Source organism: Daucus carota, chromosome 5 (genome assembly GCF_001625215.2).
Source record: "Daucus carota subsp. sativus chromosome 5, DH1 v3.0, whole genome shotgun sequence".
Lineage (NCBI taxonomy): Eukaryota > Viridiplantae > Streptophyta > Magnoliopsida > Apiales > Apiaceae > Daucus > Daucus carota.
Genome location: NC_030385.2, coordinates 24,385,706 through 24,454,779, shown reverse-complemented (window position 1 = coordinate 24,454,779; position 69,074 = coordinate 24,385,706). Strand labels below are relative to the sequence as shown.

The 69,074-nt window shown below is 34.1% G+C and overlaps 5 protein-coding genes, 1 long non-coding RNA gene and 1 pseudogene across 8 annotated transcripts; 3 read left to right on the top strand and 4 right to left on the bottom strand.

The window, feature by feature from the left end:
• Positions 1-10,831: 10,831 nt before the first annotated feature.
• LOC108223790 (protein BASIC PENTACYSTEINE6) lies at positions 10,832-15,257 on the bottom strand. Its single transcript, XM_017398211.2, has 3 exons — positions 15,095-15,257; positions 12,247-12,388; positions 10,832-12,070 (listed from the first exon to the last, which is right to left on the bottom strand). The coding sequence occupies exons 2-3, from the start codon at positions 12,298-12,300 to the stop codon at positions 11,150-11,152; spliced, it is 975 nt and encodes a 324-aa protein (XP_017253700.1). The 5' UTR covers positions 12,301-12,388; positions 15,095-15,257; the 3' UTR covers positions 10,832-11,149.
• A 557-nt stretch (positions 15,258-15,814) lies between these two features.
• LOC108219947 (uncharacterized) lies at positions 15,815-20,426 on the bottom strand. The gene is made up of 3 exons (XM_017393549.2): positions 20,214-20,426; positions 17,144-17,314; positions 15,815-16,256 (listed from the first exon to the last, which is right to left on the bottom strand). Exons 1-3 carry the CDS (start codon positions 20,325-20,327, stop codon positions 16,173-16,175), a joined length of 369 nt encoding a protein of 122 aa, XP_017249038.1. The 5' UTR covers positions 20,328-20,426; the 3' UTR covers positions 15,815-16,172.
• Positions 20,427-23,292: 2,866 nt separating this feature from the next.
• Positions 23,293-39,980, bottom strand: LOC108220239 (protein DECREASED SIZE EXCLUSION LIMIT 1). 2 transcript variants are annotated; one of them, XM_017393948.2, is made up of 14 exons: positions 39,914-39,980; positions 39,594-39,711; positions 39,422-39,484; positions 39,232-39,306; positions 38,525-38,581; positions 38,146-38,330; positions 37,949-38,007; positions 37,767-37,854; positions 36,596-36,662; positions 27,525-27,607; positions 27,337-27,428; positions 26,434-26,540; positions 24,727-24,790; positions 23,293-23,609 (listed from the first exon to the last, which is right to left on the bottom strand). In XM_017393948.2, exons 2-14 carry the CDS (start codon positions 39,695-39,697, stop codon positions 23,505-23,507), a joined length of 1,149 nt encoding a protein of 382 aa, XP_017249437.1. In that variant the 5' UTR covers positions 39,698-39,711; positions 39,914-39,980; the 3' UTR covers positions 23,293-23,504. The 2 variants fall into 2 exon arrangements, with proteins under 2 accessions (XP_017249437.1, XP_017249435.1); XM_017393946.2 differs by having other exon boundaries at positions 39,791-39,954.
• A 980-nt stretch (positions 39,981-40,960) lies between these two features.
• On the top strand, positions 40,961-48,780 carry LOC135152616 (mitochondrial metalloendopeptidase OMA1-like). 2 transcript variants are annotated; one of them, XM_064093062.1, is made up of 5 exons: positions 40,961-41,038; positions 41,448-41,759; positions 47,187-47,201; positions 47,301-47,410; positions 48,344-48,780. In XM_064093062.1, exons 2-5 carry the CDS (start codon positions 41,520-41,522, stop codon positions 48,555-48,557), a joined length of 579 nt encoding a protein of 192 aa, XP_063949132.1. In that variant the 5' UTR covers positions 40,961-41,038; positions 41,448-41,519; the 3' UTR covers positions 48,558-48,780. The 2 variants fall into 2 exon arrangements, with proteins under 2 accessions (XP_063949132.1, XP_063949131.1); XM_064093061.1 differs by lacking the exon at positions 40,961-41,038 and having other exon boundaries at positions 41,045-41,759.
• A 4,320-nt stretch (positions 48,781-53,100) lies between these two features.
• Positions 53,101-56,332, top strand: LOC108222488 (uncharacterized). The gene is made up of 3 exons (XR_001806977.2): positions 53,101-53,897; positions 53,997-54,107; positions 55,902-56,332. It is a non-coding gene; the product is annotated as an uncharacterized LOC108222488 (long non-coding RNA).
• A 1,511-nt stretch (positions 56,333-57,843) lies between these two features.
• LOC135152564 (BTB/POZ domain-containing protein At2g46260-like) lies at positions 57,844-62,232 on the bottom strand (annotated as a pseudogene).
• Positions 62,233-63,235: 1,003 nt separating this feature from the next.
• LOC108222019 (putative F-box protein At1g32420) lies at positions 63,236-64,585 on the top strand. The gene has a single exon (XM_017395898.2). The coding sequence runs from the start codon at positions 63,354-63,356 to the stop codon at positions 64,491-64,493; it is 1,140 nt and encodes a 379-aa protein (XP_017251387.1). The 5' UTR covers positions 63,236-63,353; the 3' UTR covers positions 64,494-64,585.
• The last annotated feature ends 4,489 nt before the right edge of the window (positions 64,586-69,074 follow it).

Here is a 69,074-nt window from a genome sequence, read left to right as displayed (position 1 = left end):
TAGGGTTATTAATAATTGATATGTTTTTATATATAGGCCTCTAAGTATCCTATAACTAATATAACTCTAATTATTAATATTAATCTATTTCTAATCTAATTACTAATTCTATTTCTAATATAATATAACTCTAATTATTAATATTAATCTATTTCTAATCTAATTACTAATTCTATTTCTAATCATATTATTAAACTAATATTATTAATAAAATACGGATATTACATATATACCCCCTTAAAAAGGATTCCGTCCCCGGAATCTAACGAAACTAAAACTCGTACCTGAATCAAATAAGTGCGGATATCTCTCACGAATAAATTCCTCCAGTTCCCAAGTAGCCTCTCGCTCCGAATGATTTTTCCACAAAACTTTGACAAACAAAATATTTTTCTTCCTCATCACTCGCTCCTCTCGATCTAGAATAGCTTCCGCTTCCTCCTCACAAGAAAGATCCTCCCTAATCTTATGTAACGGATACTGAACCACATGAAACAGATGATACTTGTAGCCCTTCGGAACAGACACGTGAAACACATTATGCACATGAGATAACTATGGTGGCAAAGCAACTCTATATGCCACCTCACCCACTCTCTCTATAACATCAAAAGGACCCACATATCTCGGACTAAGCTTCCCCTTCATACCAAAATGCTTAACACCCTTACAAGGAGACACCTTCAAGAACACATGATCACCGGGTTCAAATCCACCAAACTTTCTCTTCTGATCTGCATAAACCTTTTGACGTGATTGAGCCTTCTGTAAATTTTCTCTAGCCTGCGCCACCTTCTCATTAGTCACTCTAACCAACTCTGGCCCTTCAATATCTCTCTCTCCAACCTCATCCCAACAAGTTGGTGCCCTACACTTCCTACCATACAAAGCCTCAAATGGTGGCATGCCAATACTTGCGTGCCAGCTGTTATTATATGCAAACTCAACAAGATACAAATACTTATCCCAATCGCCTGTCCACTCTAAGGCACAAGCTCTCAACATATCCTCCAACGTCTGAATCGTCCTCTCTGACTGTCCATCTGTCTGTGGATGAAAGGCAGTACTAAAGTTAAGCTTTGTTCCCCAAGCTCGCTGAAATCCCTTCCAAAAGTGTGATGTGAACCTCGTATCTCTGTCAGAAACTATAGACACAGGCATACCATGAAGTCTAACAATATCCCTCTGAAAAATCTCCGCTAACTCATGAACAGAAGTAGTCTCTCGAATAGGCAAAAAATGAGTAGATTTAGTAAGTCTATCAACTACCACCCATATGACATCATTCTTCCTAAAAGTCCTTGGTAAACCGGTCACAAAATCCATGGTTATGTTTTCCCACTTCCAAATCGGAATATCTAACTGTTGTAACAATCCACTAGGCCTCTGATGTTCTATCTTCACCTGCTGACATGTAAGACACTTACCCACAAACTCCGTTATATCTCGCTTCATTCCATTCCACCAAAAATGTGTCTTCAAATCCCTATACATCTTAGTAGAACCCGGATGAATAGAAAATGAAGAACTATGAGCCTCGGTCAAAATCGCCTCACGAATTGTCGAATCTGAAGGAACACAAAGTTTACTACCCAACCATATCACACCCTCATCATCAACACGAAAATCGGTTTGCTTCCCATTCGCCAGCTCCAATTTAATAGCATCCAACTCCGAATCATTCTTTTGAGCATCCTTAATCTTCGAAATAAGATTAGGTTCCACCTTTAAGCTTGCTACACTGCCATCTGACCCTCTAACATACAACTCCACATCTAAGCGCTCTAAATCTGAAATAAGGTGCGGCTGAGTAACAAGAGATGCCACACTCCCGAAGTTCTTCCTACTAAGAGCATACGCCACCACATTAGCTTTCCCCGGATGGTACTGAATCTTAGCATCATAATCCTTAAGAAGTTCAAGCCACCTCCTCTGCCTCATGTTCAACTCCTTCTGCGTAAAAATGTACTTAAGACTTTTGTGATCAGTGAAGATATCACAAGTCTCTCCATATAGATAATGTCTCCAAATCTTCAATGCAAATACCACTGCTGCTAACTCCAAGTCATGGGTCGGATAATTCACCTCATAGGGCTTAAGCTGTCTAGAGGCGTAAGAAATCACCTTCTCATGCTGCATAAGAACACACCCCAAACCTCTCTTAGAAGCATCACTGTAAACCTGATATCCCCCACTGCCTGATGGTAAAACAAGTATAGGAGCTGACACCAACCTCTTCTTTATCTCTTGGAAACTCTGCTCACGATCATCATTCCACTCGAACTTAGCACCCTTCCTCATTAGTTGAGTCATTGGCAAGGCTATGGACGAAAACCCCTAAACAAACCGCCTGTAGTAGCCTGCCAAACCCAAGAAACTCCTCACCTCTGTAACGTTGCTAGGTCTCGGCCAATTAGTGATAGCCTCGACTTTCGCAGGATCCAACTCAATTCCCTTACCAGACACAATATGCCCCAAAAATGCAACCTGCTCCAACCAAAACTCACACTTTGAAAATTTTGCGAACAATTTCTTCTCTCGCAAAATTCCCAACACAATGCGCAAATGCTCCTCATGCTCCTCCTTACTCCTAGAGTATATCAAAATATCATCAATGAAGACCACAACAAACTTATCAAGGTAATCATGAAAGATCCGGTTCATCAAGTCCATGAACACGGCTGGTGCATTCGTCAACCCAAAAGACATTACAAGAAACTCATAGTGACCATATCGAGTGCGAAAAGCCGTCTTAGGAATATCTTCATCTCTCACCCGCAACTGGTGGTAACCCGATCTCAAATCAATCTTTGAAAAATACTTCGCCCCTTGCAACTGATCGAACAAATCATCAATACGTGGTAACAGATACCTGTTCCTGATAGTCACCTTATTCAACTCCCTGGAGTCGATACATAATCTCATAGACCCATCCTTCTTCTTAACAAACAACACTGAAGCACCCCACGGAGACACACTAGGCCTGATAAATCCCCTATCCAACAACTCTTGCAACTGCTCTTTCAACTCGTGCAACTCTAGTGGTGCCATCCTGTACGGCGTCTTAGAAATAGGCTCTGCACCTGGAACAAGTTCAATACTAAACTCCACTTCTCGATGCGGTGGCAAACCTGGTAACTCATCGGGAAACACATCTGCATATTCACTCACAACTGCATAATCCTCTATACGAGACTCAACCTTGGATGTATCCTTCACAAAAGCAAGATAACCATCACAACCCTTAGACAATAGCTTCTTCGCCTTTAGAGCTGAAATCAACTTAACCTCCCCTTTTGGTTGAGACCCCTGGTATACATACTCTGGTTTATTCACATCCCCAAAGATAACTCGTTTCTCCTCACAATTAATCATCGCCCTATACTCACTCAACCAATCCATACCCAAAATAATGTCAAAGTCATGCATCATCATCGGAAGCAAGTTGACCTTATAATTTCTATCCCCCACAACTATCAAACACTCTCGGTACACATCAGAAATACTAACAGAAGTCCCCATAGGGGTAGCAATAGACATATGCGGAGATAATAATGAAGGTAAGACACCAAGATAACGAACATATGATAGCGATACCACAGAATGAGTCGAACCAGTATCAAATAACACATAAGCATCACGTGTACCCACAAAAACCGTTTCGGAAACAGTACCTGGATTAGTTGCCGCTTGAGAAGAAGTCAATGCGAAGACTCTGCCTGTAGGATTCTGCTGATTCTGCTGATTCGGCTGACCTCCACTGCCACTACCTCCATCACCATTATTACGTGGACAATCCTTTAACCTATGATCCATCGAACCACACGAGAAACATGCCCCAGTCTGTTTATAACAAGCTCTACCCGGATGGTGTCTACCACATGTAGCACAAGGAGCCACCAGAATCATATTGGGGTTACCCCCATACGCTGGATAACGTCCCTGTCCTTGTCCCCTTTGACGATTCTGCCACTGTCTAGGCTGCTGCTGAAACTGCTGAGTCTGCCCCTGCTGAGCCTGCCTCTGACCACTATACTGATTCTGTCTCTGACCATGAGCTGTATGACCTCCCATATTCTGGTTCTGTCCACGCCACTGTCCATACCGACTGTTCCGACCACCATACCCCTGTCTGCCCTGTGCTGTGACTAGCTGATCATCTCTACCCCTCTTACGACCACTATCAGATCTGTTAGTCCGGAACTGCTACATTCTGAAATCTGGAAGAAATGATAGACATCCTAAGAGACGACTTCAGCCCCCATTTAAATTTTTCAGCCTGCTGTGCTGCAGTCCCTGCAGAAGTCCCAGCAAATCCCGCCAACCTGATAAATCTCGCAAGATACTCAGTGATACTCTCATCATGCTTCTGCTCAATAGAATTAAACTCTCTCATATAACCATCCTTCTCTGCCTTTGAGAAGTACTGCTCATAAAACAAATTTGTGAACCCCTGCCAAGTCAATGCCTCAACAAATGCATCACCCCTGATAGTCTTCACTCCTCTCCACCACCTCTGAGCATCCCCCTCTAACTTATAAACAACCAACCTCACCTTTGTAGCGTCATCACATCCCAATGCATCAAAAATCTTCTCAAGATGAACAATCCAATTTTCAGCATCAATAGGCTGTGGTGCTGAATGAAAAGAATCCGGTTTCTGCTTAACAAACCTATCGAACCAAGCTAGTGCATCCGGCTGATTTTGTTGCTCCTCATTATTTCCTGGGTTTCCCTGATTTTGCGCAGCTTGTTGCAAAGCCTGAGTCACTACTTGAGCTATCAACTGAGCTAACTCAGCTGCACCAATGTTAACGTTATCGCGCCTAGTATTCTCACGTCTAGGAGGCATCTACAATATAAGAAACGAAGCGAATAAGAAAACGAGATTGGATAATAAAATAGTACAAGCAGATATCAAATGAATTGCGCAGATGAAGTGAGCAGTTGAAATGAATTTAAACAGAATACCCATCCTAACGTCTACCCACTCTCACAAGTCAACCTAAATAGGTTTTCAACAGGAAAGAACCTGAGCTCTGATGCCAACTTTGTAACACCCCCATCTTAAATTAAGACGAGAGGTTACCTACAAATCCAAAACCTGCAAACAGAGCACTAAATATATTCCAAAATGATAATAAGCAAGTCTGATAATTCCTAAAATGATTTTAATCCTCCAAAATAATTAAATCCGAATAATGCGAAGAAATAGAATCTCTAAGCAATAAAACTGAATAAATGCTAGAAGTCCATAAATCCTAATCAATGAAAAAGAATGGGCTGCTCTCCATCACACAGTCCCGAATCCCCCTAAGTACCTGCCAGAAGAAGAATACGGCATGAGCCAAATGCCCAGTACGGATTGGAAGCATTTACAAAACAAGAAACATTTAAAATATTTTGACAGTAATATAAATCAGTTATTTTAAAATAACAGGCTGAAGCAACAAGGGGTTAGGATATTTCATACCGAGATCGTATCAGAACATATACAGATACACACATCATAGGGTACCTAATGTGTGCAACAAACCGGATAACGTGTACGGCATATACAACGTCACCATCAAATCACAAATCATATCAAAACTGAACTGGGTGCACCCACGTATCCTGAACAAATAATCAAAATGGCCAAAGCTCCTCCCAAGAGCTAACAGAAGGATACGCCGTGACCAATCACACTGTCACGGAAGTGTCATGTCAATGGTGCCGCAAAGACATGGCTGTAGTACCCCTACAGCTGGGTAACTCGGTATACCCTATATCTCTCTAAGGGTTCAAACAAAACAATTTTCACAACTTTAAAATCACATGGCACATATATTTCAAATAAACTGAACCGCATAACAAATATTTCAATCTTTCAAAACAGATTTTTAAAATATTTTTCAAAATATAAAACAGTCAATGAATAGCACAAAAAAAAAACTTAGCGAATCGGACGGATTAAAATAGGACAGATCAAATTTATTTAATACCAAAAGGAGTAGCGCTGAATAAAAGTAATAGAATCCGTACCTCGAAACTAGCACACCAAACACTCACGAGAAGCCGTAAATAATCCGCTAAACTCCCTACTCCGCACCTAAATATAAAATTATAATTTTATTATTAATCCAGATTATACATTAACTCTTACTCAAACATAACCTATCTTATATTAATATTTTAATAATCCTGTTGTACCTAAATAGGCCAGAGTCTTAACGCAGGTAAACCTATGGAGTAAACTCACCGTGAGACTGTGAAGGAATGCATGTGAATTAATGCATATACACCAGGCAATAACACGTTACGAAAATATTAAATAAACTAATGGTCGTATACAATCAAGGTACACTGCCAGGATAATCGATTAGAAGACATAGGAATCAAAAGTGATGAATGAATAATTAAATAATCATGTAGCAGTAATGATACCTTGGTTCAAGTTAACGCACCAAATCTCTGTCCACTGTACTCTCTTCTCCGTTTTCTCCCCTTTTCTTTTCACCCTTTTTTCTTTACTGCGGCTGCTTCTCTTAATTAGGGTTATTAATAATTGATATGTTTTTATATATAGGCCTCTAAGTATCCTATAACTAATATAACTCTAATTATTAATATTAATCTATTTCTAATCTAATTACTAATTCTATTTCTAATATAATAGAACTCTAATTATTAATATTAATCTATTTCTAATCTAATTACTAATTCTATTTCTAATATAATATAACTCTAATTATTAATATTAATCTATTTCTAATCTAATTATTAATTCTATTTCTAATCATATTATTAAACTAATATTATTAATAAAATACGGATATTACAATACGCCTCATAGGCGACGACATATTAGAATAATTTAGTCGAGTACGACATATTACGACATAATAGAGTAGTTTAGTATATATGGAGCTAGCTAGGAAGAGCTATAATGAGATAAACGCAGAATATATAGCGTTTAATAATAATCTCAAGGCATGCAGGATGATATGGACACTAAAATAAAAATATCGTGGATTCATTCAAACCTGATGATGAACAAAGAGTTGGCGAAAGAAGAGTAGAGTTGTTCAAGTACTTGTTGATGAGCAAACACAACTAGCAATGAATCCAACACCCGAGCATGCCAGCATTTATACACAAAGTTGCTTACACGTACCAAAGCGAAACTAGCTAGCTAGTGTGAATCAATTATGCATCAAGCTGTCCAAAAAAACTGTGATTAAAACATGTTTCCGTATACGTTATACCACTTCATTTTAGAGTGGAGGTCTAGGGCTTTCTGTTTCAGCCAAACATGGCAACATAATTTAATATCCAGGAGATCGAGCTAGCTAGTAATTGAAAGAAATGACGCGAGATGTGGACTTGTGTGTTTTCTTTTGAAAAAAGAAAGTTAATTCATGTAACCGAACACCACACCCCAATCAAAAAATATATTCTTCGTGATATATGGTTGTGCACGCTTATATCACGTATATCAACATCTATGGTTCTCCCCGAACTAGACTAGTATCTTCGTAGAAACCACCTCTTTGCTCTCTTAGTAAGGATATGGTAGCCTCTTTGCTCACTTAGCAGGGATATAATAGCGTACATCTTACCCAGGTATCTTCATAGAAACCACCTCTTTGCTCTCTTAGTAAGGATATGATACCCTCTTTGCTCACTTAGCAGGGATATAATTAGTGTACTATCTTACCCTCCCACACCATGTATCCTTCCCAGTAGGGCTGAGTATTCGGTAATAACCGAACCGAATTACCGAATATCGAAATAACTGAAATACCAAATAAGCTCAAAAATCATAACCGAATAGTGAACCGAATTTAATTCGGTTATTTTACCGAACCGAATTTTTTATTTCGGTTAAAACCGAATACCGAAATAAAAAACCAAAATTTTATAATAACGAAAAAAATCACAAAAATGATGGATGGGATCTCAATTACCCGTCGTTCTCTCTATATGTGCTAGACGGTTACCTGATTCAGGCTGTATTCACCAGGACAGTTACTAATGTAGGGGCACCGAACTCAACCTACTTCTCTGCCGTCATTCCACCTGGTGCTACCATCTATTCACTATTCACTTGGTGCTACCATCTATCACTGTCGAACCTTCTACCCTGTCAATTACCGAAGTTTGGGAGACAAAAATATTCACCGTGACCGTCACTGGACCACAGATCAGCCAACAGCAGATCATGTCAGGTGCTATATTATGGTTTAATGAAGATTATGTGGTAACTCCACTTGTTGTGTATAACTATCTCCTTTACGATCCGTAATCAGAGACATAGATCTTCTCCAAGCCTGGCAAAAAGAAGACTTTCGGCAACTCCTCTCTATACAAGAAGAAAGCAACATTCGGACCTTTTTTATGTGTGTAATATATATATATATATATATATATATATATATATATATATATATATATATATATATATATATATATATATATATATAGGAGTAAGATCCTGGGAGAACTCAGACTATCAAGAGAACCGAGAGAACTCCTATATCTGTCGTTGATTAAGAATCTTACTATAATTATATTCTGAAATAATATCTTTAAAAATTCAATCAAATCTAGTGATGTTGGGGGTATTTCTGTACCATCAGAAAACAAGAAATCAATGACAATTTATTACCATATATTTTGAGATTCTTATTTAATGTTTTCATATCTTTCATATCTTTGATTTAATGCTTCTATATCTTTCTATGTGTTTTTCATATTCTTCTTTTAAATGAAATATGGAAAAACACTTAACAGAATCTTAGTAAAATATCCATTGGTAAAAGATTTAAAATATTTTATTATTTTCATTCTTTATTATTTTACTAAGATTCTTTTAAGTATTTTATCCGTATTTATTGAGATTCATATTTAATACTTTCATATCTTCCTTATCTTTGATTTAATGCTTCTGTATCTTCTGTATTTTTTCTCAATTGAAACATGAAATTTATATATAATGTTCCATATATATTCTTCTCTTAATTGAAATTTTTTATAAAAAAACACTTAACAGAATCTTAGTAAATTACTTACTATTTCCAGAATCTGTAGAAGATTTAAAATATTAGAAGACTTTGTACAAAATATTCAGAGATACTTTGTAAAACATTTTCATTATTTATTATTTTACTAAGATTCTTTTAAGTTTTATATCCATAATAAATATATTTCATTAGGTGTTTCATTTAGCTAGTTGTATATAATATACTATGATTTTCTTATGTGTTCTTTGAAGTAAAATTTAATTTTATAAAACTAATTTTAATGATACATTAATTACGATTCTACTAATTGATGCATTAAATTTTCTATATACGATTCTACTAATTGATACATTAAAAATACTTATTCTTTATTATAGAATACTTAATTAATATTGGTAAAAGGCATTTAAACACTTTGGAACATAGTTAATAGATTTTTTTTATTATCAGATTTAACATATTAGAACACCTAGCAAGATTTTTTTTTTAATATAATATTATTGTGCGCGAGACTTTTTTAATATTATATTATTAAAATTATAATAAGTGTTCTACCAACAATATAAAAATTAATTTAATTCTGTGAATTACGTGATCAAGTGTAAGTAATAAGTGTATTGAGATTCCACTACAATTTTTATTAAGTGTTTCGTTAGTTGATCATATTTAACATATAAGTTTGTCATGTGTTCTTTTCAAACAAAGTAAAATTTAATTGAATATAATTTTAGTGGTACATCAATGAAGATTCTACTAAAAAATTTATTAGGTGTTTCATTATTAAATTTATTAGGTGGTACATCAATAAAAAATTTAATTGAATATAATTTAGATGTATTTTAATAAGTACATTTAGATTCTATTAAAAAATTTATTAGGTGTTTCATTATTAAATTTATTAGGTGGTACATCAATAAAAAATTTAATTGAATATAATTTAGATGTATTTTAATAAGTACATTTAGATTCTATTAAAAAATTTATTTGGTGTTTCATTATTTGGTCATATATATTATATAGTTTTGTTATGTGATCTTCTCAAATAAAATTTAATTTAAATTAAAAAAGATTTAGAGATACATTAATGAAGATTCTACTTACTTTATATATATATGACCCCGATAGCAGTGGAATGGGTTGATAATGATGCCCAGATTCATTACTTTATAATTAAAACTATATAATATATATATGACCCCGATAGCAGTGGAATGGGTTGATAATGATGCCCAGAGGTTCATCAATGTGGTATGAGTAAAGATGATGATAATATATGTTGTATATATGTATATTTATATATCTATATTTCTGAGATTTCTTGTATAGGAAATAGTGATTTGTGATGTACAAACGAGTGATATTTGCAGTTAAAAATAGTGATAAAAAATTGGTCAGATACTAGTTTCTAGTTTCTAGGCTAATTTAGTTTCTAGTGGAGTAAGCCCATATATATATATATATATATATATATATATATATATATATTATTTTAAATATTTCGGTTATTCGGTTTTTTCGGTTAATTCGGTAAAAAAACCGAAAAAACCGAAATAGCCAGAAAATCATAACCGAATTAGGTACCGAAATATTTCGGTTCGGTTAACCGAACCGAAATATTTCGGTAATTTCAGTTCGGTATTCGGTTAACCAAACCGAATACTCAGTCCTACTTCCCAGACCATGCTCAGAGCCTGGATATACCTGTTATGTTTTGTTTGGTTTATATTTCAAACCCAAACCCATCCGCAAAATTTGCAATTGACTGGTGAAGAAAGAAACTTTGCAAAGCAATCTCCAAATAGCAATATGATAGATAGCTCCCAGTATACAGAACTGAAACTCTCTTTATACAGGAACAGTTACAATACAAATACAGTTCACATGGATTATTTAATGCCAATACAACTATTATATATCTCCACCAGGGCAGACTGGTAGGCTGGTAGCTTTATTATCATATAAAGTCTTCCAGAGGGGGGGCACTTGAGATAAGAATTTAGAAACACTAGATTATCTAAAGGAAGGTTTCTACTCATCAGGGCATGTATCAGATATCCTACTATTATCGTTGCTAACGGTATAGGCCCGATGATAAATACCCAAGATTCTTCATTTCTCCACCTATTTTTAGGTTATAGACAATATTACTTGATGGTGATGTAGCGGTTTGTTCCATGCTTTGCCCAATGATCTCTGAGATCGACTGGATTTGAAAGATCATGCCCCTCTGCAGCTAGGCGGGTAAGCAGCTTGTTGAATGCACCTCCGCTCATCTTCCTACCACCAATTCGAGCATGACGTTTGTTTGGGACACATGGCAACGGATACATTGATAATGTAGTTGTGCAGCAAGAAGACTGCCAACCCCCATTTCCCCATTTGTAGCATGGCCTTAGAACTCCAGTACATGAACAGATTGGAACTGGCATTGTTGTTTCATCAAAAGGAACCTGATTCAGCCCAAGATCCTGATCCTTCCAGTCAAGCTTTGATACTACCAGTTCTCTGTTGAGGTCATTAACCCCGCCACTCATTTCATGACCTCCCTTCCACTTGGTGATGTTCACATCTTCACTTTCCTTTTTGACCTTTTTTGATGGCCTTGGGGTCTTCTTATTGGGAGTTGCCTTTTTAGTTCTTTTCGTTTGCTTGGACTTTGCAGGCTCAGGAACAAGCGGTGATGTAGGAATGGCTTCAGTTGTGTGCATGTCCCTGGTACCAAATGAAGCCGCTTCACTCAAGTGAGACTGGTCGTGCACGTGTTGTTGGGGATGGTGCATGTGCTTTACTCCACGTGAGATATGGCATCCTGGAGGGCATGTAGACATATTACCATTGCTCATAGAGTTCTCACGGTACTGAAGAGTGGCAATGGCATTATCACGTTCCACTATAGCACTATTTCTCTCTGCAATTGCAGAGTCTCGCTGCAGGATTGCCATGTCTCTTTCTGCCATCGCCGACTTCTTCTCTGAAAGTGCCATATTTCTCTCTTGAATGGCTGCATCTCTTTCGGCCATTATGGCCATTATCTGCTTCATTGATGGCTGATTCTGCATTAACCACTGGTACAGAGATAACAGACCAACTTTTGTTATGGTTGAACTCGAGAATGTGAATCATCATGTAAAAACTCTATGTCAATACAAGCAAATATTGAAGACTTTCAAACGAGAACGAGGAGAATAGATGTAACCATCATGTAAATAAGAACATTGTGATCTGCATATATTACGTATACCTGCCCCTGTGGCGGTTTATGCCTTCCATTTTCACGATGCCCGCTATTATCCATTTGTGCTTTGACTTTCAAAACTTTACTTCAATCAAACGAGCAAACAGTAGCAACTCCATACAAGCACAATGATGACCAGTGGTTTAATCTTCACAAAAAGAAGAGATGAAACAGAAGTTGCTCAGAAGTGTGTTGAAGTAGAATGTGATGTCTGTACATACTAACTTAAAAGAACATAATTTTAGAATGTGATGTCTGTACATACTAACTTAAAAGAACATAATTTTTTTTGTCGGTACGCACATTGCTCTTTGTTACCATGGCCACAACTCAAAAAAAGAGAAGAAGAAAAAGATAAACTAGAACTGAGAACAATTTTTTTTTTTTTTTAAAGAACAGTAATAGTAACACAGAACAGGATAAAAGGAAGTGTGTTATACTAAACACAGGAAGTATGTGTTCCCCAAAGCGTTCTCCCTCATGCAATATTAAATTATAGCACTCACGGCTGAGCAGAAGGATAATAAGCAAAGACAAATCATTATTCAAAAGCTTTCAGCAGAAGTTACACGCAGCACATATTACAATTGGAAAAAGGACTTATACAACACATCAAAATGAGCGACCACACACACAAATTGCTAAGATCTTTTCGGTGACAATAACAACTTCAAATGAATAGCAGCTGGCAAAGTAATCAAGTACTGGTGAGCCCAGAATTAAGAACTCTGGACTTGTGCAATAGAAAATGGAAATATATTTTTTCCAGGTGCATACTCGTAGAAGTTACCAAGTCAGTAGTAGGGATCGTTTCTCAGATTTTCTCTCAAATGTCAAAAGTCTCTGATTCAATCTGCATCAAGCGATCTCCTCATTGGTGAAACAATCATTTGTTTCCTCTATTATAGTTTTTATGCTAACAGAGGCTACTGAAGTGTTTGCCACCATCCAAGGTAACCTAATATGATTTTATGGTGCATCATCTTCAACTCTCTTGGGGTTCACAATTTTTAAGAAAATTTCAAACCAAAAGGTATTGTCAACATTGCTTCTTTAAGTGTTATTTTATGTTTTAATATCAATTTGGCACTTCATAATAGCATATTACTGAGCTCATTTGTGCCATCTCATTAATATAAGCAACACTTTGCATCAGCAGTGAACCAAAGCTGGATGAACATCTGTGGCCAACTTAAATCAATGCAGGTAGTGAATCTGTTTTATTAATTTTCTTAAAGACACAAGTAGTAAGATTAAGTATAGTTAATGAAGATAGGCAATCAAAAGTAATGTTCATTTTCTATTACATGGACACCAAAAAGTTGTTCTAGATTAACGTGTATGTGTTCTGCGGCAGTGGTAATCAACACCATGTGCATTATGACATATTTGATAAGGAGTGGACAATAAACTTTTCAAGCAATCAAATTAGGTTGGACATGAAATTCCACTGTGAATTTGAGATGGATAGGTCTTGGCACTCCCTGATATTGTGAATTTAAGTTATTAGTGCAAGTATATTATCATAAGATATACCTGTCCACTGCAGTGGTTTTGTCCATTTTATTACTTGGGCATGAGTTTGCATATCTTTAGTAACACATGAGCATACTCTATTTATGTGGTATTCATGTACTAATATTTTTTAAGGGTATGTGTGGATAAATTAAACTCAATCCATAGTCCGCAGGTAAAATCAAGGAGGCACAAAGCATGTGCCCGAGAAACCTCAGCTTTGACAGTACATATTTTTTCTCGAATAAACACAAGATGGAGATTTTCCTTTGTCTAGTTACATGTGTTATGATGATAGGAGAGTCTTTGGAAGACACCATAGCGCATTTGTTTAGACATTAATGTGCCAGAAAGAGAGAATGCAAAGTATCATGAGAGTACTAGTGAATTCCAAGTAAAGAAATGAAAAGATAACTGAAAGAATTTCAGACCAGAGGCCAGCTTAATAGGGTAAATTAAGAAGTAGAAATATAGGAAATATTGTTTACCAGAAGTTGGCATCATGTAAATTGAAATGAATATTCCTCTACGGCTCTACTTTAGTAATACTGGACCAAAGGAGAAGAAATCAGAGTCGATAGTGCATCAGCAATAAAGGGTTTGTGTCAATACCACCCGAACTGCAATTCCCCACACTGTGTCTAAAGATCTTATCTGTCCCTCCACATAATTTAGTAGCAAAAAATACTCACAGAAATTTAAATTTGATTAATGCCTTGAGACATGTAGTACCATTGAATTACTTCAAGACATCAATGTAAGTTACAACCGTGAGTGAAATATCCGGGGGGAAAATAGATAGCCACTTACTGGTATTTTTTCTATCAGTTCAGGATTAGCTACTCAAAAACTACGATAATTACCATTCTAAAAACAATACAGTTGTTTTAACAGACACAAAACATAACCGTGACTCTCTTAATCAAACCAAACCAAACATACTCGATGACTCTCGAAAAACAGGGGGCAATTGTACATCAGTACAGCCACAACACAGTACAGAGCAACTGACAAATTTCCATAAAATTGGCGTATTTGGCTACAGATATAAGTAACAAGAATTTACCCATTAATTACTACATAATTACACAACACACACATACAAGTCCCAGCAAAACATTACAATAACTCACTTAAAGCGAAAAATTAAGAAAATTCAGTAAAAGAGGAGCAAAATTAAAAAAACCCATATGAGTAAAGCAAGCAAAACCCAGTAGATTATGCAAAATTAGCAGCAATAAACAGTAGAAACAACTAAAAAAATAGCAGCTCAAGGGTAGTGAAAATCAACCAGGAAAATCAATACAGCTCGTTGATTAGAGCAAAAGATACAACTTACCCAGAGAATTATGGAGAGAGATACAGATAGAGATGGAGAGAGAGAGAGAACCAGTAGCAGTATGAAGTTTCTAGAGAGAGAAAATTATAGAGAGAGAGTGTGAAAGTGTCTGAATGGCAAAGATGACTACCACTTTTCGCATTCCGATATTAACCTTGTCATTGTCTTATTCTCTTGCACTTATTTTTCCATGTTTTAATAGCCGTAGAATTGATTTTACCCAAATATTATGATACTACTACTAAAGTAGTATATTGTGTATTGTAAAATTAAAAAATAAAAATGATTAAATAAGTTGCTTGTAACAATAAAAGATAAACACTAAAGAAAGTATTTAATTTACGGAAATATGTATAAATTTAATGTATGGTCCCGTGTTCCAACAATCTAGGTGTATTTAGAAATCCTTTATAGCCAAAATTTTCTTTTTGCTAATTAGTGTTTTTTTCTTTTTGTAAGAGTCTGTAAAATGTAAATTATGAAAGCTGTATAAATTTTACGCTAATCACAAAAAAAAAGGTAATAAAAACATTTTTAAAAAAGAGTTCTTTTTTTTTTGGCTTGACAGTGAAATTATGTTATACGTCACTTCTTCTGTCCCCTGGGTAGTTAATGCTCCTAGAAAACATTGTTCTGTAATTTATTTTTTAATCTTTTTTCTTTTGAATAAAAATTTAATGTTTGAATTTTTATACCCAAAAAGAAAATCTCAAAAATAAGTTGCGGAACTATGTTTTATAAAAGCCTTAAAATGCGTGTCTAAACAAATGAGGGGGACGGAGGGAGTACAAGAGGATGACCAGCACCAGCAAGAAAGACTGGGAAGTGCAGTAGGATATTTAGAACTATAGTGGATGTCAAGTACAACTCTCCATACAGCACCAATATTTTGGTCTTTCTCTTCCTGTCCACAGCAAGACCTTACAACTTGATAGGAGATGATCCCTCTCAGATTAATTTGATTCCGATGCATCACTATGTCTTCCGCCTGTTAATGACGCCCCATTGGATCTTTCTGATCTAAGTACGGATTAACCACACAAAACATATCATCAACATTGATTAAAGAGAAGAACGCCTAATCAGCATGTGACTTTTTCTCTATACTCGACTTGCTGAGTAGTAACACACCAACAACAATGAGAGAAGCACCTGCGAACCACTGAAAAAGCAATCCCGAGTTCAGAATTCAGTTAACATATAATGCAATATCAACATGTTTTATTAATTAAGAGCTCAAAAGGCCTTCTTAGAAGTTTAGGGACATCATGTTATGGGTTAATTTTGGTACTCATCTACCTTGTAGGCTATCAGTTAGCTCAACTTTGAATTTAACAATGTCTTCTACAATCTTTCTTGGGAATTTGTTTGCCCTTTGCCATTCACAAAAGATTTATTGGTGTGTATAGTACTAGTATTAAATAATACAGTGTCTGCCACATACAAGTTTATATGTTATTCCTATTATTAAGTAGAATGCAATAAAAATTCAAATATAAAAATGCATAGCTGCTAAATTAAAAATCATTTCAGAAAATACTTAAAAAAAATTCCACAGCTATACAGTAATATGAGTTTAAGATGGACACAACACAGCTCAGATATCATATTAATCTAGTTGTCACTGCACTTTCTTAAAAAATTAAACCCAAATCTTTAAATTACAGAGAGCAGGACTGGATCCATTCCATTTATATATTTTTCACAGGTAGTCATAATTTGCAACCAGTATCAGGTACTGTACATCACAGATGCAACTAGGCATACACATTAGAGCCAAACAGACGTCTAAAAGCTCTGTGGTACCCGAGTCAGAATTTATGATGCGAAATGACATGGTTGTATGTAAGACCTATAAATCTTTATTTTAGGGAGAACGTGTTTGTCTTTTTTATGGGGGTAATAGAAAAAAAAACTTATAAAGCACAATATAAGGACACTATGTGAAAGCAAATGATTAATTTTAAGAGATGAACACATGGTAGTCGCGATAGTTAAAATAGCAATGCTAAAAACATTCACCATCCTGGCAGCAAATTTTGTAATTACCTTAAACGAAAGAGCCTCTTCAAAAAGAAAAAATCCGGCTAAACCCGAGGTTAAGAAGTTGATAGCGAAATTTGTGACAGTAGCTTGCAGAGACGACAGAGCTTTCAGACTATTTACATAGCATCCCCACATTAATACATTGAAGAATATGACTAAGCCATATTTAACAAGCTGTTCAAGGAAAACTCTATTCATTAGTGCATAGCATCATAGAAGTAACACACACACACACACACACACACACACACACACACACACACATATAGTTACCACAGTACTAAAGAATACAGTTAAGTACTGGCAATCGGCAGAAGAAATTCAAAATCGACAAGTGCACATTCATTATCTCATTCCTTACATATGCATTGTTAAATATATTAGTTGATTGTGCTAATAGTTAATGCAAAACTTGCAGAAAGAACTATTATGATATAACAATTATAACAAAGATAGAACTTGGGTGAATTAACCACAGAAAATTCACTACCCCAAAGGTTTCCGAACCTTGGAAGGGAGAAAACTTCACAACCCATGTAATAGATCCAATTCAATATTCAACAAATCTCATTATCAAGTCTAGTTGAAATACGTGGAATTACAATGCTTGTATAGGGAATACGAACTCTAATAACATAAACCTAATGGACTAAGCCTTGTACTGATTGAGCTTTATTATAAATAAAGTACTTACTTGGTAACTAAACTTAAAAATAACATATACATTAATTCTTTGTTTTCGTTCCCCATCATTCTCATCTTGTTAAAAAACTCGACCTCGGTCCTCGAGTTGGGTAGACAGCGAGAACCATGCAAGACTGAACTGGAACGAAGAAGAATTTTCTACTCTCCTTGAAGAACAATGGCTGGATGAGGTGCAAAGAGCAAGTGACAAAGTTTAATATGGTATTCAAGAATGATAAAATCGATATGATCAACCTCAATAAAGCAACAACCGCATGCTTTTCTTGAACAAGCGAAACTTGATTCACGCAAGATTCTTCATCGAAAGCGTCTACATTATCATGTTCCATGCAACTTAAAGAATCCAGTACAACAACATTATCTTCATTAAATTGATTCCTAGTACTTGTTTTCAACATTCCAATTTAATTGTAATTTCACCCCATGACAATTTTCGCATTCTCCAAATGTACAAGAATTAGAACTTGAGATGCAAGAGTCTTTACCGTCCTAGTCCCTCATCATTTTCACGCCTTACACTTCCTTTTCCCAACTCAAGTTTGTGCTTCTTTTCCAACCTTTCAAGTCCATAGTATGCTTTGTCTAGTTCCTTCAACATAAACTCATATTCAAGTAACCCATGTTCATGATGAAGAACATGAACTTCAGAGTGTAGGAAATCACATTCTTCCTCAAAACAACAGACAATATATTTCACACTCCCAATTTCACGTTTGATGTAAGCAGACATGGCTCAAACAAGGATTAAGAGGGCTAATATTGAACATTTCTGAAGTTTAAGGGGTCGAAATATCAGTAGCAGTAGGGGTTAAACTGTCAAATTCTGGAAGGACAGGAACTGATTTGGTAAATCTGCAAATTCCAGGAACTATTTTGTATTTTCTGGAAGTGTAAGGTACTCGATTGTAATTTCTGCAGATCTGAGGAATAAAAATTGAAGTTTCTGGAGAGGAAAAGACTGGTTTTGTAAACATAAATGCTAATCTGCTTAGTTTCCAGGACTGCTCCCAAATACACTGAATCTTTTGAAATTACAAATTAAATTCACTTCTCAACATTTTTATCACCCTACTTAATCAGATTTTTCATAAAAAATAACACGTCCTGATTTCTTACTCAATCAGCAAATAAACACCTTATATTAGAATGTTGGGCTAACAAAAACTGAGAATAGTGGTTAGTTTTACGTTGTTAAATTATAAAACACTAAATCACATGGATATTTGTAACAGTTTAATTATTTACAAAATTCAGTAAAACTTCTATAAATATATTTTTGAGATCGACTTTGTTGACTTGCATATATCCATATATATTTTATATTTGTTCTTGGAACTATTTTTGAGAAAAGGTCTCGTTCTGGCACAGTTTTATATCAAAATGACCGAAAGAGCACAGAACAAAATAAAGGACCTTTGAGGCACATAAAAATGTTAATGAATCTTGGGTTTTAATTATACAGGTGTTTTAGTTGATTTGCGGAGTTTGAAGGGTAGGCCGGCTGATAAACAACCCCCATGGCGGGTCCATTTTAAAAATAGCGTAGACGGAGTTGTGGAAGAAACACATACTTCACATACGTTTTCTAGATTACACATATTTATGTAAATGTTTTGCAAAGACAACCCATTTTCGTCTTGCTTTTTGACACTAAGGCATATTCTTGTTGCGTTTCCTGGTGCTAGGAAGGACCATTTTCACGGATTGTGCTGTTTTGGGCATTTTTACTTTACACCCTGCTCCCGAGTTGTAAATGATGAGGAAAGCAAGTGAAAAGGAATTAAAGTTATAGAACTTTCACTCCTATTTGTGCTCACGAGTTTTTTAGAAAGACGAAAGCAAGTGCAACTGAATGCATTTTTAGTATAGTTTCACTCCAAAACTTTCATTCCAAAAATGGGATGTAAGTGAAAACACATTTACATCACTTTAATTACGTCCTTAAAAAACTCGGGAGCAGCCCCTTAAATTGTGCCTCAATGGTTCATTTTCTTGAAGCGGATTTTTCACCTGATTTATTAATAAACCATTATGTTGTTTACAAAACCAATATTACAAATCGGGTGGTTGTTTCTGTCTCAAACAAACATTCTAATTCATTTACACACTTTCTATCTCTCTTACCTTCCCATTTATCTTTGGAGATTTATTAGCACCATTAACTCGAATACCAACATGCATATCGGATCCAACTCATACTATAAACACAGAATTATTGGTTTCCCAGACCCGATAACACAATCACAGATCTGGAATTGAATAAAGCTGTTAATAGACTGATCTAAGCTACGAGATAAACAGACAACGAAGTGAGTGAGTGTTGATCAAGTGTATCAAGCTAAGTAGGTAATTGATGAATGAAAAAGACCTGAAGCTGAAAGAGCTTGGCGGAAATGGCAGCCAGAGCGGCGGTGAATCCTGCCACAATCGCCCATACGTAGCCTGATTTCTTGCTGCTGCTGCTATTTTTAACTTCCTCCATTAACGCATCGCCTGCTCACGTCAACTACAGCAGACACCCAATTTGCTCCCTGATTTTGAAAATTAAGTTACCACTAATTGTACATGTACGTGTGTTCTCGAGTTAAAAAAAAAAATGTGTATATATAAAACGGTTTGGCTGGTGTGTGCCCATGGGCGCGCGGAAATTTTTGTATTTGGGAGATTTTGATTGGTGTGGTTGGTGTATTTGCAGGGGGTCCACCATTATCATGAGATAGGAGCCAATCAAAATGATCCAAGCACAAAATTTTCCGCGCTTAGCATGTGCCCATGGGCACACCATAGAAAAACCGTATATAAAAAGGTAGAAAAAAAAAGGTGTTGCTAAATACAGTTCATTTTTACTTTATACAATTCGTTGAAATTACTAGTATAACCTTTAATCTATTAAATGCGTGAAACCCTATTAAGCACGTACTGTTGACTACAATGTGTTTAACTCTTGAATGTGTTTAACTCTTGATAATAATACTCACGCCTGAATATATATTTATTTGCAGACGTGTAACAGGGTTCAACAGGTGCTACTGCATTGATGGTTAACTTCAAACAATTTCTTACTTTTTTAATTTTAAAATTTAAAATATTTAGATTTTAATTCTAAAACATATATTCTTTTCAAAAATATATTATAAAATATGATTATCATGTTTTAATAATCTATTAGTTTTGCATATTAAATATTTATGACTATTAGGAATCATTCACTTTTTTAAATATTAAATACATTTTAAAATTTTGATCAAGAGTAATTTTTAAATACATTTTAAAATTGTGAAGATTCTTAATAGATGTTAAAGATTCTAAGCCATCTAAAAGTTATATTATAAAAAACTCAAGGATTTTTTATTTTGACTAAAATATTATATCAAACACTAATGTTAATTTTTTTTTAATATTTAATATTTAATATTATTGGGTTATATGCCTCGCCCCTGATAGTGAAGTCTCAAAATTTTAAGTTTTTTTTTATTAAATGAGAATGAACAAAATAAAAGAAATTAAACACATCGATAAAAAATTAAAGTGGATAAAATTATACACAAATTCAAATATTTTACTGATAAAATTATATATAAAGTCAAATGAAATTATATGAATAAATATAATATATATAAATTATCGTTCAAAATTTTTAATACATATTAAAGATTCTGGCCAGCTAAAGGTTATATTATAAAAAATCAATTTATTTTTTTTTATTAAAATATTATATCAAACACTAGTGTTATCTTTTTAATTAAAAATCAAGTATTTTTTATTTGACTAAAATATTATATCAAACACTAGTGTTAATTTTTTTAATATTTACGTATTGAGATTTTGACCCATACCAGCCCAAATAATTTTTTGCCCCAAAAAACTCAAAACACACCGATAAAAAATTAAAGTGGAGGATAAAATTATATATAAAGTCAAGTATTTTAGTAATAAATTTATATATAAAGTAAAATAAAAGTGTATGAATAAATATTATATATATTATTTTTCTAAATTTTTAATACATATTTAAGGTATTAGGCCAGTTAGATGTTATAATATAAAAAAAAACAAATATAGTTTGATATAATTGAGAATGAATAAACAATATTTTAAAAAAACCAATAAGAATATAATCAACCGATATTAATAAATGATCAGCAAAAACTTAAGTCAGTGCGTGTATTGATTGCTGGCAATAAGCCTGTTCTGCACAAAAAACCAAGACTAAATTTATTTTTTATACCAACTACACAAAAACTTAGGAAGGATATATTTGTAATCTCCGTGAACTGCACGAAGCAAAGATCAAGTGTATTTAGCAATTATGAAAATTGTTTATATCAAAATTAAAGCACAATTATCATATTAACAAATTTATCAAAATTTACCCCCAGGAAAAAGAAAATTATCAAAATTACTTCTCACATATATCAGATTTTGTCCAAAATATTTTCTCGAACTGACATGATAATCAAATGGTTGATTTTAAGTGAAAGTGGTTTAATATGGATTTCATTATTATTAATGTGATTGAAATCAATGAAATATTGTTAACTAGAATTAAGAAAAAATATTACGAACAATTTTTGAGATATCCAGTATTTTTTGAAATTAAAAGCACAAAATCTTTTATCTTCATCAATTACAAGAACTAGGTTTTTAATTTTAGATTTTTAACCGCACCAATCTCTTTTGAGATTTGAATTCTTAATTTTAAAACTTTCAGATTTCTTATTTCAAAAAACTTCGGAATATAAAGGCTTGAAGAGCTTATGTAAAAGTAAAACTGCAATAACGATTGCCAAATAGTCTAAGAGATCGTTTGGTTCAGACTTTTCAAGTATCAGGTATGAGTTTGGTTCATTCTAAACTCATACATATGTTTGGTTGGAAAATTTATTCGTTCCAATCTATATCTAATCCATACCTCAAACAGCTAAGGTATAGGTTTTTTATATGGGTATTGAACATGAATGAGTAATCAAAAATATTTTTATTTTATTTACAATTACATCAAATGCTTGACACAAAATTAAATCATCAACTCAAAATTGGATAAAATAAAATTATAAAATTATTTTTCGTCAATAAAAAAATAATAATTTAAAAATATTTAATTTCAATATATTATTCATTCCATCACTCAACGAAACACATGATATCAAGAATGATATCTCATCCTCATACCACCTTAACCGGATCAACCAAACGACCCCTAAAGAGTTACTGCAAGACTCCACACGCGCACATTCTTTTGATTATTATCATGAATTCATATTAGTAGTTGATACATAGATCCTTGCAAACTATAATTCATTTACGTTATACTACACTTGATCCAATCTTATATTATGCCTAAATAACGCATTTGTTGTAAAATGCTATCTTTTTATTCACCATCTCATGAGTTTAAAAGGGCAAAAAACAGCTTTTCAAAAAAAAAAAAAAAGAAGTAAAAAACAGAGTATAGAAGACTGGTTTTCAATAAATTCATTTCTTTAAATTACATTCTCTCCCATATGTACAGTAACTTTAGATATTACATGTATCATATATCCTTCCGGCATAATAATACACCATTCCTATAATGAAAAGTAATAGCTCATCTTTTACTCCTAGACTGGCCATGAACTCTCGCGGTCGCCTTAGCAGGGGATAACCATTATCCAACAGTTCAAACAACAGTTCTTGGAGGATAAAGTTCCCACAGGGCGACACTGGTATCTTCCGATGAAGATGCCATCAGTCTATTATTAGCTGAGAAAGTGACAGCATTGCACTGCAAAGATAATATAAATAATTACAAATATCAGTAGCTAATATAGAATATAACACACACATTGAGAGGGACAAAGAAAGAAGCCAGTAGACATAAAGAATGAATATGGACTACAAGATATAATTATATTCAGGACTGGGAGAATTCCTTTGATGCACATTCATTCACAAACATACATCAAATATCAACACTAGATGCATTTAGATGAAGTTTAGGATAGTGATGAGTAAAAACAGACAGAGGCCAAGATAATTTGGCTATATCATTACAAGCTGGTTTTTAGACTAATGTAACATTCTCACTAAAACACCTAACTAGGAGTGTATAGATAGTCTATGATCCAGTCAATGATAAAAGACATAAGCATCAAGCTAGAGAAATGGGTAGAAGTCACTCAATTTTGTAAGAGATTTTTGTACATTAAATGCATGATTTGAATATAAGAACCAGTAACGAATTATAGCATTCGTACCTAAATACAACAACAATGCATCACCTTACATAATGCATGCATGTCACCTTCGTTTAAATTATAAAGGCTGTTATACTTAAAAGCAAGTGTCATGCCACATATAACATTTTTCTTCAATCATATAAAAACAAGAGTGCTATAACTAAACCTTTCTAGACAGAGAATTCCAAAAGAGTACTGAATAATAAACAAAGTCGAAAATGAATGATAAGGAAGGCTATTGCGGCCAGGAGTTGTGCCACACCGGTTGTGGGCGGGGCAGATTGCTAGTTAATAAGCACTTAGTTAACTCTATTAGTACGAGGCCTTATGGGATGTGCCAAAAAATTAATACCTGGAATTGTGTAATTTAAGAGTTGCTAATTTGGATGGAAGCTTGGTCATAAAGGGTAGAGACTAGAGATGACAAATGCAATTGCTTTTGGGCATGAAGGATAATACAGTTCTAGATACAAAATATGATAATAAATAACAAAACTTCAAAAGATCTTAAGCTCTTATGAAAAAGTATTTCCTAAATCATGGAATCATATCTCCAACACACATTATAGATGCATCAAGTTACTAAAAGGGATGACTTGAAAATTAGAGGCCATGAGAATTGAAACTTCCATGGAGCAGAATTACGCGGAATATTGGCAATACCATAGCATGATGATACTTCAATATGGCCAAAGCATTTCCATTCCGATAATTATATACCCTGACCCTGTCATGATGAAAACTGAGTATTATTTCATTGCAGATGGTGTTATTAAGGCATGCTACCCATATTATACTTATGTCAGCCATTATGCTACTAAAAGTAGCATAAAACCAAAAATATGTATACTTCAACAGTTCAACTTAGTCACTCAACTGCAAAGTAGGCCTGGCAATCGTGTCGTGTCGTGTACTTTCACGTTTCGTGTACTTGAAGGTGAAACCCATATCCGACCCGTTTCGGATTCGTGTACCTAATCTCAAACCCATACCCGTTTCGAAACGTGTCGTGTACTTTTCGTGTACATTTAATATAAATATAATAATAAATTTTAATTAAAATATATTTAAAAAATACATTTTTTTATGTATTATATATTGAAATATATATTAAATCTGTATATTTATATACAATTGTGTACATATTTGTACATGTACATATATATCATATATATATATAAATAGGCAAGTGATCAAATACAAACCAACTCTTAAATACAAACTAAAAACCAGTTTTCTTACCACTATTTATAACTACGGGCATCACTAATTTATACTGCACCAATCACTGTTTTTATACAGTATATAAACAACGATTTTTACTATCAAAATTGAGAAAATCTACTTATCTAAACTATTGATAATCGATTAAAGATGATCAATTTTACTCGTAGGAAGGTTCTTGACAGTAGGAAGCCGCAAGAGAAGTTGTATGATGGTAGTATGTAGTCGTTAGTTTTGATAAGTTATGATGAAAAGTGTATGTGACTATTGGTGATGGTAGACAATGGTGGCAAGTCATAAAAACATCTGGTAATGGTGGTAATAGGTCCATTATTACGGTTCGGTGAAGATAATTGTCATATACGTTGCATATATGTGTGTATATATATATTTATATTCATGAGATATGCTATGTATAAATTAGTGATATGTTATGTACAAATTAGTGATTTCTGTAGTTAAAAATAGTGATAAAAAACTGACCAGATTCTGGTTTTTAGTTTTTAGGCTAATTTGGTTTGTATTGGAGTAGGACTCTATACAAATATAACATATAATTATTTTTTAAAAATATATTTATATCGTGTACTTTCGTGTATATAAAATAAAAACCCGAACCCGACACTAAATTTAACGTGTATTTTCGTGTTCATGTACTTTCGTGTTCGTGTACTGAATATTGAAAACGAAACCCGAACTTTTCGTGTCGTGTTTTCACGTCGTGTACCAAATTGCCAGGTCTAACTAAAAGTAGTATAACACCAAAAATATGTATACTTCAACTTAATTAAACACCACTGCCAACTAAACAATACACAAACCCCAAAAGAAAAACTAAAAATAACCTACACTCTGAACGTACATCCTTTTCTTCTAGCAACGGATACAGGTACAGTGATGTTTTCTTGTACCTTTTAATTATTAAACAACTACGTAGACAGATCAGGTTATCATCATCTACAAACTCTACTTGACTGATGATGCTGTTGTACCTTTGGCATAAACTTAAATTTCTTCAAGCATTTACTTTTATGATTAATTTGAAGCTCAAATAACTGACCCAGTAAGCAAATTTGTTCATATAAATCCATCCAAAACAAGGACAAGCAATACAAAAATATCAAGGTAAGAATCTACTCTGCCTACCTGTGATCCCAGCCAGCTGTGGCAGCAATCTTTTTATCTGCACGAATTGATATTCCGGCAATGCCAGGCCGCTCCAATCTTATTTCTTTTTTAACCACAGAAATGCCCTATGTCACGTGATCAATAATCAATCTAATATACAAATTACAGCCCGGAAACTTCTAAAAATGAGTTTAATAGTGCTGCACCACCACAAGTTCTGGTACCTAAGTTAAGACCAAGGAACATAACTGAATATATACGGAAGAGTGCGATTGCACATTAGGGACCAATGATAATTTTTGTATTACAACAAAGTTTTACATGCTTCCCTACTTGACCAAACCTATTAAATAAATAATATGCATTTGTAATAATAGAAATCTAAAATAATATGAGAGCAAAGAATGGACGCAAAATCTACCATCAGTTTTGTTCTTGCTAATTCACTCTCCGAAAACTAAGAATAACACAGAAAATAATGACCATTAACCATACTATTATAACCAATATATAAGTTCAATTGACGCAGTAAACAAAATCCTAAAGAACATAGCAAGTCCACAACATAATTGTTCTGTTCTGTTGAAACCTAACATCTGGAACATACTACCCCCAAGTAATGCTAAAAACAAACGAGGTCCCGATTCATGGTGGGAATATTGAAGACCAATATTTTATAATTGATTAACGATCAATGGAAGACAACCATAAAATGATTTTCTTGTGTTTTATTAATGAATTTTTTTTTTTTTTGGGGGGGGGGGGGGGGGGGGGGGGGGGGCAATTGAAAGGTTAACAACCATGCAAGAGATTGAAGTCAACCTCCAAATCACACAAATCAGTATAAATTAACCATCCGACTTATAAAGATGTGGTTCTGAAACCTCATGTCGCCACTGCCAACCCATTAAAAGAATTTACCATTGATTGATCCAAAGCAAATATGACGATTTTGTCATCGGCGGCTCCAGAGATTCCCCCAGTGCACGATCCATCAACACATAAGCTTAGAACTAGAAGATAAAGGACAATTTATTAGCTATTCATATGTGAAAACATTAGAAAAACAACATTATGTCTTTCAAGCCAAAAAGTTTTCAGTCTTAGACCTGGTTCTGAATGATACTTTACCAAAGTCAGAGGGACCCTTGGATTCCTCAAATCCCACCATACCATGGTTCCATCTTCATAGCTGTCATTAGAAAAAGTAGTGCTGAATTAAAAAGTAACTATCGATTTGAGGGCAAAAACGCAACTTGCTTTATGCCCATACAAAATTTTTATATGAACAGTTGATTTGGAAATTACTTTAACTATATATAAATGTTTAGAATTGAATTGAGTATTTGAATAGTAAATTATGAAAAACATAAATAAGTAAAATCATAGAATTCATGTTACATATATAGCATGTAAGGAAGGAAATATAAAATTATATGACAATACAAATAGTGCCATATCCATTTATAGCACTAAAACAATATGAAGGAGAAATACATAAATTTTACTTAATTATAAAGTGAATGACTAAATACTCAATAAATATAAATAGGCCTGCGATAAACTAGAAAGTGAATAAATACAATAAACTTGATAAGTATGAATACATTTTAGGGTCAGAACCAAAAAAATGGTTATAGGTGGTTAATTATGACGCATGGTTTGAGAGGAGATGATTATTGCAGATCTTACAGGAGCATCAGACTGGTGAGGCATAGAACTGGAAAGGAAAAGAGATGCGGCAAAGTTTTAATTTACGCAATTAGGAGGCTTTAGTAATTTGAAATTATTAGGCAAGCAAAGTATATATTCTTTGGACTCGTATGATATCAATTCGTATCAGAATCACTTTCTGATAGTTTACTGAATGATCTCCTTGTAGGATATCATTTCAGTTTAGATTTCAAGAAATATTGTTGTATATTGTTCGCACCGAAATACCTTTGCTTGAATATGTACAACTATGTAAATTATATCGCTTCAGTAGGCTAAAACTTGGTTTTGCGATGACTCGAGCCTACGATTTAAGTTTTATAATTCAGGGGCGTTACACAGTTGGTATCAGAGCTATAGATATATTGTTATGATTTACAAACGATGAAATAAAATATATATAGAATAGTACAATAATATTACTATTTAAGAGTCAATACCATAGGCTACGAAAAATACAGTTGAACCTTGATTAAGTAATAATCAATAAAGTAATATCCTCACCAAAGTAATATTTGTTTCTGGCCCAGACATAATGTAGATAGTGTACTTTTAGTGCCTGTTTGGGAAACAAGGTTTCTGGCTTTTTTTGCCAAGAAGCCGACTTCTACTTTTTTGACCAGTTTGTGTAAAAAGCCATAAGCACTTATAAGAAGCTGAGAATGCTAGCTTTTGTTTCAGGATTTCTACTTCTTTTCCAAACAGTTTAATCACTTATAAGTCTTAATTTATTTCTCACTTCTAGTCCACTTCTTTACTTTAAGTAAGAAGCACTTTTTTTAAACTTACCCAAACAGCTCCTTACTCTCTATAAATTAATAAACTCAGTAAGTAATAACATTGAGACCAACGACTTTATCGAGGGTAAAAATACACTATTTACATTATGTGGGGCCAGAAAAAATATTACTTTATCGATTATTATTTAATCCATATTCAACTGTAATCTCTCCATATATGCAGGATAGTATGCCAGGTTGGCTGCTGAGAATAGCGATTATGGGGTAAGTTATGATGCTTTCCACATTCTTTATATTTGTATCAAGTTATGTGTTTGGAAAATAATGTAAATGCTACATGCGCATGTGGTTCGATGATGGAGGGTACTAATGGATCACTTATAATACAAGACATATATTTAAGATGTCATATGATCTTTCAGCTCTGGATGGATGATTTCCTCGTCATTCCTCTTCTTCAAATGATTTGAAGGTCTATCATGAGGAGAGATGAATGAGCTCTCTCGTCACGAATTCTGAAGGACATGGATGTTATGATGAAGCTTTAGTATCCTTCCACTTTCGAGTGTCTTCTTGTATAGTTATAGCAGCCCATAGGCGTTTAGATGTACTTTGTTGGGGGGGGGGGGAGGCGTGCCCAGGAGAAAGTCCTTTTAGGCACTGGCCGTTTAGTTCATGGTCCATTAACACATTGATTCCGCTTGTTCCCGTCGTACGCACAGGGCCTGTCCCTCGTGATCAGTCTAAATAAATGAGATACTGGTTGTAGTAGCACTTAACGATAATATGTATATGTAGTCTGATATTGACCTAGATACGTAGGCACAAGTGAAGTGTTAGTTTTAGGGATACAAAGAACTGCTTTAAGTGCGGTCAGGTATTGCAGCCATTCAAAACCCATGAAGCTATCTATATGAGGAGAAGTGAGAGCCTGTAAAGAAAGCTATAGAGTTCCAGAGACAAAAAGAGCTCTATAGTGAGGTAATCCAATAATTCTGGTAGTAAGTAGTGGTACTATTACTCTTATGCAAGTTCTATAGTAAGCAGGTCAATATTATTAGTTCCCTTCTCTGTTGTGATAAATAGCTAGGGTTTCACAATAGCTGTTGGGCTGTATGATCATGAACATACTAACCCATTTATCACGCAATATTTTGAAGTGACTAAGCACAGAATTAGATACATTATTGGCAGGCTTTGTCCCATCACTTGGTCAAAAGCTTAGCAGTATGGTCACGTTTCCACACACCTTCGTCACAAAGTGGGGAGAATCGATATTATTTTGGGTATAGACTAGGATATCATAATGATTCGATTGAGTATAAATAAGTGATGCATGACAGAATTATATAATAGAAAAGCAATGAACTATACCATATCCAAGAATAATTTCAATCAATATTATTCCCAAACAAAGTGTATAATCAAAGCTAAGGTAATAAGTGAGGTATTACCATAGATACAAGGAAACGGGTACGCTGCCACGAACCGCGATCTAGATCGTTCGTACCCGATACGGTCGGAAACGCGAACGGAAACGTTCAGGGTCGCGACCCAGATCGCCGGAAGTGACGACCCGCAAGAACACACTTCATTCTTGTTTTGAACAATAGATCCATGTCTATGTCATATGATAAGTAATTTATTTTATCAATAAATGTGTACTTTTATTTGTTATTCAATATCTTTTTCTTTATAAAAAATTATAAATGTATAAATTATCAACTAAAATTGTATATTATAATGGAATTTATATATATGATTATAGAATTCTTTTTAAAAGGACCAATCGTACCCATACGTTCCATCGTACCTATACGTTCCATCGTACCAGATTCACTAAAACTAATGTTCCACGTACCCGATTTCGTTCCCCGTTTCGAATCGAACCCAGTCCTATGTAACTATGGGTATTACAATCCTTATATAGGAAATAGAAACCCAAATCAAATAACCTAACAGACTAAAGTTCTGTTTGGGAGTGCTGTTATAAATTGTTGTGCTGTCAGAAAAAGTGTTAGTAAAAAAAGTGTTGTTGGAGAAATCAGATAACTATTTGGTAATTTTTTTGATATGTGATTGTTTTGAGTTATAATATAAAAAAATACTGTTTTTGGTGAGGTTTGATAGTGAAATCTGTAACAATTTTCTGCAAAAGCTGAAAAACAGCTTTTTCTAAAAGCATGGGAGGATCTGCTTTTTCTAAAAGCAGCTTTCCAGCTAAAAGCTGATGTCCGGAAAAGCTGCTTTTAGATTTACCAAGCAGTTTTTCACCTCTTTTTCAGTAAAAAGTTGTTGTCTGCAACAGCAACGCCAAACAGCATCTAAGGTCCGTAAACAATTGGGTTTAGACCATCTCCAACCCATGACACCAAAATAGTGGAATTTGAACACCATTTTGGTGTGAAAACTACACCATCTCAAAAATTCACTCCAACCTATCAACACGATATCCTACGGCAAAAAGAATCTTTTACACAGAAAATGGAATATTCTCCCTTTATTAAGTTATTTATATCAATATTTAATTTGTACTTGAATTTAAAGTTGGCGAGATTGATTTTATTATATGTCGGTATTTTATTTTTGAATCAAATTACTTCAAAAAAAACAAATTTTCTATATAAGAAAATAAATTTATTGAAATTTTGTAATAAATAAAAAATGTGAATTAAATAGTAAAGGAAGAAAATTTTAAACGATTATGATCAAAAAGAAAAGATAAAATAAGTTTAATGGGACATGGAAGAAATAAATTTGTTTTGTTTATCAAGTGTGAGGGTATAATGGGCATTTTAAAAAACTCCAAATTTGGTGTAAAAATTACACTAAATGAACACTTGACACAAAATTTGGTGTCAACCAATTCATTTGGTGTAACTTTTACACCACTTTGGTATTGCATTGGAGCAACTTTTATACCAAAAGTGACACCATTTTGGTGCTTGATTGGAGATGCTATATATATATATATATATATATATATATATATATATATATATAGAGAGAGAGAGAGAGAGAGTTGGGCTCAATGGAGACCAAAAATTTTGGAGTCATTAGAGACTACAAGATCTACCGTTAAATAATATGGCAATTAATGGACATGATTAAATATTCTTTGTCCTGCATTTCTTGTCCTGTAATATTAATAATTTACACTATTCTTGTCCTGAATTTCTAGTAATGTATTATTAATATTCTTATCCTGCATTTCTTGTTTTTAGTTTTAATTCAAAACTATGTTTGTAATTTACAGTATTCTTGTCCTGCATTTCTAGTAATGTAATATTAATAATTTGTCCCGTATATTTGTGATATATCTAAGTGTTATTTTGTCTTGCAACAAATTCAATTCGTTGCAGGACAATGACAATGAGTTCAGTGCCAATCATAGCAGTGTCCAACTACATCTTTGTTTTGTATGCAATTATTATTTTTATTTGTTAGGATTTCGGTGATTGAACACCAATATTATGGAATTATTATTTTATGTTATGCAAGATTTAGAAGTACTGCTTGTTGTTCATCGATTTAGAAGTGCAGGACAGGATAGGGAGAGAAAACAAACGTGCAGGACAAAATATATGCAGCCGTTGGATGTTTAATGATTGGATGGCCAGGATTAGGTCTCTACAGTCTCCAAATAATCCAGTCTCCATAGAACTTTCTTATATATATATATATATATATATATATATATATATATATATATAGGGTCGTTCTCCTTGGGGATCCAACTAATTTGGTAACCTAGGAACTAGGTTAAGATTAGCACACGGCGCATGAATAGGAGACACCACGTACACTACATTAACACAGACACGTAGAACCCACTAAGACACGTACAACCCTGTTCTATGTTCTGTAAAAAAATAAAAAAAGTACAGGATTTATTATAAAAACTGAAAAACAACGTACTATTAAATTCCATAATTTAGATACTTTTAATACTTTTCTTACATAAATAAATTATGTTTATTATAATTTCATTTATTTATTAAATTATTATATCCATTTTTGTTCACAACATTTTTCATGTTATGTATTTTCTATTTTAATATATTCTCCACATCTTAATTTATTTGTTATATAATTTAAAATTTTGTTTTATGTCACACCGTTGTACCATTTTTTTATAACAATTTTTATGTTCTGTATTTACTTGTTTATATTAAGTTTTGTTTTTTCTCCACATGTTTTGTAGTTTATTTGTTATATAATTTAAATTGTTTGTTATATGTTTTTTTTGTCATATTGTTGTACCTTTTTTTCTTTATAAAGATTTTATGTTCTGTATTTTCTTGTCTATACTGAATCTATTTTTCCTCCACATGTTCTGTAGTTTTTTGTTATATAATTTAATTTTTTTTATCATATATTCCTTTTTCCCACATTATCGTACCTTGTTTTCTTTATAACATTTTTTATGTTCTGTATTTTATTGTCTCTATTTATTTTCATTTTTTCTCCACATGTTCCGTAGTTATTTGTTGTATAATTTAATTTTTTTTATTATATATTCTTTCTTGTCACATTGTTTACCTTTTTTTCTTTATAACAATTTTATGTTCTGTATTTTCTTGTCTATATTGATTTTTATATTTTTTTCACATATTATGTAGTTTTTTTTGTTATATAATTTAATTTATTTATTATAAATTCTTTCTTGTCACATTGTTGTACCCTTTTTTTTATAACATTTTTTATATTCTGTATTTTCTTGCTATATTGTTTTTTATTTGTTCTCCACGTGTTCAGTAGTTTTTTTGTTATATAATTAATTTTATTTATTTTATATTCTTTCTCTACTTTGTAAAAAAAATTTTATTAAATAAAGCACATAAATTTATATAAAATATAGAACAAAAAATTTTAAATATAAAAAATGAGAACAAATACGTACCAATTTTGTGTAAATATATGTTATTACGTTGAATATGTTGAGTATAGTTTCTGATGTATTTTAATTTAAGTACTATAATTTAAAAGCATACGCAAAAAATTAAAAATATGGATCAAATTTGGTAATAAAATAAGAAATAGATAATATTATAATATGAAATAGAAATCAAAATATTTTCATGTGCCAACATATGTGGTCAGGTGTCTGAGCAGTTTAATCAGGGGACACACGTGACTAGCTAGGTAAGCAGTTACAACTAGGATTAGACGCATGCAGATGTGATGTGATGTCCGGCTGAGATGGAAAGTTACCAAGTTACTCGGATAAGGAAGTTCCTCGTTGAACCATGCCTTATATATATATATATAACTACTTATAATCCCACTTACAAAAACATGTAGATAAATACATTATTCATCTTTAAAGTAAATATATTTGACTGGCTGATCTTATAAATGAATCTTAGTTCACTTATGTTCCTCATCAATAAGTCTGTAACTCTACAAGATCAAAATGAATTGAAAATCGTATTTCATGGAGATCACAAGCAAACTTTTATCTGTGATTCAAGCTAAGAGATTGCTAAGGGAAAGGCGACACATTTGGCCTATATAATAGAAATGTGAGCCCTCCAAAGAAATTGAGCTTACTATACATCTCCTGTCAGTAATCAATCCGATATCAAATGCACCAATAAAAATGAGAATGACGGACCTTATAAAACAATTGCAAGAACTACTGGAAAAGGAATTATCCAGCCCAGTGTATCATTGTGGGGGGAAGCGGATATTGTTTGTAAAGAGGAAAGATTGAACGATTGGTCTCTACATTAATTATAGACAACTGAATAAAGTGACTATCAAAAATATATATCCCCTCCAAGGATTGATGATCTCTTTGATCAACTAAAAGGTGTGAAACAACATTTATGGATATGATGAATCGTGGTTTCAATATTATGGAAAAAAACCTTGTGAGGATTTTGTGTTCCTCTGATGGAGGATTTTAGCATTCTCCTAAACTATAGAAAAATTTGTACTTAAGCATAATAAACATAGGGATAATTTGTAATTTGTTTAGATATTTTTGGTCATCCCTCAAATTACCCTTTTATTCCTATTTTAAAAAAGGGAAAATAGATTTTTTTACCATCCAACTTATTATTTATTTAGAAACCTACCACTGAACTATAATCTTTTTCTTTTTTGTCACTAATGTTAGGTTCATATTTTTTTTGTCACTAACGTTAGGTTCGAATTTGATTATTAACACTATATTATTCATTTTAGCATTATTAAAATATAGTGGTAGTCTGTAATATAATGGTGATCTGATATGTGTCGATATCTTTATATGTAGTACTCCATTTGTGTCCTAAGTAAACATCTTGGAGGATGAGAGTTTGAATTCAAACGTTAAATTTTGTTCAGAATAAATAAAATAAAATAATTTTTGAAACCAAATTTTTTAGGAGTCTCAAAATGCGTGTCTAACTCTCGTCCTCCATAGTAAACCACCTAGGACACATATGTAGTAATACATACTCCCTTCGTCCCTCTCAATAGTTTACGTACACTATTTGCACTCATTTTGAGGCTTCTATAAAGTATAGTTTCGTAACTTTTTTTTAAAAATTTCTTTTTTTGAGTAAAAGTTTAAACATCAAACTTTTATTCAGAAAAAAAAATTAAAAAAATATATTATGGAACTATACTTTAAATGAGCATGGAAAAACGTGTCAAAAAGTAACGTAAAGAAATGAGAGGGACAGAAGGAGTACAGATATAAACACATATCAGATCACCATAATATCGGAGACTAACACTATATTTTGATAATGCTAAAAAGAATAACATAGTGTTAATAATCAAATCTGAACCTAACATTAGTGATAAAAAAAATCTGAACCTAACATTAGTGACAAAAAAAGAAAAAATTATAATTCAGTGGTAGGTTTCTAAATAAATAATAAGTTGGGTGGCAAAAAGATCTATTTTCCCTTCTTAAAATAAATAGAAAAAAATCATATAAACAATAAGAGACAAACCATATTTCTTCTGAACTCTAGCATGTTCCATTTCCAGACAAAAAGGAAGCCATCATGTAAGTCTTCTTAATTTTAACGTGTTTTACTCCAACACAAACAGAAAGCCATCATGAAAGCCATCATGGAACTGATACAAGATAAATAATATCCTCTTCCTTACAAATGAAGAAATAAGAAATAAAAATATGCAAAATATGATTTTTAAATTAGTCAAAAAAAATAAAAACTGCTATCATTAACACATTAAAATCTGGAAAATATTTACAAGTAGATGATGAAAATGTATATTGTTTCTATCATAAATTTATAATATAGATATTGTAAAATCTAAATCTTTAACAATAATTCAATCCACTAATAATATTTAATCAATCTTCAATACATTAGCATAGAATTTCTCGTGTAAATGAAAATGTGGGCATCCAATAATACTAAAACACATATAAAATGATGTTAAAAATTAAATTATAAGTAATAAATTTTAAATTATATAAGGCTAGTAATATATAATTACAGACCATATAAAAGAATATTTGATTCTCATGATGATTATTTATTTGAAAAGTTGAGTATTCGCATAGTTGCCCTTATCAATCAATCAATAAAGCACCACTACATGCAGCCTACTTCACTTGATCATTTTAGTGACCATACTTTAATTGCTTATATATATAACTGTTGCAATTAGGAAAGAAGTGCATGCTGGTAGTAAGACACAAGAGACGATGCAAAAAAAAAAAAAAAGACAAGAAACTGTTGTCAAGAGAAAAAAGATACCCGGCCAAGACAGTCAAGAAACCCTGTGATTGAGATGGTACAAATGCTTGAACTGCCATACACATTCCTGTACAAACAAATAACCAAAACCCAGAAAATGAGAGCTGTTTTTGTACAATTAAGATATATGATTTAACAATACAAGAATTGAAGATGTATACTTTCTGGTGAGGGTTTTGCCCAATAAACTTAGATCGAAGATTATTTTGTATCATCTCAAAATTCGCAATAATGTGGACCCAGTTTTTGGCAGTTGTTTTCAGCTGAGGAAAGGAGGTTTACATTTCACTGACAAAAATTTGATAAAAAAGAATACAAAGTTGTATTCTGGAAAAGTTTTCCTAGTAAGTTGTTAAATAGTATCGTTTCTGACCTGGGGTATAATTGTTTTGGTATCATGAGTATTCCCTTATTAAAAACAGTTACCGTGGAAAGAACAACCAAAAACTGTTTGCACAAGTCAGCAGCCCAGAAGGGATCATTGAAAATAGTATGTGTCAATGGAGGGTAACACCCAACAAAAGTAAGCTGATAGGGCCAATAGAGGGGGTGTAGTTTTCGTTTCAAATGACTTGAATATTTATGGCCCGAAAAAACACTGAAAGGACAATAATTAATTGTTGGAATAACACAGTAGCCTACAAAGGATCTATGAAAATCGTGCATGTCTACATGGAGGGTTACACCCAAGTAAGATAACACAAGTCGATGGGGTCCATAGAAGGCAGAGGTGGTGTTGGTTTTGTTTTTAAGAACAGAGTATTACGGCCCTCCCAAGCTTGATTTTAGACAGCATACCTCCTATGCTAACTTAATGTAGCTTAAATGAGCTGCCGCATGGTACTTTCTTGCGGACCATATTTATTTTCAATATTTTTAGGGTTTCTTTCCTTTTAACCCCTACCTTCTCTTTCCATGAGTCTTTAACAAATTGGGTGCAAGATTGCTTATATTAATATGGAGTAGATCCTACCTAAAGAAAAGAAAAGAAATTTTTTTCTTAAATAAGCACTTATACGGAAAAATATAAATACGCGAATGAGAAATTTGTTTATTTCCTCCTTCACACGCATGTAGTTACCAGTGCAGTAACAAGTAAAGCAGATGAAACAGCTTTCACAAGTTGCAAAAGGATGATATGTGTGTAATCAAAGAAAAGCCAGAAGCAAACCTCTTGCTTTTGAAGCATGATTTGAGGAGACACTAGAATGAGGTAACTGTGCAAACCTTACTGCAGCATTGAGATCCCAAATCTCCACCTAACGATTAGTGCAAATAAGATGGAATATAGGAAAACAACAACTTAACTTGTCATACTTAACAATATACTCTTATTGTTGGCTAGTTATTGACCTGAGAGGACTCTTCCCCTGCTATAGCAACATATTCATGACCTCCATTAAGTTTATCATCTGATAACAATACAACCAAAAGGTTAAGACTTCCATATAAACTTTTAAAAAAGGAAAAGATATGCAATGCGTCAACTGAGGCACTCTTGAAACTCAGAGGGAGGGAGAGAGAGAGAGAGAGAGAAGGGGGGAGAGAACCTTCAGGATTGCTGCTGCTACTCCCTTGAATGCCACTGAGACTCCCCAAATTGCTGGTATCACCGACCGGTTCGTCAACTTTGCTATTTCCATCATCAACTTGCTTGGCAAAACTAGAAGGCTTCTTCACCACAGAAAGTTTACAAAAGTGGTAGGAGTTTGTTGTTATCATGGAAGAAGGGGCCCTGACAATAGAAAAGAAGAAAATAGGCCACATTTTACCAGGATACTGTAGATTTGTGCTTAAATAATGTCAACATTTAGGCTAGCAACAACTAAAAACACTGTATCAAATGCAAGTCCGGTATCAACTCTTAAAAGATAAATGCCAACTATAAAGACAAAATAGGCATCTACCAATCTGATTGAGAGAACTTACCTAGGCAAACCCCCATCTCCAATATCCCACAACTTTATGGTTCCATCTCTTCCTTGGCTGCATGATCAGAACATAAGCAGTCAATCCGAGGAAGGAAAAGTAGACTAAATGCCTAAATGTAGTTATCTACAACACTATGAGAAATTCTAGCACTAGGTCATGCCCCAAAAGATTACCTAAATTTGAGTTCCTAAATGGGTTAATTATCAAATGGGTCACATCAAGAAATTTTAGGTCTCGTTTGCATCACTTATTTAAAATAAAGTTACATTTTATGAATTTTAAATTTTCATGAATAAACAATGTTGACTATTGAAGTTTTTCTGAATAAACATATACCTATTTTCAGACTATTTCAGTTTTTCTAAATAAAAATGTATTTATCTTCCTTTTTTCAATTGAATTCAACCTCTATTTTTGTAAATTTCTCTAACCTAATCATTGTTTTTTTATTATTGTATCATCATGTTGCCTTGTGTACAAGTTCACGTCGAGTCCCAATCAAGTTCGTGTCATATGATTTAACAAAAATATTTATTTTGACCTAACTTTGCTAAAATTTATCAAGATGTTAATTAATTTGAAATGATGCCGACGACACCAAAAAAATTTTGGTTATCCACTTGAGACATTGAAATGATGCAAGTGACTTAATTGATAATTAATTCCTTCCTAAATTAAAATACAAAAACCGAACCAGGAATAACCTGATAACTTTGTCGTCGTTCCCACTTGAATCACAGGCCATAACAGAAATGATACCATGCTTCCCACTATGCACCCTACACTCATTTTTAGAATCATATTAGCTTTTAATTGCTTGGATTACAAAATTTGCACCCTTTCATTTTGAAAAACCATCAACTTAAACAATATAAGTAGCTAGATATATCCTACCATGCTGATGAAACAGTTCGATGTTGCAAGGTATCCCAAATGCGCAACTCACCATCCGCAGAACTGCAAACCACCCCAATCAGTAAACAAAACACAAATTTAACATTCCTACTTATAAACGAAAACACACACATAATTCCGTAGCTGACGCTATAAAAGAAGCAACCCATACCCAGTAAACAACAAGTTCTTGGAATTATGGAACGAGATGTCGGTGACCGAAGCACGATGACCCCTCAACACTGTCACGGGATCAGGCGCAGGTCTCTTGCTCATCCTTCTTCAGAACTCTGTCATTGAAGCATACTATCAAACACTTTTCAAGCATTACCGCCTCACGAAATTTGATATATGAAACAAATTAAGTACTTGTGATTGATCTTCTATAAACAATTAATTATGATTAAGTAAACTCTGCAAGAAAACACGGTAGCTATGCAGTAGAGAATTGAGCACGGTGAAATATAATAATCGTTTGTGTGCGCGCGCTACCGTGAAACTTTAGTAAGGCAAGTAGGCAACGGCTCAGCACTGGTTTCACTGCTGCATTAAATATACTATATATCCATATCATTTTAACTGTTTTTAATTTTTTTACAAGTATTTTTTTAATATGATAAAAAAAACAAATCTATTATTATTTTTATAAAATTATGCTTTTTTAATCTTTTTTAAATAATTAAATTATAAATTTATGAAACAAATGGAGGGCAGATACCATAAAAAGAGTGAATGATATTGCAAAAATGGCCCTTATTAACACAAATATCACTATTAATGTCCACAATATTGGTTTGTGTAAAATGGTCCTCAATACCATTATTAACATATATGAAGTTGCGTTTTAAATAAATAGTGAAATGCTGCATCGTGTAATGTTTTCTGTTTTATTAAAACGAAAACGCTACACGAAGTAACGTTTTTTAATGTATACTATCTATGATAAGCCAAAATAAGAATAATTTGTAGTACAAAATTTTGGTTATGATTTTTTGTTCGATCTCCCTCAAACAACCCTTGATTTGTACTCCCTCCGTGGTTGTTTACGTTCACTGTTTGCATGAATTCCGAAGCTCTTGAGGTATAGTTCCATACTCCCTCCGTCCCCCTGAGTTGTATACATTGGGGGACGGGGACGCGGCACGGACTTTAATGCTCCTGTAAAGTGTAGTTGTGTAATTTATTTTTAAAATTTTCTTTTTCTGAATTAAAGTTTGGATGTTATATTTTTATTCAGAAAAAGAAAATCTCAAAAATAAGTTACGGAACTATATTTTATAAGAGCATTGAAATGCGTGTCGAGCAGTTGAAAAGAAACGTATACAATTAAATGGGACAGAGGGAGTAACATTTATCTTAATAAAATTTTAAAAATCAAAGTTCTTATTCAAGAAAAAGGATTTTAAAAATATTATAATGAAATTATATATTATAGGAGTTCAAAATGCGTGTCACGATATTAATGTAAAGAACCGCCTGACGGGTGAGCAGTGAGCACTATAGTAAAACGAACGCCTGTTGTGTACTTCCGCTTTTGTTGCTGAATAGTGGACCTAGTCCTAGATTTGTTGCAAGTCTTGATACTAATGTAAAACAGCAGAGAGTCCTGGCTTGAAGGTGAGTTTATTTAGGTATTCCTTTCTTGGCATTTTCATATTACAAAACCATGGGTCTGTTTAGACTATGCAGTCACAGTGCTAGATTTTCTAATGTTTTGAGGTTTCAATCTGGTTCAGCACCACTTTACAGGTCTACTAGTTATAATAGTGTTTATGCTGGTCCTAAAAACCCACTGAACCAATTTGTTGGCACTAGGCATTACTCTGTTCCCAGAATTCTTGATTATATATTCTGGCCTATGGAAAAGTGCTTAAGTTGTGTCACATTTTTTTCGGGGAGATTCGAAACTGTGCCTTTTACAAATCAAAGGATATATTATTTTCCTTTTCTTGAAGAAATCGGGATATGAGAATATTATAATATGTTGTTTAAGGAGCTAAATAATTGCCACGCGTTATATCCCCAGAGTCACCCGCAGTGTGTTCAAGTGGAAGCAATTACTATAAGGATCCTCGAGGCGTTACAGAGGGAGAGTGGTATGCGCCACAAGTTGGCTGATCGGGAATGGGTTTTAAATTTTGATGGGACGATAAAGGTTGTTAAGAAGAGGAGAGAACAAAATGTCAGGTCCACGACTGCTGGTTTGAAGGACGGAATAAATTGGGAATTTTTCGTAGTGGACAATCCTATCTCTCGTGCTTCACACATATGTGAAGGAATCATTATAGTGTTTAGCGGTTCGTTTGATGCTTACAAGACGGATGATGAGCTAGCAATTTATGAACATGACCTAGTTTATGTCACCATTAGAGCTCTGTGCATAAGCTTGAGAGAGAAGAAAAGTAAACTGTATATTATTATGTAAAAAGTTGTTACAAAGTTGTGCTACATTTCTCTATTTATAGAACAAACATACACCACTACTTCTAACTGTATCTCATGCTTAGCTGTCAGCAGCCTGTTATTTCATAAGGCTCTGTTTGGCTAAAAGCCACTACCAACTTATGCTGCATGTGTTGCACATCTATTGCTGATGCTGCTATCTGTGGCTTAATACTCCCCCCTTTGTGAGGACCTGCTTTGTGATCTTCCTCTGTTATGTCAGCCCCCCCACAAATTGGAGACTTGGTAGAAAAAGTAAGTCCCAATTTGGAGCAACAGGACCAATGTGGCACCTTCCCAAGTCCTTTAGTAAGTATATCAGCAGGATTAAGCTTGGATGCAACTGGAAGCACACGGACAAGGCCCAGAGCAATCTTTTCTCGAATAAAATGGCAGTCGATTTCAATGTGTTTTGTGCGAGCATGGTATACTGGGTTGGCAGCCAAGTCAAGAGCAGATTTACTGTCACAAAATAGTTCAACAGAACCAGTCATAGGAAGTGTCAACTCAGTTAACAATTGCTTGAGCCATAAAACTTCACAAGAAGCATCTGCTAGAGCACGATATTCAGCCTCTGCAGAGCTACGTGAGGTTAATGCTTGCTTCTTGGAACGCCATGAAATCACAACTGGACCTAAAGTGAAAGCATAACCACCCACAGAACGACAATCAAGAGGGCAAGCACCCCAGTCGCTATCAGAAAATCCTTGGAAGCTGAGAGAATTATCTGATGGGAAGAATAAACCATGTGACATTGTGAGCTTGAGATATCGTAGAACACGATGAACAGCTTCCATATGCTTAACTCGAGGAGCATGTAAAAACTGGCTTAACAGCTGAACGGAGAAAGCAACATCAGGACGAGTGGTAGTAAGGTACAAAAGCTTGCCAATTAAAGCACGATAAGTGGTTGGACTGGCAAGGAGAGGACCAGACTCATCAGAGTCATATAATTTGATATGGGGATCTACAGGGACCGAAAGACAGTTGGCCTGTGTCAAGTTAGCGACCTCAAGTAGATCACTAATGAATTTCTGTTGGCTGAGAAAAATACCCTTGTGATTTCGCTTAACCTCCAAACCAAGATAGTACTTCACAGGGCCGAGGTCTTTGATGGTGAACTGCTCATGTAAAAGATTCTTTAGTTGCTGTATAGGTTTCATGTCGTTGCCAGCAATAAGTATGTCATCGACATACACTACAACTGCTAGGAATGTAGAACCTTGTCGAAACGTGAATAGAGAAGGATCAAGGAGAGACTGAATATAACCAGCAGAGGTGAGAGACGCTGCAAGTTTGGTGAACCATTCACGTGAGGCCTGTTTAAGGCCATAAATGGGCTTCTTGAGTTTACAGGCTAATCGAGCTCCAGGGACTGTTTTATACCCCAATGGCAGCTTCATATATACGTCTTCGGAAAGGTCACCGTGTAAAAAGGCGTTGTTGACGTCTAATTGTTCGACAAACCAACCTTTAGCTGCTGCAATGGCTAGAACACTTCGCACAGTTACCAGTTTAACAACAGGGGCGAACGTGTCATGATAGTCTTCTCCTGCTGACTGAGTGTACCCTTTTGCCACGAGACGTGCTTTGTACCGATCAATCTGGCCATTGGGCAGGTATTTAACCTTAAAAACCCATTTACAATCAACACATTTCTTTCCTGGAGGTAAAGTGGTTAAAGTCCAGGTATCATTAGTTTCCAGGGCAACTAATTCCTTTTCCATGGCTTGAACCCATAATGGGTCTTTAACTGCTTGATAGTAGTGTGTGGGTTCAACAACTGTTGCAGAACATACTTGTAACACTTGGTCTTCAGGATCATAAATGCCATGATCAATCATTGCAAAATTTGCAAAAGCCTGAGAAGGCATGTGATAATCGTTCCACCAACTGGGAAGAGTTTTAACTCTTGTGGACTGTCGAGTAGGCTGTGCTACTGCTGGAATTGACTGTGGACTACTGGGAAGAGAACCAGGAGTGCTAGAGTCAGGAGAGCTAGAAGTGGCAGCATGAATATCAGTGTCTGAAAGAGTCCCAAAAGTATCTGGCATACAACTGGATACTGGTGAAGCCGGTGTAGTGATAGCTGACGACTCAGTGATAGGTTCCTGTACTGACTCGTTTAACCAGTTCAGAAAAGAATAAGAGTCACAAGGACATGTTTCTGTAGTTTTTGAAGATTCTGCCACAGTGTGGAGCGGAAAAATTTGTTCCAGAAACTTTACATGACGGCTAACAAAAACTGTATAGTTGTCTAGTCGCAGCAGTTTGTATCCCTTTTGATGAAAAGGGTAGCCAATAAACACACACTTGATAGCTCGATTATCAAACTTGTCATTGGAATGAAAGGAAGCGTAACACAAACATCCAAAGCACCTCAGTAAGCTGTAATCAGGAGCCAGATTATGCAAAATCTCGTAGGGACTTTTGTTGTGGAGCACAGGAGTGGGCAATAGATTTATAATGTATGTAGCAGCCAAAATACACTCACCCCAGTATCGTTTTGGAAGCCCTGATTGGAACCGGAGAGCCCTGGCTACCTCGAGAAGATGTTTGTGTTTACGCTCAACTCGAGCGTTTTGCTGAGGAGTATAGGTACAGGAAGTCTGATGTGTGATGCCAAGCTCCGTCAAAAATTGTGAAAACTGGTGGTTGACAAACTCACTACCATTGTCTGTGCGCACAATCTTAATATGTGCTTTATATTGGTTTGTAACATATAAAGAAAATGCCTTAAAATGTTGAAAAACATAAGATTTGCTAGGCATGAGAAATGTCCAAGTGGCACGTGAACAATCATCAACAATTGTGAGAAAATATTTGCAGCCATGAATTGTATTAATATGATATGGCCCCCATACATCCATATGTATGAGGTCAAAGATTTTCACAGCATGACTATCACTACGAGGGAAAGACAACATAGATTGCTTGGAACTCGGACAAACAGGACACTCATTACAAGCAACATATTGTTTGACACAAGGAATAAGACTCAGCACACCTTGAGAGGCATGTCCTAAACGTAAATGCCACAGTTTAGAACTAGTTTGAACAGCAGAGCTAGAAACAGTACTATGTGAAACAGAGGAATTACAAATAGTACTATTTGAAACAGTTGCATGACAGATGAAGGAGCCCTTGGGAAGTAATAAAGGCCTCCACATTCAACACCAGTTGCCAAGATATGCAGCTGGTCCTGAACCTGGAATAGACATTGAGATGATGTGAAAGTGATGCCAATGGAAGATTGCTGTGTAAGTCTGCTAACTGAAAGCAGATTACAATGAAAGGATGGAATATAAAGTACATCCTTAATGACTAAAGAGGGTGACAAATGGACAGAGCCAATTTTGTGAACAACTATAGACTGACTATTAGGTAAGGCAACATGCATAGGTGTGTGAAGCACAGTAATATCAGTCATAAGAGTAATGTTACAGCACATATGGCTCGATGCACCACTATCGATAATCCAGAAATTTTGCAAATCTGTAGGAATGTAAGACATCATAGAGAATGCCAAACCTGCAATGGAAACATGATCCTCTGGAGTAGCAGAGCTTGCAGTGGAGGAGGAACCAGTCAGGTTAGACACCATGTGGCTAATCTTGGCCATTTGTTGCTGGAGTTGTTCCAAACAAAGTTGAGAGGGCGAATTGACTGCATTGTTAGCAATAGCAACTTGCTGTGCATTATTAGCCTGCTGAGAAGATTGCATCTGTGCAGGATGGGTACGAAACCCTCCTTGGTTCCCAGCAAATTTACCCTTTCCACGACCACGCGGAGGATATCCAATGAGCTTATAACATGTTTCTTTAGTGTGTCCATCCTTATGGCAGTAGGTGCACTTCAACCCTTGCTTCTTAGCCTCGGATGACACACTGCTGGAACCAGTATTGGTAGGAGTGGAAGTAGGTGTTGTGATGGCATCAGACTTCACACTTCCAAGAAAAGCATTGGATGAAACAAATCTTTGACGCTGTTTCTCTTCTTGTTTGATAAGAGAGAACGCCTGAGCAATAGAGGGCAAAGGATCCATCATCAAAATCTGGCCCCTAGCAGCAGAGAAATTGTCATTTAAACCCATGAGGAACTGCAGCAATCGCTTCCTCTGGTCTCGTGCCTCAAGCAGCTTGTGAGAATCACATTTACAACTAACAGTAGGCTCCAAAGCCACATACTCATCCCAAAGATTCTTCATCTTGTGATAGTAAATTTCCACTGATTTGTCACCTTGCTCAAGAGCATGAAGATCCTTAAGAATCTGATAAATGCGGTGTCCATCAATGCTAGAGAACTGTCCAGTGAGTTCTTCCCAAACCTCTTGAGCCGTGTTAACAAAATCCATGCCATTGCTAATGTCATCGGAAATAGTGTTCAAGATCCAACTGATTACCATATCATTGACACGCACCCATTGAGCACGAAGAGGTGAGGACTCATCAGGCTTTGGAACACTTCCATTGATAAGCCCTAGCTTGTTTTTAGCAGACAAAGCTATGCTTAAAGTTCGTTTCCATGGACCGTAGTTCTCTGTGCCTGTGAGTTTCTTAGAAATTAACACCAATCCAGGATGATCGATATTTTGCAGATAAAGAGGATGCAGATTGGATGTAATAGCAGATACATCATTAGGATCGCCTGAGTTCGGTGCCAGAACTTCAACATGAGGCGTGTTCTCAGAATCAACATTGGATCCATTAATCACAACATTAGCATAAGAAGTCTTCCTCATTTTCACAGCGTGAGTGTGTAGATAGATCGAAGAAAATCAAGACAAATCACAAATCCAGACCGAGATGCGAAATGAACACAAATTACAGGAAACTCAGACTGTAATTATCGATGCAAAGTGATGCAAATACGATAGATCTCAAGAACGCAATCGAGAAAAATCGCACAGAACTAACAAGAACAAGCAAGAAACTAGCAAGAATGAGTAAGAAATAGCAAGAAAGAGCAAGAAAGTTACGAATTAGATCGTGAATGATGTGCGGAAGTGAAAGAGCATCGAGGATCTGAGCTCTGATACCATATGAACATGACCTAGTTTATGTCACCATTAGAGCTCTGTGCATAAGCTTGAGAGAGAAGAAAAGTAAACTGTATATTATTATGTAAAAAGTTGTTACAAAGTTGTGCTACATTTCTCTATTTATAGAACAAACATACACCACTACTTCTAACTGTATCTCATGCTTAGCTGTCAGCAGCCTGTTATTTCATAAGGCTCTGTTTGGCTAAAAGCCACTACCAACTTATGCTGCATGTGTTGCACATCTATTGCTGATGCTGCTATCTGTGGCTTAATACAATTACGATTGCAACTCAGGTAGATGTGCAATAATGCATTCTTCTTGAGTCTTGACTAGTTAATTATAAAATTTTTAATTAAATCAACACCGAGTTCTTGTGTTTACTGTCGATACAGGTTGGAAATATTGTTGCTCGACATATACAAAGAGAATTTGGGAGGAGCCCATGCCTTCTGTATCATCGCCTCATAAATCACGATAACCCCAAAAAACATTATCTATTGAGGTTAGAATTCCTCCTCATTTCAGCTACTGTTCTGATTTGTTCCCATGAGAGAATATCATCAGGCTACATTCAATTGCATAGATCTTTAATGTCATAATACAATTTATTGGACAGATCTTTAATGTTAGCTACTAGCTAGTTTACTTGTTTACCTTGCATTCTGAATCATCGTCTAGTAAATGGAAACGGTCCTAGAGAACGTTACCAATTAAGGTCAGATTTCATCCTCAGTTAATCCCGTGTTCTGAGTTGTTGCCATGAAATCTTTAGAGTGTCTAATACGATTTTTTTGGGAGATATTTATGTAATTGTGTACCTTGCGTTTTCTTTGTAATTTTTGTTTTGCAGTACTTTCTAATATAACACATTGATAATGTTGGTTTTCTTGTTAATCAAAGTGTAGAAATAGAGGTTGTCATGTCATCAAAAACTTTTAAGCAAATAAACTTTCATCTCTTTTTGTAAGATCACTCTTTGAGTTCATTGATACTCTTAAGGCTTATTCTTCCCTGTTTACTTTCATTTTGCCACTCATGGCAATCTTTAATACATCTGATCTCTCGATTTGCCATATAGTATTCATAATTATAGGTCTTCCTGCCTTGCCACTAGTTGCCTATTGAAGGCGACTGCCGCAAGGTTTAAACTAATACATATAATGATTAATCAACCTCCAACCAGAACGATTTTTGTTCTAATCGTCTTATCTATCAAAACTTTTATGGCCCATAGTATGTTACTAAAGTGTGAATCATACTATATTGTTGTAGAACATTATGTTAATTTGTTGTAGATGTCTTACTTTTCCTGATTTTGCTGTTTAAATGTTTAGTCCCATGAGTTGTAGTTTGAAGCACATAACATTCTGAATCGGTAGCTATCCCAGCTCTTTGTATTCTGGTTTTCTTGAGTAAAACGATTTTCTTGTCACAGCCATGAGCTTGAAGCAGATTACATAGGGATGTTATTATCTGCATCTGCTGGTTATGATCCTCGAGTTGCACCTGTGGCTTTGCAAAAGACGGATAGTGAGCATCGCCAATTTCATTTCATGGAGGAAAGAATAAAGCATATGACTCAACCAGAAGTGATGCAGAAAGCAGTCGACATATATGAAGGACGAAGGAAGGGACGGGCTATCATCTGAGAATTTCTTTTATAGTTGGAGAACAAGGTGTTCTCGCATACTTTTCTGCTGCAAACAAGTTCAATGTATTGCCATCAGATTCTATTATTATTAATGTGATGACACTATAGTGGTGATTTTTGTTATCTTGTTCTTTTTATTGTCTTTAGCAATCAGAATCTGCTTGTGGTTCTTAATTTGATAATCCAATGACAAATAAAGATGTTTGCGTTTATAACTTCACAATTAGTATCTGCTATCAGATCTCTTGCTTGTGTGCTTGAGCAGGTATGAAAGCATATCGTTATAATGGCATGCTTTTTAAATTCAGAATTTTCATTAGGCATATGAGAGCAAACATGCAGTATTATAGGTCAACTAGTTCTGCTAGTTTAATTTATACAGTTTCAACATGTAGTTTTCGGGAATGCTCGGGACGAAAGGGACCTTTTTTTTATATTTTAAGAAAAATTGTATTTACCGGATAGTTGTCTGTGGGCCTAAAAACTCAAAGGGGCTGGGATTTTGGCTATAGTCTTCTTTCTATTCTCTTCATCAAGCAGAATCTGCTATCTCGACTCTGTTGTGGGGTAAAGTATGAAACTTATTGTTATGGTACATCTTTTCTTCTGTCTTTATAATGAAAATTCTTTTGAAGTTTAAAATTTGAATCTGAAACTATTTAAAATCTATACTATACTATAAAGCAAACATAGGGATAAATAGTAATAATATAATTTGGTTTCATCGCGTATTTTTTGTCATTCTAAAGCTGCCGTTTTTTAAATTTTTTTAAATATAATAAATATACCCTATAAATAATTATATAACAAACATCTTTATTAGTTATAACTTGTTCTACTCAAAAACAGACGCAAACCATCGTATAACTCTTCTTTAACTCTAATTCTGTCATGTTTTATTCTTATACGAACACGAAATATGATATAACTCTTTTTAATTATTTCAAGACAAATAATAAATTAATACAATATAAATAATAGGGTCCCGCTCAAGAAAGAACCCGTCCTTATAATAGAATCATTGAAAAAATAAAATTCTGCTGCAGAATCCTAAATTTTAAATAGATTTTCAGATCTAAATGTAAATACATGGATTTTGCATCGTTGTGTGTGTTCAAAGTTAAATATAAAATATGATACATGATCACGACATTTTTTGCATGTGTAGTTCTGCTCGGACCTAAATTTAAATAGATTTTCAGTATCTAAACGAAAATGTTTATTGTTTATACCTCCAATTTACAATATAAAAAATATTATAACTTGACTTTGCATCTGTGCTCGGACCAACAGATATCTTTGTCGTGTGAAAACTGTTGGATCCAACTTTAGCTGTTGGAACACTTGCAAATATAATTTGACCTCTGCTGCACCATCTAGAGCTAGATGATACTGCTTATGTTTTCTGTTTACCTTCTGCTAAGTCAATTCCTTTTGCATTATAGTCTTTTATATGGATTTGTCTTGCTATGCTACCTGCCAGAAGTTGCCTATAAGGATTGAGACTCCACAGAGGATTATACAAACCTATAGATGGTGCTTATGAAACTCAAGATAGATTTGATATAATAATGCAGAATGGAGCTTTATGGGAGGTGTATATATCCTTAAAATCAGCAAAGTCAATTATATAAGATTTCAAAAATTGTAGTTCTTTAAACATGTGCATGTTTGGTGTTTCTATTCGCCGCAGTCTTGACACTTCACAGAAGCACATATTTTTTTAAGTTACTCTCTTATCGCTTCACATTTATGTCATGAGATCATAGCACATTGTTGATGACTTTAATATTCTATTCCTCGTGAACTCTTCTTCCTTGATTATTCTAAAGAGGCTTGAATCAATTGCCAAAGTAGCATACATATGGACTAGCAGGGTAGAGCACAGATTTAAATATATGTAAATCAGTAAAAGTCTATTTTTGATCATATTAGTGCTTTTCTGTGACTATGACCATTGACTGATGAAACGGAATGTTACTGATGTATATGCTCAATGGATGTTGTTCAGTGCCTTAAGCTTATTTCTTTTCAGGATCACATATAAAATATAGAATGTCATAGGTATCCGAAGATTCTTAAATGGAGAAAAGGTGTGCTTATTCGTTGGGGAAGAAGTATAGAGACATACCATAATTTATAGGTCTACATAATTAGGTTGTCATTGGATATATATGTATTGAACTTGGTAGGCATGGCACAATTATATTTTGCATTCAAGTGTTACCTAAAATTCAAAAAACAAACATGTCTCGGTTTTTTCTTCAATAATGTAAGCATATTGTAGGCCATAATATGTTTAGTAAACATTTGTGAAACATAGTACATTGCTTGATTTGTTTTCCTCTGTAATTTTTTCAGATCGTTCTGTTCATTTAGTTAATCCCATACAGGTGATTGTGTTTGTCTAGTATATTATTCTGAATCTGTAGCTATCCTATTGATCATCTTCTAGTTTCTTTCAGTAACAGTAACAGGGTAACTCTGTCGTCAGGCATGATTATGAAGCCGATTACATAGGGATGTTATTATCGGCATCTGCTAGCTATGATCCTTAAGTTGCACCTATGACATTGGCAAAGATGAAAAAAGTTGCAAATTTTTTATTTCTAGAGGAAAGAATTGCGTATATGGCTCACCCAGAATTGATGCAACAAGCAGTCTCTATTTAGGAAGAAAGAAAGAAGGAACATGTTATTGATTAAGGATTTTTAACGAAGTAGGTAATGCACTGATCTCAGGGACTTGTTTTGAGCTAAATATATTTGTGCAACAAACAAAGTTAGCACTTAGCACCACCAATCCGAAGAAGAACTGCATATATGAATGTAATTCCTTATCTTCTAAGATTACTTAGGTCGCCATTATTGTTGATGCTATTTTGTTAAATATGTTTCCCTCGGATATTTCTTATTATCCGTATTCTGTTCATCAGCATTCAGCTAGTATAACTAGATTCGCGAGACAGTTCTTTAATATTAGAGATGCATTAGAGCAAGTCCAATGCAATGTTATAAGTGGTGCCATTTCTATAATTTGAAATCAAATGCTAAAAATCTCAACTCCAATGGGGTTCTATACTTGGATGCAAATATGCATATATGCATCCTTGGTTCTAAATTTGAAACCAAGGATGCATTTATGCATCCATGCCACATCATCAACTAACTATAATTGGTATATATAGTGGTGAACTTTAAACAAAGTTTAGGAGAGAGGGACTAAAGTTACTTAATTTTGGAATTATTTGGATGCAAAATGCATCTAGCATTGGAGTTGAAGTTCTATTTTAGCAACAAAAAACACTTTTTGGTGCTAAATTATAACAATAGCTATAGCTATTTTGCATCTTGCATTGGACTTGCTCTTATCTTCTTTAAAATTGTAATCTATGTTTCAGTGACAAGCAGGATGCTTTGGCATTATATATCATCAATAGTGTCTCTTGTTACCGCTGTCTGTTCTTGAGCTCTCTGTTGCGTACTTAAACAAGTATGGAATCATACACACTGATACAGTGATACTCAGAAAGGTCACTGCAAATTAAGATGCATAATGACATTGTCACTGATATTTATAGCAAAATTCTTTCGGTAGGAGATCCTCATTAATTTCTATATGTTCAAGTTCTTTCATTGTTATTCGTATTTTGCCAATATTTTTCATTAAATATGTGTGACATGCAACTTTATAGGTAAACGAATCTAATTTAATCTACATGATAAGTAAACAAAATGTCTTATCAAAATATTTCATTAATAATTAATATAACATACTGATGCATATGAAGTGGTGGAACCATGACTAAAACTGCTGGTATAAATCTTAGATATCGCTAATTTTTCATGCCAGATGGATCTAGAAAAATTATCGAGATATGTGTGATGTAACTGCACCTCACCCTTCAGAAACCCAATCCCTGGTCCAAATTTTCAAAAACAGTCCCTAATTACAACAAGAAAAAGGATGAAAACAATGTAGATAATAGAGACACTTGACTTGAGAGTGTGATTTTTTCTGTAGACTTATTCAATTGGTCAAGATATCTGTCTTATTGCATGCCAGGCTTCTGAACCCCCTTTTCCCTTTTTGTGTAACAAATTAAACTCTCAAACACTGAAAGATATAATGGCTCCATTCTACTTATACTTTACTCCTTAAAGTAAGGAATTTTTAATTTAAAAATCTTACAATGTACTATGTTCTTGCAAGAAGTGTAAAAGATTTCAGTGTGGCCTAGGTGAGTTATTATCTGCATGCAAGTTTTATTCCTACTTCATTTTCTGCCTGTAAAATTTGAGGATTTATGCAAGTAGACAGTACACTATCCTTTTCGTTATTATTTTACCATAGAGCCAATTAGGATATTACAATTTTTTGAAGAAAAATGATGAAACTTTATTTTATTGGACTTGATCAAAGTAGTTTGAATTTATTGTACTTTATTTCAATCATTCAATTTTATCAAACACCCCTTCATTTGTACTATAGTAAAACGAACCCCTGCTGTTTACTTGCGCTTTTGTTGCTGAATCAGTGGTCCTAGTCCTTGCTTTTCTTGAAAGCCTTAATAATATAAAACAGAAGGGAGTCCTCACTTGAAGGTGAGTTTTTTTAGGTGTTCCTTTCTTGGCATTTTCATATTACAAGACCATGGGTCTGTTTAGACTATGCAGTCACAGTGCTAGATTATCTAATGTTTTGAGGTTTCGATCTGGTTCAGCACCACTTTACAGGTCTACTAGTTATACTAGTGTTTATGCTGGTCCTAAAAACCCACTGAACCATTTTGTTGGCACAAGGCATTACTCTGTTCCCAGAATTCTTGATTCTATATTCTGGCCTATGAAAAAGTGTTTAAGTTGTGTCACTTGTTTTACGGGGAGATTTGAAACTGTGCCTTACAAATCAAAGGGTATATTATTTTCCCTATATTGAAGTATCCTGGGGATGGATATTTCATAATACGTTGTTTAAGAAGCTAAATAGATTACATCTGTTCTATCCCCAGAGTCACCCGCAGTGTGTTCAAGTGGAAGCAATTGCTATAAGGATCCTCGAGGCGTTACAGAGGGAGAGTGGTAGGCGCCACAAGTTGGCTGATCGGGAATGGATTTTAAAGTTTGATGGGACGATAAAGGTTGTTAAGAAGAGGAGAGAACAAAATGTCAAGTCGACAAATGGTCGTTTGAAGGACGGAATAGATTGGGAATTTTTTGTAGTGGACACTCCTATTTCTGGTGTTTCACACATGTGTGAAGGAAACATTTTCGTGTTTAGAGGTTCGTTTGATGTTTACAAGACGAATGATGAGCTAGCAATTAAGATTGCAACTCAGGTTGATGTACAATAATGCATTCTTCTTGAGTCTTAACTAGTTAATAATCAATATTTAATTTAATCAACACCGAGTTACTTGTGTTTACTGGCGATACAGGTTGGACATATTGTTGCTCGACATCCACAAAGAGAAATGTGGGAGGAGCCATGCCTTCTATATCATCGCCTCATAAATCGCGATAACCCCCCAAAAACATTATCTATTGAGGTTAGAATTCCTCCTCATTTCAGCTCCTGTTCTGATTTGTTCCCTTGAGAGAACATCATCAGGCTACATTCAATTGGATAGATCTTTAATGTCATAATACAATTTATTGGACAGATCTTTAATGTTAGCTACTAGCTAGTTTACTTGTTTACCTTGCGTTCTGAATCATCGTCTAGTAAATGGAAACGGTCCTAGAGAACGTTACCAATTAAGGTCAGAATTCATCCTCAGTTAATCCCCTGTTCTGAGTTGTTGCCATGAAATCTTTAGAGTTTCTAATACAATTTTTTTGGGGAGATATTTATGTAAGTGTTTACCTCGCGTTTTCTTTGTAATTTTTGTTTTGTAGTACTTTCTAATATACCGATGATGTTGGTTTTTTTGTTAATCAAAGTGTAGAAATAGCATTTGTCCTGTCATCAAAAACTTTTAAGCAAATAAACTTTCACCTCTTTTTGTAAGATCACTCTTTGAGTTCAATGATAATCTTAAGACTTATTCTTCCCTGTTTACTTTCATTTTGCCACTTATGTCAATCTTTAATACGTCTGATTTCTCGATTTGCCATATAGTATTCATAATTCTAGGTCATCCTGCCTGTCCCACTAGTTGCCTATTGAAGACGACTGCCGCAGGGTTTAAACTAATACATATAATGATTAAACAACCTCCAACCAGAACGATTTTTGCTGTATATATATCATTATCTTGTGTGTACTTCTATCAAAACTATTCTAGCCCTGTGGCCCATAATATGTTAGTAAAGTGTGAATCATACTATATTGTTGTAGAACATTATGTTAATTTGTTGTAGATGTTGGGCCGCGCAACACCCGTCAACTCCGCATTAGTATGATATTGTCCGCTCTGGGCCGTGGCCAAGCCCGCACGGATTTGCTTTCGGGCTCCTCCCAAAAGGCCTCATACTAATGGAGTTCTTTGGCTGCTTATATTCAAGATAAATCTTCTTTATCTTTCCGATGTGGGACTTGGGTTGAACCCACACAACAATCTCCCCTCAATCCAAGAACCACTGACTCTTATACCGCCGCTACTCATTGATTCCTCATCTTGCGGGACACGCCGTCCGACCACCTTAGTCGGAAAGACTTTCGACACAAGTCGTCCAAGACCTCCGATCATAGTTCCGGAGAGCCTCCCCACATCACATCAACTGCAGCCCGCAACCCCGGGATCAACTTCTTAACCTCGCTCTGATACCACTTGTTGGGCCGCGCAACACCCGTCAACTCCGCATTAGTATGATATTGTCCGCTCTGGGCCGTGGCCAAGCCCGCACGGATTTGCTTTCGGGCTCCTCCCAAAAGGCCTCATACTAATGGAGTTCTTTGGCTGCTTATATTCAAGATAAATCTTCTTTATCTTTCCGATGTGGGACTTGGGTTGAACCCACACAACAAAGACAAAGATTTTATGTGGTTCGGAAAATCCTACTCCACAAGCCACACTAATTTTATTGATCTCTCACAATTTGTTGTGTTGTGATTTTACAATTACATGGGAGTATTTATAAGAGAAGAAATTGGCCTAACCAAAATAGGAGTCTAACTTTGAAATATCTAACTCTAATAGGAGTCCAAATATTTCTAACCAAATCCTATTCTGAATCTGACTCCACAAACCCAACAGTAGATGTCTTACTTTTCCTAATTTTCCTGTTTAAATGTTTAGTCCCATGAGTGGTAGTTTGAAGCGCATAAAATTCTGAATTGGTAGCTATCCCAGCTCTTTGTATTCTGGTTTGTCTTGAGTAACACGATTTTCTTGTCACAGCCATGAGCTTGAAGCAGATTACATAGGGATGTTATTATCTGCATCTGCTGGTTATGATCCTTGAGTTGCACCTGTGGCTTTGCAAAAGATGGATAGTGGGCATCACCTATTTCATTTCATGGAGGAAAGAATAAAGCATATGACTCAACCAGAAGTGATGCAGAAAGCAGTCGACATATATGAAGAACGAAGGAAGGGACGGGCTATCATCTGAGAATTTCTTTTATAGTTGGAGAACAAGGTGTTTTTATTCGTATACCTTTCTGCTGCAAACAAGTTCAATATATTGCCATCAGATTCTACTATTATCAATGTAATGACACTACAGTGGTGATTTTTGTTATCTTCTTCTTGTTGTCTTCAGCAATCAGAATCTGCTTGTGGTTCTTAATTTGATATTCCAATGACAAACAAAGATGTTTGCGTTTATAACTTTACAATCTCTTGGTTGTGTGCTTGAGCAAGTATGAAAGCTTATCGTTATAATTGCATACCTTTTAGATTCAGAATTTCATGAGGCATATGAGAGAAAACATGCAGTATTACAGGTCAACTAGTTCTGCTAGTTTATTTATACAGTTTCAGCATGTCTGTGGGCATAAAATCTTAAAGGGGCTGGGATTTTGGCTATAGTCTTCTTTATATTCTCTTCAGCAAGCAGAATCTGCTATCTCGACTCTGTTGTGTGGTAAAGTATGAACTTGTTGTTATGGGAAATATTTTCTTGTCTCTATAATTAAATGCTTTTGATGTTTAGAATTTGAATGTGAAACTATTTAAAATCGATTCTATACTGTAAAGTGAACATAGGGTTAGATGGTAATACTAAAATTTGATTTTGTGGCATATTTTCTGTCATTCTAAAATTACTATTTTTCTTATTTTTTTAAATTCCTTATCTATTGAGACAACTGAGGTGGTGACTTCTTGTTGCTGCTACTTTTTTGGATAGTTTTCCTTCTACATTGCTTGCTCTCGTTTTTCTAATCATAATCGTAACTAGTATTTGTGCCCGCTGCGCAAGGGCTTTGAAAATGAAAATTTATTTTATATTATAATATACTTAAAATAATGTTTTCATACCTTTGTGCACCCATATTTTATTTTTCTAAATCAATAAAATTACTAATTGAAGAGTTTTTTTCTAATTAAATTTTAATAAATTTAATTCTTGAATGTGATGTTTTTAAAATGTATAAATTTGTCTAGCTAATGACTTTACAATCGATTTAGTATTCGTAACGGGTGAATAAATATCCAACCGATGTCTTTACAGTCGATTTAATATTCAAAATTATTTTAATTCGTATCATAAATATATTACTAAAATAATATCTAAAAATATTTTCAAAAAACATCAATATTTTAAAATAATTTATTTTAGTATTCTGTATTCTTTTAAAGCATAGTATTTTGTATCTTAAAAATCAATATTTTTTAAAAAAAACTTTAATCATTATAAATTTCAAGGTTGTCCATAATTAGTGATAATTAGGTTGGATGAGGCGGAGTATTTAATTTTTTCTAAATCAAAGATATAAAAAAAAAATCATAATTTTGTGTGTAATATATGTTATTGTGTTTTAGATTTTTTAATAAACTAATCTCCAACCTCTATCTATTCAATATTTTCTTTGACACACATATTAAATAAAGTGTATATGAAATATAGTTTCATAATTTATTTCTAAATGTTTTTTTTCAAAAAAATAAAAATTTAAACATCAAATTTTTATTAAGAAGAAAATAAAAGTTCAAAATAATTATAATATTATACTTTATATGAGGTTTAAAATACGTTCTAAAATCTTATATTTATATTAAATATAATATATATATATATATATATATATATATATATATATATATATATTATATAACAAACTAATTATCAAGGGCTATAAACTGCCAGAGGCCTATTCAACCCCCCAAAAATGCCAACACTATACTTCCATATATACAACAAATACCAAATGTGAGAAGCTCCAACACTTTTGATCTTAAAAACTAATTTTGACAATGAAAAATGGTCAGGTCATACACAAATATATGATAGATACTACAAGGTAATAATGCACAAAGTCACTATCGTATGGTGAGCTCAGCTCTAAGATGGAGTACACCATTGATGAAGGATGTATTGACTGTCTTCAGAAATGAACTCAGTCCATGGAATACCAAAAAGGTTCCTGTAGCCCACTGCCTTGCTCCCAGTAAAAGTGTAGTTGCTCTTGTATTTGATGGAGTACTCTCAGCTGCAAATTCATAATGTACTGGAAATGAGACGGATCATTTCTCTTGCATTCCCAGAAAGAGCCCAAAGCAGTGAAAATAGCTCTGCTGATCAAGATTGCAATGTGCAGAAAGGAAAAAACCTTGTCCGCCCAAGTGGAAGACTTGTGAGTAAACCCTCCCTGACGGAAACAAATTTAGACACTCCTCATGATCGAAATCAGTGCAGGTCAAAACCTTTTTAAGCTTCCCGCAGCTCATGTAAGGAAAACGGATGAAACGACTAAGTCGAGACACTAAGATTTCCTGTCGCTCCTCAAGTTCTGGATAGTGAGGCCTTGACCATTTGAGTATCAAATGATATACAAAATCCTCAGATGCAACCTGGAGGTCATCACATGAAAAAATTGCTTCAATGCTAGCTAGAGGCAGGCGCATGACTTCATCTGTAAACCTGATCAAAAATAGGATAATTTATTTAAAAATTAAAAAACTGTTATAAACAGCAAACATGCAACTGAATTTTAAACACAACTCCAAATAATTTGTATAATTGAAAACTCAACCTATAGCTAAAGGAACACTGCTGATGCAGAACAAAATAGATATCTGCTAGGATCCACCAAATTTCTATACACTACAAAGGCATCATATACATACACATATATATAAGTTCTCGCAGCAGTTCGGAAGGCAAATGGACGAAGAAATATTATCGCCCACAGTTTTAAAGGACATATAACATTCCCAAAACACACATTAGAAGAGGTGGGAAAAGTAACCTTCATTGTAATCAAATTCTATTTAGTTACCATATTGCACTTACTTGGATATGTCTCTGTAGCGAACCGCCAGAAACTGCTTTGCAGCGTCTGTTAATGGCTGAACAGCTTCAGCCATTAGGACGCAGTTCACCAGTGGTTTAATCCAATGCTCAAGATACCCAGTTGAATCTAGTGGATTTGTGGGATTATAACTTTCCAAAACTTGAACTCTCTGCCATGCTAAAGACAATTTTAAGAAATTGTTGATGTCAATGACTACGCAATGTGCATAATTAGGAGTAATTATACACTTTAAAACCAAACACAAGTTTAAAATTCTATAAAAGAAAAAACAAAAAGAGGTGTGTATCACAATTTTGAGGCTTCGAGCAAGTCTACATATTTTCTTTAACCCAGGTCCTATGTCAGTCAAACTACCATCAAATACCTGAAATTCATCTTATTTGTAGCACTCTAATGAATCAAATCCAGCAATCTAAAATTGATATCATTGTACACTCTTGAGTAAGACACTAAAAAATGACCATTTACACTAACTATAGTTTACACTAATCTAAAAGGACCAGAGCAGGAGAACTCCAAGCCTTCAGCCACCAATTTTTTCCTCTTTTTTTTACCCTGAGCTATAGTTTACTAAATGGCTATTGTGTCCTTGTTGTCACATCACAACTAACGGCTTGCAGGGTGAGTTTTTCTGTATCTTGGTGGTGAATTATTCTGTGAGTTGCTGTTTAAGCTCTGATACACAGGAAAATCTCCAATTATTTTTTAAATTATTTTGGCGATGTTTGGGAGGGTAGCTTTAGTGAATAGTTTGATTACTTGCTAGACCGAATCATGAATGTTAGTCTAACAGTTGAGGTCTATGCATTTTACCACTATCTTTCTCCACCAAAAATATAAATTTGCCAGACTTGTCAATTGTTTAAACATTTTTGTGAAGTTACACCTCAGGGCTGTAGATAATGGGCAGTGTCATTGCAAGTGCATGATATATTTTATAACCTTTAAATTTATATACAGCAAGCATGCCTGTGTATATATACCAGCTTCTACCTGGAAATATACAAGGGCACTTCTTTACCATTATCTCCTGACCAGTTCGTCCCTACTTGACTACTTCCAGCACACCACTCGATACTTTGGACTATTACACAGAATGATTTGATTAAAATGCGCCAACAGTGAAGTGGCAGCTATTTTTTTTGTTACACTATATCATATTCCTGTCAGTTGATTCCTTGGTGCACTGGATTTCCTTTTCCCTGACCATTGAGTAGCATGTGTATGCTATCTAATAAGTGTGTATAATGTCTGACAGCTGCTAAAATTAATTGTGTATAATGTCTGACAGCTGCTAAAATTAAGTGTGTATAATGTCTGACAGCTACTAAATTGTTGTCTATCGTAGTCCATAAAAAGCAGAAGTACCAAATTTTACTTGATAATAGAATATGGTTGATAGCATTCAGATTTCAGAATGTATAAGTTGTGTGGCCAGCTTATGAATTGAAAATCAGTGACATCACATTCCTTATTGATGGCAGCATTGAATATTTAATTACAGAAACATTGGCTCTAGGTTACCTCATTAGTTCATTATATATATATATATATATATATATATATATATATATATATATATATGTAATGGTATTATAAAGTTTTTTGCAATCCGTGATCTATCTACATAAATGTAATGCATTACTCCCTCCGTCCCCCTGAGTAGTATACATTGGGGGACGGGGACGCGGCACGGACTTTAATGCTCCTGTAAAGTGTAGTTGGGCAATTTATTTTTAAAATTTTTCTTTTCTGAATTAAAGTTTGAATGTTATATTTTTATACAGAAAAAGAAAATCTCAAAAATAAGTTACGGAACTATATTTTATAAGAGCATTGAAATGCGTGTCGAGCAGTTAAAAAGAAACGTATAGAATTAAATGGGACAGAGGGAGTATATTGCATGTCATCCATCTCATTAAAAATAGAACATCAGAAGTTGAGGAACAGATAATAAAACGGAGGAGTTAGGATGATTCCCAGACCTTATAAAGTGTGACAAAAAAGGCACTTGACATGAACACACAGCACTCTGACTTGACAGCTTGAACTTCCAAGAAACAATTTCTATCCTATCAGCAACAATAATTCTGCTCGGAACTCATTCAGTGCTTTTGTACACATAACCCAAATTTCATTCTTTACACTGCAATCTGAGTGCAGTCATGCAATTCTCCCTTGTAAACAACACCAAACCCACCTCATGTCGTGACATAAAATTTGCTAGATACATATAACACAACCCTAACAAAAATCAAAATAAAAATAGTTGACTTAATGTTGTCAAGCTTTCTTCAATAATATCAGGATGATCATTCTCATTCAAACAAATACCATAAATAAGTAAGATTTGCAAAGGCACATGAAATTTTAAAAAAATGAAGAAGTTCAGTGGCCCATTTTATCAAACATCTGCTGAATATTGATTAAATAAACTCAGTAGAAATGAAATATTAATGAACAAATAATATCAATAAACCTTTAAAATTAGGAGATGTGAAGATCTTGAAACTACCAGCACCAACTTAGCATATCCAAGAACAAACCATGATATAAAAGACTATAAATTCAAGAGAAAGAATAACATCAGATTTTAGAAAATGAAGAGAACACATAGTAGGGACACAGAAAATGAAGAACACATGTGATACACATCATGAACACTCACCAAAATAATATTTGAATGAGTTGAAATTATCGAGCTTCAAGTCATCGTAAATTTCCTGTAAAATAATAAATCGTTTAATCAAGATATAGTTAAAAGATCCGTCAAAAAAAAAAAAAAAGATATAGTTAAAAGAGAGAATCAAATACATCAACTTGGATTGTACAAATGAGAGACTCACATCTTTCATTGTCGTGCAATATATGAAAAAATGAAGAGCAAAGAGAGGTACATGTGGATGAATAACGAAGAAAGAAGAGAGATACAATTGTATCGTATTCAAATTCAAATTGATATATCTTGTTTTAATCACAGCTGGCAGATTAGTCTTATAGTACATCAGAGGTTTCAAAATTCAAAAATGTTTTTTTAACGCTTGGAGAGGTAAGGATTTGAATTTGAACTCACCTTGATACACAAAAGAAAGCAGTTTCCGGAAAATGCACAATAGCCTGTAGCCATGATTATTTTGTAAGCTGTGTAGAGTAGTCCTTTTCCGGAAAAAAACAGAGGAGAGAGCAAGATGGATTTGAAGAGTATGGTCTCAAAGTGGAAGTAGAAGGTAGTCCTGCTGGGGAAGACCAAGAATATGTGCAATGTTAGGTCATTTTAGGAAAGTTAAGACACGGGATATATGGAAACAAAGGGCAGATGTATATTTTTTAATAATATTCAGCGTGGGAGCAATGAGCATAGCATCTTTTTGGTGGCACAGTTTGTTTTATATGAAACATTGTATAGAAAAGGAAAAACTGATGGCATTTTTTGTAATTAAGATGCAACTATTGGGGTAGAGGGTGTAAAAAGAACTGCTTTTTGGCAACAGGATTTAATATTTAAGGGATTCATAGCTATAACATTCAAGTTGTGTTTTTGTAAGTTAGAATCTTTGAGTGAGACTTCAAGTAGCTACACAAAGTCATAGAACTATAGAAGCATACTATTCTGAATCTGTAGTTATCTTCCTACTGTTATTATCTAGCCACAGATACTTGGTAATTAACCTGCCATCGGCATGAGGTACTTTGGGATATTATCATCGCATAATGTGCATCTGCTCAAATCTCACTATCATCGTCGAGTTGCACCTATGGCATTAAGGATAAATAGAGATCTTGCACCATTTTTTTCACTGAGAAGAAAATTGCATTTTTAGATTTATAAATATAAATTATCTATCTTAAAACCAAAATAAAAGATGATAAACACAAAATCTGGATCGTGTGATTTTTAAAAAATATTACCTTATTTTTAAAATGAAATGAAATGAAATTACACAAACATCTTTAAAATAGAATATTTTAATTTATTAAATAACATATATAATTATTTAAAAAATTAGCTAATTGAATTTAGAAAAAGGGATGAAATGGAGTAAATATTGATCCATTACAATATAACTTTTGGCTTCTGCTTCTCTTAACCCGTTTGTGTAAAAAAATAGAAGCACTTTTAAGAAGTTGAGAATGCTAGCTTCTCTCTCACAGCTTCTGCTTCTTTTTCAAACACTTTATTAACTTATTTACTTCTCACTTCTACTCCACTTCTTTACTATAAGTAAGAATTCACTTCTTTTAAGCTAACCCAAACGGTCCCAATATCTGTTCCCGCCGTACAGTTTCTAACACACACCAAGCTCCATCACCGCCGTACAGCAAAGCTAGGGCACTCATTCCAAACACTATTCCCTCACAATCTCAACCAACAATGACCTCTAATTCTTCTCTAATCGGCGACATACTCACCGACGATCTAGTCACCGAGATTCTCCACCGCCTCCCGGTCAAATCACTCCTCCGCTTCAAACTCGTCTCCAAGCCCTGGCTCTCCCTCATTTCATCCCCTCGCTTCATCAAATCGCACCTCCATCACGCCCTCACTTCACCAGCCGCTCACCAAACCCTAATCGTCTACAAAAAACACCATCTCTCAATCTCTCTGTTTCAGCTCCGCTCTCCTCAGATCGGTCCTTCTCTCGGCGTTCCTTACTCGAGAGGCGAGTTCTCGTTCACGCCGTTTACGATGCTCGTCGCTTCTCAGAACGGCGTCGTGTGCGTCGCGGTGGCTGATTTCCCGCGCCACGAAATGGCGCTGTCAAATTTGTATAAATTGAATAATTGTTGTTTGTATTTGTGGAATCCTGCTACTAGACAGTCGAGAGTGCTACCGCCGCATGATATTCGGGAGGATGTTATGTCGGTGTGTTTTGGTTTCGGTTTTGATTCGGTTGGGAATGAGTTTAAGGTTGTTAGAGTTGTGAGTTCATTTCGGAAGCCTTTTTCAGCTGAGGTGTATTCAGAGAGGAAGGATGCGTGGAGGAGAGTGAAGCCGAAGCCGTGTGACGTTCCGTATTATGAGGTGTTTGATGTTTGTGTGAATGGATTGTTGTGTTGTACTGGAATGTATGGGTTGATGGCGTTTGATTTGAATAAGGAGGTGTTTAGAAGTGGAATTAGGATCCCTGTCAGGCGTCGGGATATTAAGCGTTTCAATGCTCGTGTAATTGTCGTCAATGAGTCCGTTGCTGTGGGGTTTTTTTCTAGGGACATGGAGTTGAGTGGTAAAGTTAAAGTGTGGACGTTGGATGATGATGCTTGTCTTCGAGGTGATCAAGTGGAGGCATCCTGGACACTGGTGCTGAGTATTCGTGTAGACATTCCAGGGCGCTTTGTTCGTGGATACTGTAGTAGCAAGGATCTCCTACTAGTGATCGGTGAAGACATCTGGTTATCGTATAACACTGAGGAGAAAGAGGTCAAACCTTTTCCGGATTCAATCTATTTGAGTCAGGTTATCAAGTATAATGAGAGCCTGATTTCAATCAGAGGATCAAAACTGGTCCAGTAGAATGCTATATAAATAATAGATGATTATTATTAAAGAACAGCTACGCTTGATTACTGGTATTACTAATATAGTATCACAATCTTTTAGAACTATAGTCTATTCTTGCTTTTGACAGATAGCTACATCTGTTTGGATAATTGTTCTACAATGTTTCACAGGCCTTATGGTGTCATATTCTTCTAACCAATGTGGGATAATCTAAACTATAATATGTCATAGTTAAGTACTTGCTTTCATCCACTCTGTGTACTTTTCAAGTGCTCTGATATATGCCATAGTAGAGCTTCCGTAAATGCTTTTTAGCTATAATACTGTTTGTTGATCTTATATTCGTATGTCAATGTCATACCCTTTGCAGCTGCCGTAAATGCTTTTTAGCTATAATACTGTTTGTTGATCTTATATTCGAATGTAAATGTCATACCCTTTGCAGCTGCATTAAGATGGGATGGTTACATTGTAAAAGATTTTTTGTTTACTACTGCTTTGTTGATGAGTGTCAAAACAGATCTTTTCTTTACTTGGTATGCACATAAAAGATTGTTACAGATACTTACGGTTCTATTTGCTGCAGAAATTAACATGAATCTCATCATGTTTTCACATAATATTTTACTTCTGGGAAAATAGATTTTTTTGTCATCCAACTTATTGTGTCTTTAGAAACTTATCACTCAACCATAATTTCTAATCTTTTACACACTAATGTTAGGTTTTGATTTTTTTTAGTTATTAACGTTAGGTTCGTATTTGATTATTGCTATTATTACTCCCTCCATCTCATTTTAGTTGTCACAAATCTACATTTGTTAGTCAAATTGACTAACTTTTGACCAAAGATTATAAGTCAATCTTTCATTATTTTAAAAAACTAAAAATCACATCTTAAAATAGATTAAAAGTTGCTTCCGGTGACATTTTTTTTATTTTTTCAATTGATAAAATATTAATAAATTTCAGTCAAATTTTGGTCAATTTGACCGGCACAATACCAAAGGTGACAACTAAAATGGGACGGAGGGAGTAATTTTTTGTTTCATTATTAAAACATAGTGATTGTCTGTAATATTTGGATGATATGATATACGTCTATATCTTTATATGTAATAATCCCGGTATCCCCCGGTAGTTTACCTTTGGTGATTAGAGTTTGACACGCATTTTAAGCCTCATACAAGAAGCAATTTCAAAATTCTTTCTTTTTTTTGAACATAGCAATAGTCAATAATTTTTGGATGATATGATATACGTTTATATCTTTATATGTTGTACTCCTGTATCCCCTTGGTAGTTTACTTTTGACGATTAGAGTTTGACACGCATTTTAAGCTTCCTAAAAGATGTAATTTGATAATGATTCAATTGGTGTATTGGGAAATCTGGGAAGCTCGCTTTGAATCTAAAATGGTGGTGATTATCGCAAAAGCTCACCTTGCATAACGAAAGATTGTTCAATATATGGGGAAATCTATAACCCTATCCTCAATTGGCGTAATTGACGGGTATGAACACAAGATTGTCACCTGTTTTTTATGTGCGCAGGTCAATTGTGACGCTACTATTTTCAGAATTGTTGGTGTCAACTGGATTGCTCGGGGAACCTTTGTAATCATTTAAATTGTCAAGAATATATATATTCTGCTTGTTAAACAATCTGAAAATAAAATGACTAATTATTTAGCTTTTTTTTTTTTATTTTTGAATCAGGTTGTATTGTCAGTTCGGGGATTTGTCTTGATTGTGTTTCAGTGTTAATGAAAGCATTTTGTCCAAAAAAAAAAGATGTAATTTGAAGTCATTAATGATTAATTTGAAATCGGGTTAAATATCAATTAGGTGGACTCATTGCAGTCCGATTACTCAAATTGGTCACTGATCGAAAAAATGACTCAAATGAGTTACTCATTTAAAATGTTTTATCAAAAATATCACTCTATCGTTAGTCGAAATTCTGAAAGTATTATATATTGAGTTTCGCACATTTTTTTATGAATGATATTACATCCAAATGAAAGGTTCTGAGTTCTACTATTTTAACTAATATTGTTAGATTTTTAAAATTTTATCAATTATTTATTTTTATTTAAATCAAATTAAAAATCAAAAAATTAAAGATAAATAGTTGATAAAATATTAAAAATCCAACAAAATTAGCTAAAATAGTAGAACCCGAAACCTTTCATTTGGATGCAATACCATTCATAAAAAATGTGCGAAACTCAGTATATAATACTTTCAGAATTTCGACTAATGATAGAGTGATATTTTTGGTAAAAAAATTTTAAATGAGTAACTCATTTGAGTCAATTTTTCAGTCAGTGACCAACTTGAGTCATCGGGCTGTAATGAGTCACCTGATTGATATTTAACCCATTTGAAATCAATCACTTCAAATAATTCATCATGTACAATTAATTTTCAAGCAAACTCGAGTCAAGTGATACTATATTATTGTGGAGTTCAACCGCCATATTTCATCTAAACCTAAAATCAATGTTAAGAAATTCTATAGTTGTTCATTCTACAAAGATAAGGATGAATACTATAAAAAGAAATATTAAAAGATAAAGTTACATTTAAGAGAGATGTTGGAGTGAATAAGTCAATTACAACTGTAATACTTGAAAATGATGTATTATAGATGACAATAATCGAAAAATAATTTTTTTATCTAGCTATTTATCTTTATCTTAAATATATGAATAAGATAAAGTTAGTAATTCCATCAAAAAAAAAAAGAAAGAAAAAAAGATAAAGTTAGTAAGATTTAGGAAGATAAAATTGAGAGAGAACTTACGTTGAACAAGTCGATTTAAACTTTAAAAGTAGAAATTGTTTGCATCATTAAATTAGATTTTATCTTATTAGGGAGGATGAATTGTTTGAAATTATTGATTCCAAATTGATTTTTTAATGAATGTCTAGAATTCTAATTATGAATTTTCCTAATTTTATTTTTTTACCGGCTCATTTTATGTTATTATTGCTATATATAAAATATAAACATACATCAAATCATCAAAATATTGCAGAATACCGATATATTTTAATGATATTACGATAAATTAGCATAATGCTAATAATCAAATCCGAACCTAACATTAGTGAACAAAAGCAAAAAAAAAGTATAAAACCAAGCTCTTGCACTATACTTGCTTCTGATATACGGTTACATTGTACTTGATATAGAATACTATTATCGTTTGAAGATGATTATAAGGACCCTTGCACTGTATTTGCTTGTGGTTGCATCTAATTGGATAATTGTTCAACCATTTTCAAAGCTCTTATGTTGTCATATCTCTTGTGAATCATGTGATATAATCTAATGTTGCGCGTCAATATTATCACACAAGTTCTATATAAAAACTAGAAATCTCAAATAACAAAAGATAATAAAGCAATATGGAAGTCCTAACAACTAGAATTTCAAAATAACAAATGATAGTAAAGTGGTATCATAATGATATGCTATATAGATAAGGTACTGGAAAAGTGGTACTAAGAGAATCACCGTTCTTAGACTATATAGATGATGTAGCGGTAGAAGGATCATACAAATAGGAAACGGGTCCTATATGTCTGGAAAAGTTATGCAACTGATCACATCTCACCATTGCAAAGCCCCCTTTGCCCAAGTTGGAAGCCACGAATTTCTAATGATAAAGTAATTATTATAAGTATTGAGGCAAAAAGGGATTTGTTGAATATATTCCTTGAAATAACACACGAAAATATAATATTAGTTTAGATACTATATATATATTAAAAAATTGAATTCTATATATTCTTAAATATAACATTTGTGTCATAGTTGACGAAACTCTGTGTGACATTTATTTAGCTTCTAGTGGCTATTATGTGCTGCTTGTTACTTATCAGACCACTCCCCTAATGTCTTGTAGTCATGTATCCTAATTCGGTCAAACTCTGATAAAAGATAATAGAAATTTTGTCAACAAAACATACTTCAGATGTTTATATCCTTTAAAAATATGTAAACAAAACATACTTCAAATGTTTATATTCTTTAAAAATATGTATATATTTCAATGTATAATTTTAAGTTTTCCTTTGAGAAAAAAATAAAAATATGATGCATTGAAAATATTAAAATCTTATTTTGTGAATTTTTGGAGACTTATTTACAGATTCATATCATACAATTAAAACTGAAACATTAAAAATTAGACTATGTAATTCTTCATCATTTACAATATTTTTTTACCGTTGCACAACATTATATACAATACTAGTAGTGTAATGTTTTGGTTTAAAACTAGTATAACTATAAATGATAAAAGATAAAGTTAACGTGAAGGATAACTAAATTGAATTGAATCAATGAAGCTTGAGCTTGATAATGAGCTCGATATCCTCTTGTCCCACGTCTGGGTTGGATGCCTGCCTCATGCCTAGATGATTATAGCTGATTGGATGAGAAAATCTAACAAGAACAAGACGAACGGATGAAAAACATGTTAAAGAAGTTAAAACAACTATGCGAAAAATTAATAACGACGTAAAGAGGAAGTTTATCTTTGAAGAACGAAAGCGTATTGTAGAACGGAAGCACTACGC

What these genes read in the sequence shown, in the direction of transcription:
- LOC108223790 (XM_017398211.2), bottom strand. Translation starts at nt 12,300, where the DNA reads ATGGATAATAGCGGGCATCGTGAAAATGGAAGGCATAAACCGCCACAG. An exon ending in ATAAACCGCCACAGGGGCAG is followed by an intron (nt 12,071 to 12,246) that starts GTATACGTAATA and finishes TCTCTGTACCAG; the next exon opens with TGGTTAATGCAGAATCAGCC.
- LOC108219947 (XM_017393549.2), bottom strand. Translation starts at nt 20,327, where the DNA reads ATGGAGGAAGTTAAAAATAGCAGCAGCAGCAAGAAATCAGGCTACGTA. An exon ending in CCAAGCTCTTTCAGCTTCAG is followed by an intron (nt 17,315 to 20,213) that starts GTCTTTTTCATT and finishes TTCCTTGAACAG; the next exon opens with CTTGTTAAATATGGCTTAGT. An exon ending in AAGAGGCTCTTTCGTTTAAG is followed by an intron (nt 16,257 to 17,143) that starts GTAATTACAAAA and finishes TTGCTTTTTCAG; the next exon opens with TGGTTCGCAGGTGCTTCTCT.
- LOC108220239 (XM_017393948.2), bottom strand. Translation starts at nt 39,697, where the DNA reads ATGAGCAAGAGACCTGCGCCTGATCCCGTGACAGTGTTGAGGGGTCAT. An exon ending in AAAGTATCATTCAGAACCAG is followed by an intron (nt 27,429 to 27,524) that starts GTCTAAGACTGA and finishes TTTATCTTCTAG; the next exon opens with TTCTAAGCTTATGTGTTGAT. An exon ending in TTGCTTTGGATCAATCAATG is followed by an intron (nt 26,541 to 27,336) that starts GTAAATTCTTTT and finishes CACGTGACATAG; the next exon opens with GGCATTTCTGTGGTTAAAAA.
- LOC135152616 (XM_064093061.1), top strand. Translation starts at nt 41,403, where the DNA reads ATGTTGTTTAAGGAGCTAAATAATTGCCACGCGTTATATCCCCAGAGT. An exon ending in AAAAAACATTATCTATTGAG is followed by an intron (nt 47,411 to 48,343) that starts GTTAGAATTCCT and finishes TTCTTGTCACAG; the next exon opens with CCATGAGCTTGAAGCAGATT.
- LOC108222019 (XM_017395898.2), top strand. Translation starts at nt 63,354, where the DNA reads ATGACCTCTAATTCTTCTCTAATCGGCGACATACTCACCGACGATCTA.